This window comes from Hemiscyllium ocellatum, chromosome 32, assembly GCF_020745735.1.
Source record: "Hemiscyllium ocellatum isolate sHemOce1 chromosome 32, sHemOce1.pat.X.cur, whole genome shotgun sequence".
In the NCBI taxonomy this organism is placed as follows: domain Eukaryota; kingdom Metazoa; phylum Chordata; class Chondrichthyes; order Orectolobiformes; family Hemiscylliidae; genus Hemiscyllium; species Hemiscyllium ocellatum.
In genome coordinates this window covers 48,846,229-48,907,176 of record NC_083432.1, presented here as the reverse complement: position 1 = coordinate 48,907,176, position 60,948 = coordinate 48,846,229, and the positions used below count along the sequence as shown (strand labels likewise).

General features: G+C 45.1%; 1 protein-coding gene across 3 annotated transcripts; it reads left to right on the top strand.

Moving 5' to 3' along the window:
* Positions 1-443: 443 nt before the first annotated feature.
* cdk5rap3 (CDK5 regulatory subunit associated protein 3) lies at positions 444-30,512 on the top strand. Of its 3 annotated transcripts, none has more exons than XM_060848884.1 (14): positions 444-480; positions 1,241-1,286; positions 3,035-3,166; positions 4,115-4,215; positions 4,313-4,361; positions 7,583-7,761; positions 14,452-14,588; positions 16,067-16,214; positions 19,463-19,546; positions 19,641-19,734; positions 23,170-23,258; positions 26,271-26,476; positions 27,287-27,458; positions 28,964-30,512. In XM_060848884.1, exons 1-14 carry the CDS (start codon positions 475-477, stop codon positions 29,027-29,029), a joined length of 1,509 nt encoding a protein of 502 aa, XP_060704867.1. In that variant the 5' UTR covers positions 444-474; the 3' UTR covers positions 29,030-30,512. The 3 variants fall into 3 exon arrangements, with proteins under 3 accessions (XP_060704867.1, XP_060704869.1, XP_060704868.1); XM_060848886.1 differs by lacking the exon at positions 444-480 and adding an exon at positions 504-530; XM_060848885.1 differs by lacking the exons at positions 444-480; positions 1,241-1,286 and adding an exon at positions 1,296-1,398.
* The last annotated feature ends 30,436 nt before the right edge of the window (positions 30,513-60,948 follow it).

The following is a 60,948-nucleotide window of genomic DNA, read 5'->3' as shown; positions in this document are numbered from 1 at the left end:
CGCTCTTCTTTCTAGTTGGTTTCATCACATTAATTTGGTGTTTCCCCAGCTGCTGAGCTGGGATTCGAACCCGTGTCTCTGGCCCCTGGCCTCTTTGCTTTACTCACCTGCCCGCCTCACTTTCTGCGGCGCTGACAGCTCCACAAACAAGGAATTAATTTACACTTCCACCCGATTGGTCCATCTAGGAGAACCGGTGCTATTGGCTATAAGGGGCAGCGTCTTTATGACGTTCACCAATTAACGATGACCGTGCCCTCTCCGTTTGGATAATGAAATCCAATTGGCTCGGCGTGAAGTTACGACTTCGGAGTGGGCACGCGGGGGGTATCCTCATATCTGATTGGCCCACTTTATGCCACTAGCTCAAGCCTGAATGGCTAGTACGGCGGATTGCGTGCGATTCGTCTATTGTAACGCACGTTGTGATTGGGTGCCGTTGCAGGGTTTGTGAGGGGGCAGGGCCTGAGCGAGATGGAGGTGAGTGTGAGAGGGAGGAGGGGAGGACAAACATCAACATCCCAGAATGAGTGAGGGAGTGAGACTGGGATCATAAACATCCCATACTGAGGGAGGGTATGGGGAGGGAGGGTTAGGGTGAGTGAGAGGGTGATCATAAACATCCCATACTGAGGGAGGGTATGGGGAGGGAGGGTTAGGGTGAGTGAGAGGGTGATCAAAAACATAAACATCCCTTTACTGAGGGAGAGTGAGTGAGGGTTAGGGTTAGGGTTAGGGTTAAGGTGAGGGGGGTGGAACAGTATAAACATCTCTTACTCAGGGTGGGTGGTCATAAACATCCCTTACTGGAGCAGGGGTTTAGGGTGAGAGAGGTGGGGGGAGGATTAGGGTGAATGACAGGGGTGGGGCACCATAAACATTCCTAAACCCCTCTACCCTGTGTCCCTACCTGCTGTCACAACCCACCACCCACAGCCAATTACCCTGATCAGTCCCCTCCATGCACCCCTTTCTCCTGCCCTTCCCCTATTTTACAACACTCTCTCCCCCATTCTGTCATTTTCCCTGTCTCTTCCCTCTCTTCTCTCTCATCTTTCCACTGTCATTTCGCCCTCCCTTGTCCCTGTTCCTCTTCCCTTGCCCATCTTTCCCCACCTCCTTTAACCCTCTTTTCCCACCCCATTTAGTCTAATCTTTTCACATCAATGTCTCCTTGCTCCCAGGTATAGAAACACATTGTTCCAATTTTCATTGAGTTTTAAAAATATTTTCTTTACAGGACCAAAGGAAATGGCCAATCGATATACAGACAAGCAAACTCTTGGGTAATTGTCTGCACTGGTGATTCATTTTCCAACGAGTTGTACAGGACAGAAGGAGATCATTTGACCCAACATGTCTGTGCCAGCTCTTTGAAGTTAGCTTCAGCTCCTCACTGTAATTTTCCACATTTCTGCAAACATTCAAATATTCAATTCTGTTTGGAAGTTGTTAGTATATTTATTTCCACAGCCTTGCAGACAGCGTATTCCAGATCGCAAGTTATTCAAAAATAGAATTTTCTTCATTCACCTCTGAGTCTTTTCTGACTGATCATAAATCTACTTTAAATATATTTTGCTGCTGTTTTTAACTTTAGGAGCCAAGTGGATGTAAGTCTTATTGCAAGTGATAGTCAGGCTGTCTGAAACTTCAGAGAGTGTTTTAAGTGATTTGTAGCAATTGCCCAGAATCAGCTAAGGAAACGCTCCCCGAGGCACCAGCTGTTCTGAATCTGAAGCTGCGTCCTGTCTCAAGGTCTGCAGGTCCTCTGTGGATTCAAGCAAGATTATGAGAGAGAGAAATAGAGGCCATTTCTTCAGTGTCTCAGATACCACAAAATTCAACACTGACATTCTGTTGCTGTTTTTGCTGTCCACAATGTGGCTCTCATTTTCCCTGTGTGGAAAAGGTGTTTCCTGAAAAGTTGTGACAGTGTCCTTGTAGTGAAGTGCACAATTGGAATGCAACAGTAAACAGGAAGGAAGAGTTAGGGTGTAGGTTTGCTTGCTGAGCTGTAGGTTTGATATCCAGATGTTTCATTCCCTGGCTCGGTAACATCATCAGTGGCGACCTCCAAGTAAAGCGAAGCTGTTGTCTCCTGCTTTCTATTTATATCTTTCTACAAACCTTCACAAACCTTGCAGGAAGGAAGAGCTGGTGCGTTAGAGTCAGTTTGCTGCAATTTACCATCTTCAGTGTTTGATGCTTAGAATTCCTGGGACAGGGGCTTGCAAAGAGTTTAAATATCAATAATCCCTATAAAACAGTTCTTTTAGAAAATCCTAAAAGGTTGTCAATAACATAATCATATTTTTGAAGTATATGTGATAGGTGTTAAGTTTCAGCTTTTAAATGACATTGGAATGAGCTGGTGCTAAATGCACCGACCCAGTGATCTCCCTTCCCTGTTCCCTGATTGCTGTCAGTCTTCACTGTGGGCGCTGAGTGAAGGTTAGGATGACATTGGTGGGGTTGTTGTGGCACAGGGTGAAGGTCATTTCCATCCTCCTCACCGCTGACTCCCTGTAGTCAGTTCACAGGAGCATCCAGTACAGTTTGGAAAGACAGATTTGCACACATGTAGCACCTTTCAGAACATCAGGACATTATATAACTGCATTACAGCCAGTGACATACTGTTTGAAGCCACTCCAGTGATATAGGAAACGCAACAGCCAATTATTCCAGAACAAGCTCCCACACACACGATCTGCTTTTTATCGGTATTGATTGAGGTTTAAATATTGGCCAGGCAATATTTGAAACAATGCCCCTGAAGTGACAGATGGGATCTCAGGTTAAAGTCTCGTGTAAAAGAAGGCATCTTTGACATTGCAATACACCCTCAACATTGGCCTGGGTTTTGTAGGGCATCTCATCAAGAAACCATGTATAGGCCAGACCAGAAGACAGATGAATATATCGACATGTACAACAAATAAAAGAGAATATTAAAATCTGTGTAATTATGTTGTTTCCTGAATGTCTGGAGAGTGTGCGTTACAAGTATTTTGTTTATTGTCTACCTTAGATTGGCTGGTGGATAGACGACATTGCAAGCTGAAATGGCAGAATGCGGTGTTGGTAATTCGGGAGAAAATAAACAACGCAATCCAAGATATGCCGGAGAATGAGGAGATCAAACAGCTCCTGTCAGGATCATGTCAGTGCCATTTCTGCAACTGTCATCCCTGTAGCCTGCATGTGTAAAAAGGATTCACAATGAACTTTATAATAGTCCAGAGGCAATGCTCATTAATCAGAGGCAAATTCTCTCCATTTGGCACTTTGAATAGACTGCAGCACTGAAACAGGCCACACTTTCCACTGAGTCTGTGGCAGTGATTTTGTACCATATGAATCTTCCCATTTGACTTCGTATCATCCTCTCAGAGCATTTTTCTGTTCTTTTCTTCCTCATGCCTGCGTAATATCCCCATAAGTATATCAATAATTTTGAGTTTAATTCTGTTCACTTACAACCCCTTGGCTCATTGGACCTGCTACATTTTGATTTTAAAATTCTCAGCCGCCCTTTCAATTTGTAATTGTTCTGACTAGTTCCTATCTCTCTAACCTCCTCCTGCATTGCAACTTCTTACAATTGTAAATTCAATCTTTTGAACATTCCCAATTTAATCGCTTTACCATTGACAGTCATGCCTGCAACTGCCTGAACCCTAAGCTCTGGCGTTCCTCCCTCCAGCCTGTTTTGGTTAATATTTGTTCACCTGTCTGAACATCCTGTTCTGTGTTTTAAATTTTTGTGTTATGACACTTCTGTGACGTGTCTTAAGACGTGTTGCCATATGAGAGGTGCTACATAAATGCAGGTTGTTAAAGAGTGTCCGTGTGCTGTAGCAGGTTTCACAGCTATCGGGCCCTGAGCCTTCGCCGAGATTGTGAGTATTTGGTAGACCCAGCATCATCTGATAAAAGCTGAAAATGTGTTGCTGGAAAAGTGCAGCAGGGCAGGTAGCATCCAAAGAGCAGGAGAATCGACGTTTCGGGCATGAGCCCTTCTTCAGAAATGATAAAAGTCAGGCCATGTGTGTTTTTGTTGGTGTCCCATTTCTTTCCAATTGACAATTAAACGTTCCCTCTCCTGCAGATATCCATTATTTCCATTGCTTGCGAATTGTAGAGATTCTCAGAAGGACAGAAGCTTCTACAAAGAATATTTTTGGTGGTTACTCCTCTCAGCGAATGAAGGTAAACTTGTTTGAAATTTATTAGTTTTTTTTAGGTTTTCTTGCTTTTAAGAAAAAGTCCAAACTAAGCTCCTCTCTGTATCTTTTTGTTGCTACAGGACTGGCAGGAAATAGTGTGTTTATATGAAAAAGACAATGTCTATCTCGGTAAGGAAGCCGTTTTGCAGAGATTTTACATTATACACATTGAAGGCCGGGTGCTCCTGGAGCTTGATGTCTGCTTGAGGCACAGTGGGTAATGCAATAATCTTGGAGTTAGAAGCCCCTTGGTTGTGCCCCATTCCAGAGAATTCAATCTGTAAGTTCTGTCCTCACTGCAGTGCAGCACTGAGGGTGGGCCGAGCCTGTCTTAGGGGATGTTTTTCTTATGCGATCCTAAACCAAGGATGTTAAGAATTCCACAGCATTATCTAAGGAAGAAGGAATAGTAGAACATCCAATTATACCCTCAAGCAATACACAAATCAAATAATCTGAAGCATATTGCAGTGTACATAAAAATTTTAAAAATTTCAACCAGCATAACTCCCTGTGTTATGGAAGTTCCTATGTACACTTATCACACTGCAGCAGCTACTCTGCTGGGCCATTCTCATTAATCCGTGACCAGTTTTTATTATAAATGTAGAAAGTTAACACCCTGTTACATGTTTTTATCGGCTTCTGACCACCTCCTTAATTGGAGAACGTTGGCCACGCGTCACGTTATTTCTGAGGCTCTGAAGGAGCAGGTTGCATCTCCGAAATAATCTGAGACACTTGTGTCCCTGCCATCTCTGCTATTGCAAACTCTCCTGTGCACGCACGACTCGAGGGAAGTGGGGCAGGAATGTGACAGGACTAGCAATCCAGAACCTCAGGCTAATGACCTCTGACATGAGTTTGAATTCTGCCATGGTAGATAATGAAATTTAACTTCAACAAAAATCTTGAATAAACTAAAGATAACCAAATGATGACTATATTGCCACTGTTGAATGTCATAAAAACCCATCTAGTTCCCTTAATGTTCTTTAGGGAAGGAAAAAGGCGCCCTGACCTGTCTGGTCTGTATATGACTCTGGTCCCCCAGCAATGTTATTGACTTTTAAAACCCTCTGGGTAATCAGGAATGGGCAATAAATGCTGCCTAGCCAGAGCAGCTGACATCCTGTGAACAAATGTAAAAAAAAAACCTGCAGTTGCTAGCAGCTGCCTCCACCCTAAGCTGCCTGTTTTTCTCTCTGCAGCTCGCTTGCTGAATGGAAATGGGATTGGGAATCTTAAAATGACAGGAGATGCAAAGTGGAACCTCCACCACCAGAGCTCTTGGGCATGCCCATGAGATATTGCATTGGGTTTTTATCTGTTTTGTATGCAGTACATCCAAGATTGCTGTTCACATGCATAACTCAGAGCTAACTTTACCCAAAACTCCCCTGTTTTCAGAAGTGTGTTTCAGGGCAGTGTGTGTTTTTTATGAGGATCTGCCTTGAACCACAATTAAGCATTTGATCAGTGCCCTCTTGCAGCAGAAAGCCTACGGTGCAGTGCATACAGCAACGAAGCAGATCAGGAGGAGGAAATGAGGACTGTAGATGCTGGAGATCAGAGTTGAGAGCATGGTGCTGGAAAAGCACAGCAGGTAAGGCAGCATCCGAGGAGCAGGAGAATCGATGTTTCAAGCATAAGCACTTAATCAGGAATGTTCTTCTGCTCCTTGGATGCTGCCTGACCGGCTGTGCTTTTCCAACACCACACTTTTTAACTCTGATCTCCAGCATCTGCAGTCCTCACTTTCTCCTATTCCCAAAGCTCACCGTCATAACGGGTTCCACGTTTTCCTCTCAGGGTTAAAGAACTTATTTTCTTTAATTGAATTTATTGTTGTCACCTCTCGCTGGGTATCATAGCATCCCAAGTGTGGAATAAGGCTATTCAGCCCATCAAATTGACACTGACTCTCCAAAGAGAATCCCACTCAGACCCATCCCCTCACCCTGTCCCTGTAATCCTGCATTTCCCGTGGCTAACTCACCTAGTCTGGACACTATGGGCATTTTAGCATGGCCAGTCTACTTAACCTGCACATCTCTGGACTGTGGGAGGAAATCTGAGCACATGGAGGAAACCCACGCAGACACGGGGAGAATGTACAAACTCCACATAGATAATCACCTGAAGCTGAAATCAAACCAGGTACAGTGGCTCAGCAGTGTTGACCACTGAGCCACCGTACCACCTGGGTAGTGCACAGTTAATCAGCCCAGCTATTCCTGGAGTCATTACAAAAGGTAAAAATTTAAAAACAAACAGAATTCCCCAATGTACTGACTTATAAACTATGGTTGATAGAAATCACAGGGCAGGTGGTTATACTTAATAAAGCCAATTGTTTATTACAGATAAATAATCTCTGGCTATTGATGAACAAGCATGAACCATTGGCATGTAGTTCTTCTACGTAAACTTCTAACTCCTTACAAGCTACCTTACACAGACAGTCAAGGAACAAAAAGCAAGTGTTATGACGAGGGAGAACTGAGAAAATTCAGTGTTAACAGGATAAATTGAGAGGGATCTTGTGCTGATCAGAATGTTGCTTCTCGGTTTTCCTTCTCCACATGTTTTGACTGGTTTGCTGGAGGTCCACCACAACTGGGTCACACCTATACAAGGTCTCTGCCTTGTTCAAAGTCACAGCTTATAACAACTGCTGAAAAATTAAACAGGTTTTCTTCAATATTAAAGTAGTTTTTACTGCAGAGAACAGGGAGAACTCCTAAACTGGTGGCAGCCTGATGACTTCTCACTGGACTTTTCACAGTCCCAAGCTGGTCCAATACTTCAGAGCCCATTACTTTGTTGTTGGGAGGTGGGGCCTTTATCATTGATAACTGGTCACTAATCCAGGAACCAAACAGCAACTTGTTGTTGACTGAATCTCCATTTTTACACGCCATTGGCTGCAGCTCATCCACACCTTCTCCTATGTATTACTTGAATCAGCAGCTGTGTAAACAGTGCTTACAATGAGTGTGAGATGATCTGCTTTCAGGAACATGCAGTAATCTGTCAATCCGCGGTTTAAAATTTTTTTTTCCTCATTTCAGTCCATAATCAAAAATACAGAAAAATAGAAAAGGTACGGAATTTAAATCAGTGATTATCTTTCAATCATGACCCTGAGTATTGGGTACCTCCACAAGTGGAAATATCTCTATGTTGACCTTAAAGACATCTCAGGTCACCCATGCATCTGATTTTTGTTTGATCAGTCTTTCCTCTCAGGTATATATTTTTGTCCTATTGTGTGTTTATAAAGTTTCCCTTTAAGTATGATGCGCATTCTTACAGAGGTGTGCTTTCTGTATTTTTTTAAATAACAGTTGAACTCTCCAGTTTACTTGTGCGAAACGTAAATTACGAAATTCCATCTTTGAAGAAGCAGATTAGTAAGTGCCAACAGTTACAGCAGGAGTACAGCCGCAAGGAGCTGGAGTACATCAACAATGCTGCTGCTTTACGGGAGAGGTTCTTTACTTCCTGCAAGCAGTTTGGAATAAAGGTGGGTCAGCAAGTGTCTGTTCTCTTGACACATCATATAATTCTAGCAAAACAGTAACCAAACATCAGGAGAAGGGAATGTTTAGGTGTGACAAGAAAATGCTGAAGAAACTCAGTAGGTCTGGCAGCATCTGTGGAAAGAGAAACCAAGTTAATGTTTCAATATGATTCTTGTTCAGAACGAGCTCTGTATTCCTTTATTAAGGAAGCTATAGATGCTCAGCCATGTTGAAGTGAGTTATAAGTGTGTTCACTTTGAAGTTGGGTTATAGCATAGAATTCTGGCTTTGCTTGACCTACAGTTAATTTAAAGAAGGAAACTCCCTGACACATGCTCTTAAAGAAGGACTCTGAAAAGTCCTGACATCAGGAAACACCAGTTCTGCCTTTCTCTTTGCCCATCTGGTCTCCATTCCATATATTGCCACAGGGCAGAGTATAGGATTTCTCCATCCTGTCATTGCTAGGCACGGCTTACAGATGGCTGCAATCATGGAACAACATGAGCACTCCACAAAAACTGTTCTCTCCCACCCACCCACCCACCTCCGCGCACCCCCCCCAAGACTAAGACTAGTAATAAAGTTAATTGAAGGATATGGAGATAGTGCAGCAAGTGGAGGTGATAGGTGATCCATCATCTAATTGAATATTGCAACAGGCTTAGGGCACTACATGGCCAAATGCACCTGTTTCTTATGTCCTTCTGTTGTGATTTAAACATTTTTCATTAAGTAATCTCTGTCAGATCATCAGCCTGTTCTGTTCTGTACCTGCTGTTATCACCGGAGAGAGGTCCTGTAGGTTGGAACGTTGAACATTTTGGCCTTGACGATCATTCAGTTCAGTATTGTTCAGTTAGAACAAGAGAAGTCAAGAAAGACAACGGTATCAATGAGGCAGAAAATTCGGAAAGGGATCATGCTGTAAGGTTGAGTGAAATAAGGGTTGATGGGAAGAGTGAAGGCAGTAACAAATTAAAAATACCATATATGAATGCATGAAGCATTAGAAATAAGATAGATGAGCTTGAGGCTCTTTTGGAAATTGGCAGATACGATATTGTGGGGATAACTGAGATGTGGCTTTAAGTGGACAGGGCCTGGGAAATGAATATTCAAGGCTACACGTGCTATCGTAAGGATAGACAGGGCAGAGGGGCTGGAGTAGCCTTGTTGGTAAGGGAGGATATTCAGTCCCTTGCGTGGGGGGACCTAGAGTCAGGGGATGTAGAGTCAGTGTGGATAGAGCTGCAAAATACTAAGGGTAAAAAGACCCTCTTGGGAGTCATCTACAGGCCCCCAAACAGTAGTCTGGATGTCAGATGTAAGATGAATCAGGAGCTGAAATTGGCCTGTCGCAAAGATGTTACTACAGTTGTTATGGGGGAGTTTAACATGCAGGTAGACTGGGAGAATCAGGATGGTATTGGACCTCAAGAAAGAGACTTTGTGGAGTGCCTCAGAGATGGATTCTTAGAGCAGCTGGTGCTGGAGCCGACCAGGGAGAAGGCAATTCTGGATCTAGTATTGTGTAATGAACCAGAATTGGTCAGAGACCTCGAAGTGAAGGAGCCATTGGGAAGTAGTGACCATAATACAATAAGTTTCAATCTGCAATTTGAGAGGGAGAGGGTACAGTCAGAAGCGACAGTACTTCTGTTGAATAAAGGGAACTATGGAGCTATGAGGGAGGAGCTGGCCAAAGTTCAATGGTACAATACCTTAGCAGGGATGACCGTGGTGGAACAATGGCGGATATTTCTGTGTATAATGCAGAAGTTGCAGGATCAGTTCATTCCTAAAAGGAAGAAAGATCCCAGGAGGAGGCATGGGCGGCTGTGGCTGACGAGGGAAGTTAAGAAACATATAAAGTTAAAAGAGAAAAAGTATAACATAGCAAAGATAAGTGGGAAAACGGAGGACTGGGAAGCTTTTAAAGAGCAACAGAGGATAACTAAGAAGGAAATACGCAGAGGAAAAATGAGGTACGAAGGTAAACTGGCCAATAATATAAATGAGGATAGTAAAAGCTTTTTCAAGTATGTGCAAGGCAAAAAAATGGTTAGGACTAAAATTGGGCCCTTGAAGACAGAAACAGGGGAATATATTACGGGGAACAAAGAAATGGCAGAAGAATTAAATGGGTACTTCAGATCTGTGTTCACTGGGGAAGACACAAGCAATCTCCCTGAGGTAACAGTGGCTGAAGGACCTGAACTTAAGGGAATCTGTATTTGCCAGGATTTGATGTTGGAGAGACTCTTAGGTCTGAAGGTTGATAAATCTACATCCCAGGGTACTGAACGAGGTGGCTCGGGAAATCGTGGATGTGTTGGTGATTATTTTCCAGAATTCGATAGATTTGGGATTGGTTCCTGAGGATTGGAGAGTGGCTAATGTTATACCACTTTTTAAGAAAGGTGGGAGAGAGAAAGCAGGAAATTATAGACCAGTCAGTCTGACCTCAGTGGTGGGAAAGATGCTGGAGTCTATTATAAAGGATGAGATTACGGCACATCTGGATAGTAGTAACAGGATAGGTCAGAGTCAGCAGGGATTTATGAAGGGGAAGTCGTGCTTGACTAATCTTCTTGAATTTTTTGAGGATGTAACTCTGAAGATGGACGAGGGAGATCCAGTAGATGTAGTGTACCTGGACTTTCAGAAAGCTTTTGATAAACTTCCACATAGGAGGTTAGTGAGTAAACTTAAGGCGCATGGTATTGGGGGTAAAGTATTAGATTGGATTGAAAATTGGTTGGCTGATAGGAAACAAAGGGTAGTGATAAACAGCTCCATTTCGGGATGGCAGGCAGTGACCAGTGGGGTACCACAGGGATCAGTGCTGGGACCGCAACTTTTTACAATATATGTAAATGATATAGAAGGTGGTATTAGTAATAACATTAGCAAATTTGCTCATGATACAAAGCTGGGTGGCAGGGTGAAATGTGATGAGGATGTTAGGAGATTACAGGGTGACCTGGACAAGTTAGGTGAGTGGGCAGATGCATGGCACATGCAGTTTAATGTGGATAAATGTATGGTTATCCACTTTGGTGGCAGGAACAGGAAGGCAGATTACTACCTCAATGGAATTAATTTAGGTAAAGGGTCAGTACAGAGAGATCTGGGTGTTCTTGTACACCAGTCAATGAAGGCAAGCATGCAGGTACAGCAGGTAGTGAAGAAGGCTAATAGCATGCTGGCCTTCATAACAAGAGGGATTGAGTATAGAAGCAAAGAGTTGCTTCTGCAGCTGTACAGGGCCCTGGTGAGACCACACCTGGAGTACTGTGTGCAGTTCTGGTCTCCAAATTTGAGGAAAGACATTCTGGCTATTGAGGGAGTGCAGCGTAGGTTCACGAGGTCAATTCCTGGAATGGAGGGATTACCTTACAATGAAAGACTGAAGCGACTGGGCTTGTATACCATTGAGTTTAGAAGACTGAGAGGGGATCTGATTGAGACGTATAAGATTATGAAAGGATTGGACACTCTGGCAGCAGGAAACATGTTCCCGCTGATGGGTGAGTCCTGAACCAGAGGACACAGCTTAAAAATAAGGGGTAGGCCATTTAGGACAGAGATGAGGAGAAGCTTCTTCACCCAGAGAGTGATGGCTGTGTGGAATGCTGTGCCCCAGAGGGCAGTGGAGGCCCAGTCTCTGGATTCATTTAAGAAAGAGTTGGATAGAGCTCTCGAAGATAGTGGAATCAAGGGTTATGGAGATAAGGCAGGAAGCGGATACTGATCAGGAATGATCAGCCATGATCATATTGAATGGCGGTGCAGGCTCGAAGGGCTGAATGGCCTACTCCTGCACCTATTGTCTATTGTGGAGCTCTGTGACCCACACAGAGATACACAGCATTCAGGTAACCAACCAAGAGACACTCGTCGCTCACCCAATCTAAATCAGTTGTGTTTTCGGTGTGATTTCAGTCACAGGGTGCAAATCAGCGGTACCTTGACGCAAGGGGGTCACGTGTTTGAACCTTTGAATCACATCTAGATCATACTTTGCACGTTGTGCTTCAGGCTGGTGCTGGCAAAAGGAGCACCTCAAAAATATCAAAAAACAAAATTATTCACACAGCCCATCATGTCTGTGCTAGCTCTCCAAAAGACTTGTTTATACCATCAACCCCCCACTCTATCCCCAAGTCTCCAAGCCCCTCATCCCTGGTACCGCTAATAAATTTACTTTTGTGTTTTCTCCACAGTCTTAACATACATTTAGAAATGTGGTGTCCAGAATTTTGATTAATATTCCAGTTGGGCTGAGCAGTGATTTTTAAAATTCTGGCTTTGTTACTTTTGTATTCTGTAGCTCTGTTTACAAAATGCTTTTCCCAGAGAGTGGTGAGAATGTGGAATGGTTGACTTGAACAGCAACTTTAACGTAAAATTGGTCATATGAGCATATGAATTAGGAACGGAGGAGACCACTCTGCCCCACCATTCAGCACAGTCATGAATCATCTGATTACTCCACATTCCCGTCCACAATGGATAACCTTTCACACATGCTCATTAAGAATTTGTCTATCTCCACATTAAACAGTTTTAACAACAGGGCTTCCACCACCTTTTGAGGAAAAGTTCCCAAGACTCTCAACCATATGTCATAGAGTCACAGAGATGCAGAGCATGGACACAGACCCTTCGGTCCAACCCGTCCATGCCGACCAGATATCCCAACCCAATCTAGTTCCACCTGCCAGCACCCGGCCCATATCCCTCCAAACTTCCTAATCATATACCCATCCAAATGCCTCTTAAATGTTGCAATTTTACCAGCCTCCACCACTTCCTCTGGCAGCTGATTCCATGCACGCACCACCCTCTGTGTGAAAAAGTTGCCCCTTAGGTCTCTTTTATATCTTTCCCCTCTCACCCTAAACCTACACCCTCTAGTTCTGGGCTCCCCCACCCCATGGAAGAAACTTTGTCTATTTATCCTATCCATGCCCCTCATAATTTTGTAAACCTCTATAAGGTCACCTCTCAGCCTCCGACACTCCAGGGAAAACAGCCCCAGCCTGTTCAACCTCCCCCTATAGCTCAAATCCTCCATCCCTGGCAACATTCTTGTAAATCTTTTCTGAGCCCTTTCAAATTTCACAACATCCTTCCGATAGGAAGGAGACCAGAATTGCACACAATATTCCAATAGTGGCCTAACCAATGTCCTGTACAGCTGCAATATGACCTCCCAACTCTTGTACTCAATACTCTAATCAATAAAGGAAAGCATACCAAATGCCGCCTTCACTATCCTATCTACCTGTGACTCTATTTTCAAGGAGCTATGAACCTGCACTCAGCAACATTCCTTAGGACCTTACCATTGAGTGTATAAGTCCTACTAAGATTTGCCTTCCCAAAATGCAGCACCTCGCATTTATCTAAATTAAACCCCATCTGCCACTCCTCAGCCCATTTGCCCATCTGATCAAGATCCCATTGTCATCCTCCTGAGGTAACCTTCTTTGCTGTCCACTACGCCTCCAATTTTGGTGTCATCTGCAAACTTACTAACTATACCTCCTATGTTCATATCCAGATCATTTATATAAAAAAAACCTCAGTTCATCTCGGTCTTAAATGGCTGACCCCCTTATTTTTAAACAATGACCCCCTATTTAGAATCTCTCACCAGAGGAAGCACTCTTCACATCCCACTGGTCAAGACTCCTCAGGACCTTGTATATTTCCATCAAGTTGCCTCTTACTCTTCTGAGGATTCAGGCCTAGTCTCTCCCAAGGTTCCTTATAAAGCAATCTGTTCCATTCCAAGTATTAATCTAGTAAACCTTTAAATTGTTTCCATTATATTTGTGTTCTTCTTTAAATAAGGTGACCAATCTAGTACACTGCCTCTACTTAACTGGCTGATAATCAAGCCCCACTGTTCTGCAAATCTTCACAAAATGTATAAAATCCCAATTAGAACATGAACGTGACCAATTTGACTGCTATTCAGAACAAAAACAATTCACACCAGGTTTTGTCATTATTGTCATATACTTAAGTTTAACAAAACAATTCTAATCTACTATTATACAACTTCATCTACACACTTCATAACTCTCAAATGAGCACATATTAAGACAGACAAAAGGATTTGACTCATGTACTACTGGCTGATCCAACTTCCTGCCTTTAACTTTATCACCCTTGACCTCTTTATCTAACAGAGCTTTGTCTAACTCAGTCTCGATTAAATTCAATGCAGCCTCCATTGCTGGCTATAGAGAATTTCACAGCGATGACTCTCTGATAGAAAAATAATTTTCCTTTGTCTTAAAAGGGAAATATCTTAATTTTAAACTGTTTAACTTAATAATTCATTAACTTGTCAAACCACCTTCAAAATTGTACCTCGAGAAACCCTCAACTTATTTAAAAGGAACCTGAATCTGCAACTCCAAGATGACAGACCAGCTGCTGTTGAGTGGTGCTAGAATGGACAGCTAGTTTATCCAGCTGGCACAGACATGATTGACTGAATGGCCTGTTACCATGCTGTAACTTTTCTAAGGTCTAATTGTGTACCCCAGATCACAGTGTTCGTGCTCCCCTTTTAAAGGTGAGAAATTAACTTGCCTGCCAAATGTAACGCAAGGTGAGTGGATCATTCTGCCCTGGTTATAAATGACTGAAGTTTCTGTCTCGCTGACCAGGGTAATGATGTCCACCAGGAGCTGCTATCTCTCTGCAATGATCTCCCGTCTGGCCTCGACGGTATTGCTGAGGGGACCAGTGATCTTACTGATGCCCTGGAGCTGTACGAAGCCTGTGTGGAGTTTGTGTGTGGCAGGTAAGAATGTGACAGGAAGCACTCTAACTGGAATATTCCTGTTGAGTTTTGTTCAAAATGAATGAACAGGAATTACTCAGTAATCACCAAGTTCAGTTTGTCTTTGACCCCATCCATGTTTTGGGGAAGGGGCTATGATGGGAGACGCACTGTGAAACATTGCCAAGCCTGCAGCTGCATGCTTCTGCCACCAGGTGGGGTTCCTAAGCTGCTGATTCCCTATATCCCCTCAACACTGTGCAGCCTGAGGGCACCAGAACATGGGGCCGTAACCTTAAAATTACAGCCACGCTATTTAGGGGTGATATTGGGGAGGTCTTCACCCAAGAGGTGATGAAAATGGGGAAATTTCTTCCCCCAAAAATGCTTTGGAGCCTGGAATCAGTCCATCCTGACCTGAACAACCCTGGACACTATGGGACAATTTAGCATGGCCATTCCATCCTGACTTGCACATCCCTGGGCACTACTGGGCAATTTAGCATGGCCATTCCATCCTGACTTGCACATCCCTGGGCACTACTGGGCAATTTAGCATGGCCAGTCTATCCTGACCTGAACAACCCTGGATACTACGGGACAATTTAGCACGGCTATTCCATCCTGACCTGCACATCCCTGGGCACTACTGGGCAATTTAGCATGGCCAGTCCATCCTGACCTGCACATCCCTGGACTGTGGGAGGAAACCCACACAGGGAGAATTTGCAAAGCCCCCACAGACAGACACCTGAGGGTGAAATTAAACCAGGGTCCCTGGTGCTGTGAGGCAGCAGTGCTAACCACTGAGTTACAGTGCTGTCCCAAAAGTCCTGGCGTGGATCCTCTCCGAGAATGGTTAGAATATGGAGCTTACTATCACAGAGACTGTTTGAAATGAGGAGGAGAGAAGGGAAAATTAGATAAACAGTGGAGAAGGGGATCAAGGAGTACGATCAATTTAGATGAGGAAAATGAGCAGATGCTCAATAGGAAAGACCCCAGCACAGACTGGTTGGGCTGAATGGCCTGTTTCTGTATCATATATCCATATAATCCTGCAAGCCACCCCGGGCTGCTGAAGCATGCCTAGTGGAATTTCACGGGATCCACAGCACAAAACACCTGAGCTGTGTCTTGATGCTGAGATAATTGAGGAAGAGAGTGCAGCGTGTGAAAGGGGAGGTGATGTACTCACCTTCAGAAGACCCTGTAAATTCATTGAATTGTATACAGTCAGTGTATACGGTGACACCAAAATGACTAATTGCTCTCTTTTTAAATGTATTGTGAAATGCACCAGTGTCAGGCTGTTCAAAATGTACTTTAAACAGGTGTTTCCTTTTGTTGTAAATTAAGGGGCAGGATAGGGCCAGTTGCTCCAACATACCTGCTCCACACCCTCATCTGCTGTTGTCCCTCCTCACTCACCCTCCCTCCACAACCCATACTCGCCTGTGTTTAGCTGCTGACTAATTCCAGTGTGTTGTGCGTGACAGTGTCTCAGAGCCAATTGCTCCCTTACTGAAACACATTCAACTGAAAGGAAACACAACTGCCTATGAGTGGAGAACTGGACAGGCGCCTTCAGTTATTGAGCGGCCAGCTAACATGGTGATTCAACAACCAACAGAGTCCTCAGACACGGTGAGTGGAATTGGAATGAGCCTACTCTTCCCAACTCGGAGATTTTTAGCAAATGCTGTTCTTGGGACCACACCAGGGTCACTGTACACCGCTCAGTACAGCATTATCTGAGGTAGAGATCAGTGAGACAAAAGCAAATAACTTAAGCACATTGGAACACAAATCAGTAAATCCATTTACTATTAGCCCTGATCATTTTTTTTTTGTTTTAACGCAGCATTTGCAAAGTTTTAAGAAACATTCTAAAAGTTTGCATGTGAAAAAGCTCAAGACTTTGGTGATTTATAGACATCCCATGACTTTGAGTCCATCTGATCTCGTAATATTCAGAACAGTGTAAGCCAGTTTTGCTCAAGATTTGGTTCCATTGACACTGGAACTTAGGATGAAACAAGTCAGAGGCAAAAGTAGACCATTCAGCCCCTCTAACCTGTTCCACTGTTCACTAAGATCTGTTTGTGTTTTAAATTGTACATCCCCATCCACCCTCTGCCTTTCACGAGACTGTCTACCTCTGCCTTAAAAATATTCAGTGACCCTGTCCTCCACCCTTTCGGAGGCTGGGTGTTCGAATGTTGCACAATAATCTGAGAGAACAGAAACCTCATTTCCGTCCTAGAAAAGGCAACCCTTAATTGTAAAACAGTGCCCTCCAGTTGACTCACAAGAGGAACCATCCTTTTCATCTCCGTCTTGACAAGACCATTGAGGATCTTCACATAAGTCAACTCTCCCTCTCCTCTAAACCCCAGGAGAAGCAAGCCCAGCCTGTCCACCATAGCCCAGTAACTCCAGACACTAGTCAGAGCCCAGTGACACTAACATAGCCCAGCCTGTCCACCATAGCCCAGTAACTCCAGACACTAATCAGAGCCCAGTGACACTAACATAGCCCAGCCTGTCCACCATAGCCCAGTAACTCCAGACACTAATCAGAGCCCAGTGACACTAACATAGCCCAGCCTGTCCACCATAGCCCAGTAACTCCAGACACTAGTCAGAGCCCAGTGACACTAACATAGCCCAGCCTGTCCAACATAGCCTAGTAACTCCAGACACTAATCCAGGAATCCCCATCTAAGCTGCCTCCAATGTACTTACATCCTTAAATAAGGGGATCAAAACTGCATCTAGTGTTCAAGATGTGGTCTCACCAATACCCTGTATAACTGACACACAATATCCTTACTTTCACCTTACTTTCTGTTTATTATGAAGAATTGTATCTATTTGCCTCCCGAATTATATTCTGTATCTTATTAAATTCTTAACAATTTATGCACCAGAATGCCTAAATCCCTCTGCACCTTCCAATTCTGCAGTCTTTCCCCATTTCAGTACAACTCTGCGTTTTTTTTAATCAATATGGAAAACTTTTCCCACATTATATTCCATCTGCCAGGCTTTTCCCACTCACTCAACCCTATCTATATCTGGCTGCAACTTCCTTATGTCTTCTTCACAAAATACTTTCCAATATAATCTTGGTGTCATCTGCGAGTTTAGCCACCCTGTCTTCATTCCTCTTACCTCAGTCCTTGATGTAAATTATAAGAACCCGAGACCCCAGCACAGACTGCTGTGGGACCCCATTTGATACATCCAGCCAATCAAATAAAGACCGATTTAATAACATAATCTCTGCCAGCCACTCAATGTTCTGTCCAGGTCAATATGTTATACCCTCTGCAGCAGGAGCTTTAATTTTTTTGCAGTAACCTTTTGATGTGGCCCCTTGTGAAATGCTCTCTGGAAATCCAAGTACGTGCTGTCTACAGGATCCTCATTAACCATAAAGCACGTCATTCCTTCAAAAATAACTCCAAGAAATTGTTTTAATGTGGTTTACCTTTGGTGAAAGTATGTCAAATCTCCCTGAGTTTTTCTAAGAGTGCAGCTATGATCTCTTTCATGATCGATTCCAACACCTTCCCCAAGCCAGACATCAACTGGCCTGTGATTTCTTGTTTCTAGAATAGAATAGAATATCCTTTTATTGTCACAAGTCTGGAAGTACAGGCGTGTGTGAAGGTTTACCCTGTCACCCCACATGGCACCATTTTATGGACAAAGTACCCAGGTACTGATACAAAATATAGAAATAAAGGAAAAAGAAAGGGAAAAATGTTATTTTTCTTATAGTTATTCAGAGTATAAGTTAGAAAAATGAGAATTAAGTTAAAAAGATAAGCATTATCGATTTTCCATAAAGAACCTGCGGAACGTCAGGGCTGGGGGCTTCCTCACAAGCTGCTGGCCACCCGCACCAGACCCCAATCCAACACCCGTCCTCCGCTCTGCCTGGGCCTCCATCCCCTGGGCCATCCTGTGTTGCTCAGGCCTCCAGCCGCTCTACCTCAGGCAAACACCAAAAGGGGGAAACAAAGAGAAGAAAATGGGAAATGAGCAGAGGAGCGCTGGTTGGAGCATCCTACTCCGGCACCACCTTGACTGTTCAGATCATTCTTAACCCCTCTACATCCCTCGGTCCTTGAATGATGTTTTTATACTTTCCAGTCCAATGGAAGCTTACTTGAGCCTAGGAAATTTTGTACAATTATATGTATTTTCCTTAAGTTTGATGCTTTCCTTTACTCAGAGTAATTGTTCTCCTCCTTGATCCATCAGAATGTTTATGATTCAGCCGATAGTTCATAAACTTTGAACATTTTGGGTATGTTTGCCTGGATCACTGTTATCCAGAAAGTCCCACATGCTGCAGCCTTGATGCTCATCTGACCTCACATGAACTGCCGCTCCTGATGAATTTTAGTTATTTAATGATATTATTCACTCACTTGAATTGCATTTTATTTAATTAATTATCTTTAGCACTATTATGTGTACTATGTTAAAATTTAGGAGAAGTCTAAACTTTAACTACTTCACAGAGATTCACCAAATGACTTTCTCCTTTCCTTGGAATAGAACTAGGACTAATTTTGAGCAGCTACAATGAATCTGCATCAGTCTCTGCCTGCCTGCCTGCAATGGGATTTTCCTCTTGTCTGCTTCATTGGTTTGGATTGAATTGGAGTCAGGTCCTTTCTTGTCCAATTCAGTACAATGTGAGGCTAATGCCAGGAGTTTACCAGAGTCTGAGATGCACTTCAGTAAACCCTGCCTTACATTATCTTGGATGTCCTGTGAATTACTCTGACTGGTTAAGGAATATGAGTAACTAAGCTGATCTTTGTTGCATTATCTGGTCATTTTCAGTAAGAGAAGTGCTTTCTACTGTGTTTCAGATTGACTGGGGAGATGATGGGGAGTCTGGAATGGATCAGTCCGGTGATATTGATTGGGGAATCACAATAGAAGACAATACTGAGGTGAATCATTATTGCAGTGCTCCTCTCTCAGATTCTCCTGTCCTAATGTTTGTTCTGCTGGCTTTAGTGTGTTTTATTTTGTACCTTCCCCAAGGTGAACAGTGAGGAGCATGGTGCTGATGTGATCGACTGGGGAGATGGTACAACTGCTGCTGTGGAAATCGATGTAGTGGCGTCTGGTGCTGAAGGTAATCTCGTATATACATGATGTGGAGACGCCGGTGTTGGACTGTGGTGGCCAAAGTTAAAAATCACACAACCACAGGCTACAATCCAACAGGTTTTATTTGGAAGCACTAGCTTTCGGAGCGCTGCTCCTTCATCAGGTGGTTGTTGAATATAAGATTGTAGGACATAGAATTTATGGCAGAAGTTTACAGTGTGGTGTAACTGAAATTATATATTGAAAAATGCCTGGATTGTTTGTTAAGTCTATCATCAATTAGAATGACCATGTTGGTTTCAATTCTTTCATATGTAAATCTCAGAACTTTCTTAAAATTACATTCTCAAGTGAACTTTAACAATAGGTGCCATGTCGGCCCAGATAATGCATTGATGGTGTGAGGAGCCCTGTGTGAGATAGTCTGTGCTCTAATGTTCAGACTGATTCTAATCTAAAAAAGGGATTTACAGAGTCTTACATGGATTCATGCAGTTTTTGAGCAAAGTAAAATGTAATTGTGCAAGTACAAATTCACCCCACAAACTGTGTGTGTGTGTGTGTGTGTGTGTGTGTGTGTGTGTGCGCGCGCCATCTGGAAGGTATGAGTGTCTGTGTGAGAGACTGTGTATATGTGTGTGAATGTAAAGGGCTATAAGTCTGAGAGAGGGTGCATGTGGGTGTGGGTGTGTATATGTGAGCGTATGAGAGAGAGATTGTGTATGAGAGAGTCTGCATGAGTATGTGGGTCTGTAGGGGGGTGTATGTGTGTCTGTGTCTGTGTGTAGTGCAGTGAAGTGAAGTTACCTGTAGTGTGACATGAAACCAAGGTCCCAGTTGAGGCCATCCCCATGGCTACTGAACTTGGCTATCAGCCTCTGCTCGGCCACTTTATGTTGTTGCCTGTCCTGAAGTCCACCTTGGAGGATGGTCACCTGAAGGTCCAAGGTTGAATATCCCGGACCGCTGAAGTGCTCTCCAACTGGGAGGGAACACTCCTGTTTGTTGGTCATTGTGCGGTGTCCATTCATCCGGTTGCTGTAGCCTCTGCTCGGTCTCACCATCGTACCATGCCTCAGGGCATCCTTGCCTGCAGTGTATAAGATAGACAACGTTGGCTGAGTCACGAGTACCTGCCACGTACATGGTGGGAGGTGTTCCCACGCGTAATGGTGGTATATATGTCCACACTCTGGCACGTCTTGCAGCATCTGCCATGACAAGGTTGTATGGTGTAGTCCTAAAAGATGGTCAGTTTGCTGCGAACAGTGATTTGTTCGAGGTTTGGTGGTGGTTTAAAGACGAGAAGTGAAGGCGTGGGATAGGTCTTGGTGAGGTGCAATCTTCATTGAAAACATGTTGCAGGCTGTGAAGAACATGGCATAGTTTCTCGGCCCCTGGGAAATACTGAACAACGAAGGGTACCGTCAGTTGCAGCACATGTCTGTCTCCTGAGGACATCGCTACAGTTTCTTCCTGTGGCACGTTGGAACTGGCGTTCGATGAGTTGAGCATCGTACCCCGTTCTTATGAGGGCATCCCTCAGTACTTCCAGGTGTCCGTCACGTTCCTCCTCATCTGAACAGATCCAGTGTATACGTAGGGCTTGTCCATAGGGGATGTCTGTTTTAATATATTTTGTGTGGAAGCTGGAGAAGTGTAGCATTATGAGATTGTCTGTGGGTTTACGGAAGAGTGTGGGGCTGAGGTGCCCATCCTTGATGGAGATGCATGTGTCCAAGAATGAGACAGATCGTCGAGAGTAGTCCACGGTGAGTTTGATGGTGGTGGGATGAAACTCATGATATCTCTGTGTAGTTGATTCAGTTACTCCTCACCATGGGTTCAGAGGAAGAAAATGTCGTCAATGTACCTGGTGTATAGTGTTGGTTAGAGGTCCTGCACAGAGAAGAAGTCTTGTTCGAATCTGTGCATGAAAGTGTTGGCATATTGGAGTGCAAATTTGGTCTCCATGGCTGTTCCATGTGTCTGGATGAAGAACTGGTTGTCAAAGGCGAAGACATTGTGATCGAGGATAAAGCAGATGAGATGTAGGATGGTGTTTGGAGATGGGCAGTTGTTGGTGTTGAGGACTGAGGCTGTTGCCAAAATGCAGTCATTGTGGGGGAGGCTGGTGTGGAGTGCTGAAACGTCCGTTGTGACACAGAATGTTCCCGGTTTGACTGGTCCGTGGGTACTGAGTTTCTGTAAGAAATTTGTAGTGTCGCAACAGAAACTGGGGATCCCCTGTACAATGGGTTTCAAATTGCCTTCAACATAGCTAGAGAGGTTCTCACACAGAGTCCCATTGCCTGCTACGATGGGATGTTCTGGTGTATTGGCTTTGTGTCTCCACACACACCAACATGCGCACACACTCACGTAGGTTTGTGAGGTGAATTTGTGCTTGAGCAATTACATTTTATTTTGCTCAATAACTGCATGAATCCATGTAAGACTCTGTAAATCCCTTTTTTAGATTAGAATCAGTCTGAACACTGTGGCACAGCCAGTCTCACACAGGGCACCTCACACCCTCACTGCATTATCTGGGCCGACATGGCACTTATTGTTAAAGTTCACCTGAGAAAGTAACTTTAATAGAAGGTCTGGGATTTACATATGAAAGAATTGAAACCAACATGGTCATTCTAAAAGATGAGAGACTTAACAAACAATCCAGGTCTTTTTCAATATATAACTTCAGTTACATCACACTGTAAACTTTTGCTATAAATTCTGTGTGCTACAATCTTATATTCGACAACCACCTGATGAAGGAGCAGCGCTCCGAAAGCTAGTGCTTCCAAATAAAACCTGTTGGATAATCTCATTATTGTGCATGGCCATCACATGCTCTGGAATGTCCTGAGAATGTAAGAGGCACTACATAAATGCAAGGTAGCACAACATGGAGATTGTTGTTTTCTATCTGCGATAGAGGTAGCACTATCGCAGTTTAAATAGGGAGACACTAGATGGCAGTGCTGCTCATGGAATTTTGACTCTGGCTCAGACCGCAGTTTACACAGAGATGTTCACACTCTCTCATCCATCTCCGATGTGGAGGTGCTGGTGTTAGACTGGGATGGACAAAATTCATCCACCTCCGTAATTCATGATTTTTGAGGATTGAGAAGCCCTTTTTCTTCATGAGACAACTGACCTGTCATCACTTCTCAGATATAATTCTGAAAAGTAAGCAGATGAATATTGTAGTTGAGAGTGTGGTGAAGGGCTTTTGCCCGAAATGTCAATTCTCCTGCACTTTGGATGCTGCCTGACCTGCTGTGCTTTTCCAGCACCACACTCTTGACCCTAATCTCCAGTATCTGCAGTCCTCACTTTTGCCTATGTGAATATTATATACCAGACCAATTAAGGATAATATTGAAATTTATCTCAATGCAATGCTTTTATAATCACAAATTGATTATTTTTCTAATTTTTCTGATTCTAGGTGATGATGGAGTGGCTAAGGGGAACGATGCTCTAACTATCCTGGAAAACCCGGAAACCAGGAACCAGTTCATTAACGAACTCATGGAGGTAATTTTCAGCTGGAAATATAAATACTGGAAAAATGTTCAAAGTACTGTGTTCACGATTGGGCAGGTAAGTGGGATTAGTTTAGTTTAGGAAACTTGGCCAGCATGGATGGGTTGGAGCAAATGGTTCTGTTTCCGTGCTGTATGACTCTGTGCTGCATGTTAAACACTGCAGAGGGGATGGATCCAATTCTGGCCACAGTGTGGTGCCAGTGAGCACATTTTCTATGAGAAAGGTTTAACGTAGAACATTACAGCACAGTACAGTAGATTTGGCCCTGATGTTGCGCTGCCCTGTGAAACCAGTCTGAAGCCCACCTAACCTACACCATTCCATTCTCGTCCATATGCCTATCTAGTTATGGAGTTGAGGTGGGTTTGGTACGGATCAACAATCTGATGAAGTTCAGAACAGGTATGAGGGGCTGAATGGTCTCTTCCTGTTCCCGTGCTCCAGTGTAAAGAAAATATCTGTGAAGTGCGGACCCTGGGGTGAACACTACTTTGTTCCCTTGAAATTACAATATCTCCTCTGCTCCTAGGTCACCTCCACCTTCTCTCCATTTCCTCCTTGTTTTCAGATCTCCAATAATGTGGGCGGCACGGTGGCACAGTGGTTAGCACTGCTGCCTCACAGCGCCTGTAGACCCGGGTTCAATTCCCGACTCAGGCGACTGACTGTGTGGAGTTTGCACGTTCTCCCCGTGTCTGTGTGGGTTTCCTCCGGGTGCTCCGGTTTCCTCCCACAGTCACAAAGATGTGCGGGTCAGGTGAATTGGCCATGCTAAATTGCCCGTAGTGTTAGGTAAGGGGTAAATGTAGGGGTATGGGTGGGTTGCGCTTCGGCGGGTCGGTGTGGACTTGTTGGGCCGAAAGGCCTGTTTCCACACTGTAAGTCTAATCTAATAATGCTGCTTGTGGTGAGACGGAGTATAGCAGCATAACTGTGCACATCACCCATCAAGCACACCCACACTGTCAGTATTAATTCCAATGTCAATTTCTTATAGAAGCAAAATATTGCAGGTGCTGGAAATCTGAAATTAAAACAGAAATTGTTAGAGAAACTCACCAAGTCGGGCAGTATCTGTGGAGAGAAAGCAGAGTTAACTTTTCAGGTCCGATTAGACTCTCCTTCAGTTCTACTTCACTGAGAGAGCCCCTAGAGTGGAATGAGAAGTAGGAAATCCTTGGCTGATGAGGATGGTGGCAGAATCCAGTGCAGTTCTGGAATGCTCACTGCTTACACAGGCCTGACAGAGGGAAGCTGGTGGTGGCTGCGTTCATGATGTGGGCCTGGTGGTTATCACAGCGAGTGAGGGACATTTGGAGATTGCATAGTCCTTGTACAATTATAGCTGTGAACACTCGCTAGATTTGTTTTTGTCCAAAACATCAGCCTGAAATAACCAGCAATGTTTTTTCCTTTTCACCCGCTTTTGATATTTGAATGAAAGAAAGACTTGACTTTCTGTAGAGCTTTCATAACCACCAAACGTAATGTCATAGAGTCATACAGCTGTACAGCATGGAAACACCCTTTGGTCCAACTCATCCATGCAGACCAGATATCCTAAATTAACCTAGTCCCATTTGCCAGCACTTGGCCCATGTCCCTCTAAACCCTTCCTATTCATGTCCCCATCCAGATGCCGTTTAAATGTTGTAATTGTACCAGCCTCTACCACTTCCTCGGGCAGCTCATTCTACACACCACCCTTTATGTGAAAGGCTTGTCTGTTGGGCCCCTTTTAAAACATTTCCCTCTCATCTTAAGCCTTTAGTTTTGAATGCCCTCATCCCAGGGAAAAGACCTTGTCTATTCACCCTATCTATACCCCTCATGAATACGCTGCGTTAGCCAACCTCCAGTCTTCCGGCACCTCACCTATAACTATCAGTGATACAAATATCTCAGCACGAGGCCCATCAGTCACTTCTCTAGCTTCCCACAGAGTTCTCAGGTATACCTGATCAAGTCCTGGGGATTTATCCACTTTTATGTGCTTTGAGACATCCACACCACCACCTCTATAATATGCACATTTTTCAAGATGTTGCTATTTATTTATTTTACCACATTCTCTATCTTCCATGACCTTTTCTAAAGTAAACGCTAATGCAAAATACTCGTTTAGTATCTCTCCCATCTCCTGCGTCTCCAAACATAGGCAGCTTTTCTGATTGTTAAGGGGCCCTATTCTCTCCCTAGTTACCCTTTCATCCTTAATGTATTTGTAGAATCCTTTTGGTTCTTCTTAATTCTATTTGCCAAAGCTATCTAATGTCCCCTTGCCCTCCTGATTTCCCTCTTAAGTATACTCCTACTGCCTTTATATTTTTCTAGGGATTCACTTGATCTCTGCTGTGTGTGACCTGACATATGCTCCCTTCTTATTCTTGACCAAAACTTCAATTTCTCTATTCATCCAGCATTCCCTACACTAACCACCCTAGCAGGAACATACTATCTCTGGACTTCTGTTATCTCAGTTTTGAAGGCTTCCCATTTTCCAGCTGTCCCTTTAGCTGCGAATATCCAACCCCAGTCAACTTTTGAAAGTTCTCTCCTAAACAGTTTCAAATTAGCCTTCTTCCAATTTAGAACGTCTAATTTCTAGTTATGCAGGGCCATGGAATGGTGCAGGAAAATGTCCTTGAGCTGGAACGTCGTCTGTCAGTTCGTGTTCCCCTTCATTCTTCCTCCTCCCTAGTGAGTTGTAGCAAAGTCTGGAATCTTTTTGGAGCCTGGGATACTCCAGTAGCCTAGCGATGCCAATTCAATCAACGTTTAGAGGCGTTTTGATCGGATACTCTTCATTGATTGTTGCTTCTGGAGTCAGATCTGTGGGAGAGTCAGAGGAACTGAGCTACTCTCCCCAATTTCTGCAAGTCAGCATTTGCAAGGGTCACCATTGGCATTTTGTTCCGAATTTGTTAGTGAGCTATTCTATCAACATCTGTTGTCGGCAGCTGGTTTCCAGGATTGCACTTTTTGAATTGTTGATCTCAGTTACAGGAATTCCTGAGCCAGAGGCTTGTAGAGATGAATGAGGAGGCAGACATCCTCTCTATCAACCAGTTCCAAACAGCTCCAGCTATCATCCAGAGTCAGGATATGGCAAAGGTTGTTGCCATGACAACGCGAGTGAAGGACCTCATCCAGAGACTGACCAATGTAAAGATGCGGCATCTCTTCATGATCCATGCCTCTCCCAGGTTTGATGCTGATATCATTTCATTCACTGAATTGCCCCTTGGGAGTGATACTGTCCTGTGGTTTAGGTGGGGTGGGAGGGGTACATCGAAACAGGAAGAGACCGTTCAGCCCTTTGAGCCTGTTCTGTTACTCAGTTGGATCTGGGTTTCTGGTTTTGTGTGTTGAATGTTGAATTGACTCGCTGGCCTCAGCCATTTTTTAGCTGGTGGGGGAGGAGAGTGAGTTCGAGAATCCAGGATGTATGTTTAATCCAGTGTGTGAGGAGAAAGTGAGGACTGCAGATGCTGGAGATCAGAGCTGAAAAATGTGGTGCTGGAAAAGCGCAGCAGGTCAGGCAGCATCCAAGGAGCAGGAGAATCGACGTTTCGGGCATAAGCCCTTCTTCAGGAATGAGGAAGGTGTGCCAAGCAGGCTAAGATTGTGCACTGAAATGAGTCAATCTGAACTGGACTGGCAATAAGCAATGACAGTGAAACCCCATATCCCGACATTCTCCCCCAATTTATATTGTACTGTCCTAACCATTGCCAAATTATCTGAAGTTTCCTGATAATCCCCTGGTTGCTCGGCAGGTTATTATCACACTAACCAGTGTATCAGTAACGACGATGATAACTCCTGGGTTAAAGAGGCCAGTGATGCTGCTCCTCTGCAGGGGCCCCTATCACCACAACCCACTGCCCTGGCCCCAGGAGCAGTGAAAGACTGGGAGTCTACAAGGCACCACGCTGGGGAGGAAATGGAAAGCCTTAATCTGAGGGTTCAGTACATTGTGTGTAACTAACGGTGCTGCTGCCTCACTGCTGCAGGTACATTGACCGTGTGACTGAGCTCCTGCAACAGAAGCTGAAACAGGCAGGCACCGTGGGAGAAAAGCAACATCAGATGGTCAAGAAGCGACAGCAATCTCTGGAGGAACAGGCTGCCCTTGAACCCAAACTGGACCTTCTAATCCAGCAAACCAAAGAGCTTCGAAAGCTAGTAAGTGACTCCCTCGACCCCACACTCGTTAGCGAGGTTCACATTAAAAATGTAAAATGTTTGTTGCAGTCTCTGTTGCCATCGGTGAGAGAACATTTGAATCTACGTTCAGATCATCAGGGAATGCTTCCCAGTCAGTGACGTACTGTCAGTGTACCCGTTGCAGGAAACACAGCACTCAGTTTGCACATAGCAAGCTCCCAGAAACTGCGTTCCGATAACTATCAGACTGTTCCAGTGTGTGGCTAAAGGACACTGGAGAGAGCTAGCCTGCTCTTCTTCCCAGAGAGCCATAGTATCTGTTACTCTTACCACTTGAAAGGACAAATATCTCAACTTCACCAGCGCAGTGTTTCCTCATTAGGGGTCAGTGCTGAGGGAGTGCTGCACGGCCAGAGGGTCAGTGCTGAGGGAGTGCTGCACTGTCGGAGGGTCAGTGCTGAGGGAGTGCTGCACTGTCGGGGGGTCAGTGCTGAGGGAGTGCTGCACGGCCAGAGGGTCAGTGCTGAGGGAGTGCTGCACTGTCGGGGGGTCAGTGCTGAGGGAGTGCTGCACGGCCAGGGGGTCAGTGCTGAGGGAATGCTGCACTGTCGGAGGGTCAGTGCAGAGGGAGTGCTGCACTGTCGGAGGGTCAGTGCTGAGGGAATGCTGCACTGTCGGGGGGTCAGTGCTGAGGGAGTGCTGCACAGCTAGGGGGTCAGTGCTGAGGGAGTGCCGCACTGTTGGGGAGTCAGTGCTGAGGGAATGCTGCACTGTCGGAGGGTCAGTGCTGAGGGAATGCTGCACTGTCGGAGGGTCAGTGCTGAGGGAATGCCGCACTGTCGGAGGGTCAGTGCTGAGGGAGGGCCAGACTGTCGGAGGGTCAGTGCTGAGGGAGGGCCGCACTGTCGGAGGGTCAGTGCTGAGGGAGGGCCGCACTGTCGGGGGGTCAGTGCTGAGGGAGCGCCGTACTGTCGGGGGGTCAGTGCTGAGGGAGGGCCAGACTGTCGGAGGGTCAGTGCTGAGGGAGGGCCTGACTGTCGGAGGGTCAGTGCTGAGGGAGCGCCGCACTGTCGGGGGGTCAGTGCTGAGGGAGCGCCGCACTGTCGGGGGGTCAGTGCTGAGGGAGCGCCGCACTGTCGGGGGGTCAGTGCTGAGGGAGCGCCGCACTGTCGGGGGGTCAGTGCTGAGGGAGCGCCGCACCTGCTGACTCTGTTCCTTCCCACAGTTGGATCCCTGAGCCTCCACTCGGCTCCAGCCTTGGTGGTTCAGGAGATGCTGTTTTCTCCTCCCAGTCAGTGATGTCGATGCTCTGTGCTTTATCGTATTCTCCTGTTGGAGTATGTTCCCTTGTGGGAATCTGCTGAAATGGACACTCAATTTCCTCCATTACAACAGCGACCACTCTGTTGTCATGTGACAGATCTCAAGTGTCAGTCACTGACTGTATTAGTGCCTGACTCTGACCGTGACCGTGAGTGTGAGTCCCTGAGTGTGAGTGTGAGTTTCTCTGTTATCTCTTTCAGATTGAGGCCGATATCTCCAAACGGTACCAGAACCGCCAGGTGCACCTGATGGGGGTCATCGTGTAATAACCACTCGCTCGGTGCCTGGGCCCACTGGACCCTCCTGCTCACACTCTAGTGGCACTGGACCCTCCTGCTCACACTCTAGTGGCACTTGCTAATGGACGTCCTGCTCACACCAAAGATTGAAAGTTTTACTAAGGATTTAACACAAAATGAATAAGATGAAGACCCTAATCTTTGATCACTGATGTACTTTCGGAAACTGCGAGGGATTTAAAGACTTAAATTTGCTGTGACCTCCCCTTGAAGACATGGAAAGATTTTCAAATCCCTTGATTATAGATGGTATATCAGAGGCTGTATCCAGGGGAACCTCGATTATCCGAAGGTGATGGGTGGGCACTGTTTCTTTTGGATAATCGATTAGTTGGTGAATCGATTTAAATGCCTTTCCTCTGGGGCTCAAAACTTCTAAAGTCTGCTCCCTATTCAGGGGACTGCAGCAGCACACGGTGCGTGAAACTCTGCCCCCGCGCAACCCCCCTCCCCTCCCGCCAATCCCGTGCAACACCAACCCCCCCCCACAAACCCCGTGCAACACCGCCCCCCTCTCCAGGGCAGCTGGACTGGACTCCAACATCAAGACTGCTGCTGCTTTTTGGGGTAAGACTCCAAATAGCGCGTGCACACAGACACACACACAGAGACACAGACACACACCCACACAGACACACACACACACACCCACGCAGACACACACCCACTGACAGACACACACACACACACACACAGACACCTACACAGACACACAACTCTTTACTGCAACTTTTTGACAGGTTGCACCTTTGCCCTGTACAGGACAATGTTGGAGAGATTATCTGGGGAAGGGGAGTTCAGGGTACACCCCTGTGTAGAACTCCAGGGCAAGTGTGGGGAGGGAGAGAGAGAAATGGGAGGTCAGTCATTTGGAGATGGTGCCTGTTAATCACTGTAAACAAAAGACACGATCACTTGGAAACACGTCTTTACGTAATGTTTCCATCAGGACCTGGAGATCTCCTTTGGATAATCCGATTTTCGGATAATTGATATTCGGATAATCGAGTTTCCCCTGTATTGGTTAACATTTTGTAACTGAATAAATTGTATTTTGTCCCTGTGAGGAGGAGCTGTTTAACTCAGCCAACAAGGACCACATCTTTAAACTATCACTGGTTAATATTTACAGTGAGGAGCAGCCTATCCCTCCTGTTGAAAAAAATTGAACACATCCGGGGCCACAGCTCGGTAGCTCAGCCCCCCCCCCCCCCCCCCCCCACCCCGGTTGACTGGTGGAGCTGTGATCTCAGTGCATACATCATGCAACAGCGTATAAACAGGCAAATTCCACACACACCCATCACAGAGACATACCCAGACATGTATGAATGTTCAACCATATTCAGACACACTTGGGTGGAAGAGTTCATTTGTTCGGTATTCTGCCTTTCACTGACAACATCACTCATTATTAACCCTAACAATAAATTACTTCCTAAACAGTGAACCACTCCTTCCTGATTGTTGTTATATCTGAGACACTGGTGGAGTTGTGTGTGCTGCACTCAGCCAGGTGTATGTCTCTGTCACTGAATACACTTCCCATTGATGTCTGTCTCAGGTAATGCAGCTTGAAATCGGGCTGAAGCAAGAATTTCAGTGACCTGTGATAATCAGTACGTGACACATTTACACCACTGCCATTAAACCACAGCCAATCAAACGAGATCTGTTACATCTAGCAAGAGAGTTGAGTTCCACCAGGTGGCAGTGCTGGAGGCTTCAAGGGAGTGATCTGATCATCACCACAACTGTACAATGGATTAATTTACACGTACAGGACACTCCTGAAGCAGAGAGTATGTACCAGGAAGTGGATAAAGCTGATTTGTGAACTGCTATAGACTTTCTGAAATTGCCCGTTATCAGTATAGCTCCAATTTTAATACTTTGCCTCCTTGTTCTGAACACCACACCAGTGGAAATGTTGTCTGTCTACCCTAGACAGTCCTTTTGAAAGTCTCAAAAACCTTAGAATGATCACTCTCAATCTTCTATCCTGAAGGTAGACAACAACAACATCAACTTGTGTGTTTACATAGCGTCTTCAAAGCTGCAAATGCTCCCTCTAGTGTTTATCTTGAATATTATCAATAAAAACATCTAGACTCTCAAGATAAAAACAAGGACTGCAGATGCTGGAAACCAGAGCCTAGATTAGAGTGGTGCTGGAAAAGCACAGCAGGTCAGGCAGCATCCAAGGAGCAGGAAAATTGACGTTTCAGGCAAAAGCTCTATTCCTGATGAAGGGCTTTTGTCTGAAACATCGGTTTTTCCCGCTCCTTGGATGCTGCCTGACCTGCTGTGCTTTTCCAGCACCACTCTAATCTAGACTCTCAGCCAACCTGGACAACGTCTTGGGAAAAGTTTACCAAAAGCCTGATTGGAGAGTGAGGTTGAAGGGAAAGGCTTTGGAGCCGGCACTGGCAAAAACATAGCTGAAAAGATGCTGTTAATGGTTAAAATCAGCAATACAGGAGACACCAGAATCAGAAGAGTTGAGATTTCAAATACTTGCAAGACTGGACGAGGTTACATAGGTGACAAGAGAGCAGGGGATTGGAGGGATTAAAAACATCCAAGGATGAGAATCTTTTGATCCACTGTCTGATCTGGAACTAATTTCTTTCTTCAGATCTAGAGTCAGCTGATACAGGGTTGTGAGGGAGAATCAACTTGAAGTTAGGATGCAAGCAACAGAATTTTGGATGAGCTTTATGTGGGAGGTAAGTGTCAGGAAAGAATGGGAGCAATCAAGTTTAGAGGCAACAAAAACATAAGTGTGGGTTTTAACAATGTGAGAGAGGGTGGGAATTGGCTGAGGTGATGGGTGTGGATATGACCAGTCTTGGTGAAGCTGTGAATGTGAGATCGGCAAGGATCAACTGGTCAAATCTTCTTCCATTGTGCTCTTGAGCTCCGTACCTGGGATTTCAGCCACAGCTTACAGCTATCGCCATTACAATTTAATTGAGAATTCATGGATTTGGAACCCTTTCCTCGGCAAGTAGTTGCTAAAATGAGAGAAAACTCTGCAAATACTCAGCAGGTCAGCATCTGTGGAGGGACAAATGGAGTTAATATTATGGACCGAAAAGAATTCGATCTTGATGACGTGTTCATGGGCAGGGGTAGATTGAATCAGTAATAATTAGTTCTACTGCCCAGTGTAAACCTGCTAAAAATCACCAGGAACCTTCCTCCAAAACCCCACCATCAGCCCATTTCTCAGAGTGACAGTTTATAGTAACACTAGAGGAACTATTGTGTCCAATGTGTGTTGTATTAAATCTGGTTAAATCTTATTGGCCTCTGAAGTGATCTAACAAGACACAGTTTTCAGACAATGAGGGATAATTCTTGATCATGTGTGGGAATGGAGGGTTTTGGGAAAAAGGCAGGAAAGTGGGCATTAGGAATGCTGCCTGAACTGCTGCGCTTTTCCAGCAACACATTTTCAGCTCTGATACTCCAGCATCTGCGGTCCTCACTTTTCCCATTAGGAATGTTAGATCAACTGTGATCCTATTGAGTGGTGGAGCATGCTCAAAGGACTTCTGTTCCTATTTTTCATGGTCTTATGATAGACCAATGGTTGAGGAGGGTTTGAGGGAATAGCTCAAATGATGATCCCTTCAGAAATACATGAAGTCATCATTGTCTACAGGAATAGTGCCAGAATACTGAAGGATAGCAAATGTTGTTCCCTTGTTCAAGAAGGGGCATAGAAACGACTGTGGAAATTATAGACCAGTGAAGCCTTACTTTGGTTGTGGGTAAAGTGTTGGAAAGGGTTGTAAGGGATAGGATTCATAATCATCTAAGAAAGAATAATTTGGTTAGGGATAGTCAACGCGATTTTGTGAAGGGTAGGTCATGCCTCACAAACGTCATTGAGTTCTTTGAGATGGTGACCAAACAGGTGGATGAGGGTAAAGTGGTTGATGTGGTGTATATGGATTTCAGGAAGGCATTTGATAAGGTTGCCCACGATAAACTATTGCAGAATATATGGAGGCATGGGATTGAGGGTGATTTAATGGTTTGGGTCAGAAATTGGCTAGCTGAAAGACGACAGAGGGTGGTTATTGATGGGGAACTATTCATCGTGGAGTTCAGTTACTAGTGGTGTACCACAAGGATCTGTTTTGGCTCCACTTCTGTTTGTCATTTTTAGAAATTACCTGGGTAAGGGCATAGAAGGATGGGTTAGTACATTTGTGGATGACACTCAGGTTGGTAGAGTTGTGGATAGTGTCAAAGGATGTTATAGGTTACAGAGAAATATAGATAAGCTGCAGAGCTGGGCTGAGCGTTGGCAAATGGAGTTTAATGCAGAAAAGTGTGAGATGATTCACTTTGGAAGGAGTAACAGGAACACAGAGAACTGGGCTAATGGTAAGATTCTTGGTAGTGTACATGAGCAGAGATCTCTGTGTTCAGGTACATAGATCCCTGCCACCCCGGTTGATTGGGTTGTTAAAAAGGCTGGGGGACCTGAGGTTGTTTTCGTTGGAGAGAAGAAGGTTGAGAGGTGACTTAAGTGAGACACATAAGATAATCAGAGGGTTAGATAGGGTGGACAGTGAAAGCCTTTTTCCTCAGATGGTGATGGCTAGCACAAGGGGACAAAGCTTTAAATTGAGGGGTGATAGATATAGGACAGATGTCAGAGATAGTTTCTTTACTCAGAAAGTAGTAGTCTGTAACAGCAGTAGAGTCGCCAAATTTAAGTGCATTTAAGTGAGTGGCACAGTGGTTAACACTGCTGCCTCACAGTGCCAAAGACCGGGGTTCAATTCCCGCCTCAGGCGACTGACTGTGTGGAGTTTGCTCGTTCTCCCCGTGTCTGCGTGGGTTTCCTCCGGGTGCTCCGGTTTCCTCCCACAGTCCAAAGATGTGCGGGTCAGGTGAATTGGCCATGCTAAATTGCCCCTAGTGTTAGGTAAGGGGCAAATGTAGGGGTATGGGTGGGTTGCATTTCGGTGGGTCGGTGTGGACTTGTTGGGCTGAAGGGCCTGTTTCCACACTGTAAGTAATCTAACCTTAAGTGGTCATTAGATAGGCATATGGTCAAGAATGGAATAGTGTAGCTTAGATAAGCTTCAGATTGGTTTCACAGGTCGGTGCAACATGGAGGGCAGGAAGGCCTGTACTGCACTGTTTTATGTTCCACGTTCTATCCAACCAGATTTGACACCCACCCAGCAGGTGACTTTTATGCATATCTTGACCGTTAATGGCTTAAGGACCGTTAAGGACTTGTGTTATGTATCTTGTGAAAAGTAGTTTCCTGATGAAGAGCTGATGATCAAAATGTCAACTCTCCTGCTTCTCAATGCTGCCTGACCTGCTGTGCTTTTCCAGCACCACACTTTTTGACTCTGATCTCCAGCATCTGCAATCCTCACTTTCTCCCAAAAATAGTTTGTCATCCTGCTGAACTTTCCCAGGAATCAATGTCAATGAATATTTCCTCATCGTGATTCGATTTCCTTCTCCAACTTACTATTTTATCTCTTTCCATCTTTTTCCTTTTTATAGAGTTATAGAGCTGTATAGCACAAAAGAGACTCTTTTGTCCAACCCGTCCATGCCAACCAGATATCCCAACCCAATCTAGTCCCACCTGCCAGCACCCGGCGCATATCCCTCCAAACCCTTCCTATTCATATACCCATCCAGATGTCTTTTAAATGTTTCAATTGTACCAGCCTCCACCACTTCCTCTGGCAGCTCATTCCATACACGTACCACTCTCTGTGTGGAAAAGAGATCTTTCCCCTCACACCATAAACCTATGTCCTCTAGTTCTAGACTCCCCCATCCTAGGGAAAAGACTTTGTCTATTTATCCTATCCATACCTTTCATTATTTTATAAATCTCTATAAGGTCACCCCTCAGCCTTTGACGCTCCAGGGAAAACAGACCCAGCATTTCAGCCTCTCCCTATAGCTCAAATCCTCCAACCCTGGCAACATCCTTGTAAATCTTTTCTGAACCCTTTCAACTTACATAACACAGAAACAGACCCTTTGGCCCAAATGATCTGTGCTGACCAGGTATCCAATCTGACCCAGTTCTATTTGCCAGCATTTGACCCATTTTCCTCAACCCTTCCTATTCATGTATGCATCTAGATACCTTTTAAATGTTGCAATTGTTCCAGCCTCCACCACTTCCTCTGGCAGCTCCCTTAAGATTTCCCTGTTACACCAACATGTCCCGCCTCCTGGACTGAGATTGGATTAAGTTTGGATGGGCTCTTTCACTTTGTGACTCCTTCCCTCTATCAGTCCCACCATGGGTTCGTCTGTTCCGACTGGTTCAGGCTGCAGTTGAAGGTAATGTACTAAGTACTATTGATTCAGGCTGGATACAGAATGGGGCATCCCTTCCTTCAGCTGTTGCCAGGGTTGGAGGGTTTGAGCTCTAGGGATAGGCTGGGGCTGTTTTCCGAGAGCGTTGGAGGCTGAGGGGTAACCTATAGAAATTTATAAAATCATGAGGGGCATGGATAGGGTAAATAGATAAGGTCTTGTAAAGATTGACACCAACACCTTACAGAGAAATCAGGACATTGATTAGAACCTTGGTCAAAGAGGTACATTTTAAGAGATGGCTGTGGCACAGTTGGAAAATGCACTAAATTAGTCCTGCAGAGTCCCAGGCTAATGTTCTGGGCACATGGGTCCAAATCCCACCATGGCAACTGGTGGAATTTAAATTAAATAAATAAAACATGAAATATAAAGTACATCTTTGTGATGTTCGGCAGGGAGACTAGGACCGTGGGCACTGCCTTAGAGTTACAGAGGGTCAATTTAGAACTGAAATGAGGAGACATTTCTTCAGCCAGAGAGTGGTGGGCCTGTGGAATTCATTGCTACAGAGCACAGTGGAGGCCGGGACATTAAACATCTTCATGGCAGAGATTGATTAATTCTTGATCTTGCAAGAAATTAAGGGCTACGGGGAGAGTGTGGTTAAGTGGATTTGAAATGCCCATCAGACTTGATTGATTGGTGGAGTGGATTCGATGGGCTGAATGGCCTTACTTCCATGAAAAAAAACAAAATACCACCAATTGTTGTAAAAATCCATCTGGTTCATCACTGCCCCTTGAAGGAAGAAAATCCCCTTTTCTTACCCAGTCTGGCCTACATGTGACCCAGACTCACAACTGCCCTGAAATGGTCCCTGCAAGCTCCTTAACTGTATGGGCAGTTAGGGATGGGCAATAACGCTGGATAAAAGAGTGAGGGGTTGAGGGAGGGAACTGTGGAGCTCAGGTTGACTTAGCTGCCACTGGACTCACATTGAAAATCAGAAGACGGACAAGAGCTCAGAACTGGAGGAGCACCCAACCTTCTGGAGAGTTATCGACAACAGAGATAGGGAGTGAGGCCAGGGAAGGGTTTGAACTCTGGAGTGAGAATTTTAAAATCTAGACCTTGCTGGACAATATCAGTCAGTGTACACAAGGGCATTGGGTGAATGAGTCTTGGAGTGAGTTAGGATTCCGGATAATGAAACACAAAAATATCCAAATACCCGCTTCACACATTGCCAACTTTAATGTACTCCCTCAATTACAATTCACCAAATCTGTTAGCTTAATAACCAGTCCTGACAGACTGTCGCAAAGGTCAAAAATAGGGTGCTTTATATTCAGGGTAGCAAGTACTTTAATTTAATTGAAAATTGATTGTCGGGGGGAAGTTATTAAGGGTGATTACTGTCTTGAGAGTGGTGGTGATTGGATTTATGCAAATGAGTGAGTTCTTCAGGTATGTTACTGCACAGCACAGAGACTTGTTTAATTAGACAGTAGGTATAACCAGTTACCGTGGTTACTTTTTAATTTAATGTTGCACTGTAGCAGTATAATACTGCTGGGAAACATTAACTGTTAGGGATGTCAGAGTGAGTTTTACTACTTTGAACTCAGGGGGCTGTGAATATCTTTTATTTGATTAATTATGATTGCTGGCTGAATCATTTTGCTTTAAGACTGTTAAAAGTTATTCCAGGCAGTAATACTCACTTCTGAGGAGTTGAGGGGGAGTGGAGGCAGAGGTCTATGGGGTGGCTGATGCTACGTAGAAATGGACACACTTCAACCCTGTACCCACCCCCAATGCGAAGGCTGAATGCTTTGCTACGTATGGAACCTGACATCACAGGAAGGTTCCAGCATCAATCATTCCAATCTGTGCTGGGTTTACCCAGGAAGTAGTAAAAACTGCTGCAATTGATTCCAGGAGGAGGAGGAAAGACAGACCTGCATTTCTATAGCGCTTTTGTAGTGTAGAAACACAGTAACCAATTTTCACACAGCAAGCTCCAACACCAGGCACTGCAGTAAGTGCTCGGGTAATTTGTGTAGATGGTTTTTGAAAAATAGGCAGCCCCTGCCCTTGTTTTTCTTCACAATGGGCCTCAGTTTATGATGGAATTTGAATCACAGGCCCTGACAGTGTTGCACCCAGTCTAGAGGCACTGCAAGTGTCAGTGTTGATTGGGCCCCACTCTAGAAGGGACCTTAAAACTGAAGGAGTATGTGGGATTGCTGTTCCCAATTACCCATAATCCAGGACTGCACCAGGATCAGCTGTGATGTCACTGTAGTTGAATAGACTGTCCAATGAGGAACAGGAATTTGGGTAAAGTTCCAAAGACTGATTAGCATCCATGGAACTGGAATCACCGCACATACACATTCTCGTAGAGTCAGTACTGAGGGAGTACTACACTGTTGGAGGGTCAGTGCTGAGAGAGTGCTACAATGTCGGAGGGTCAGTGCTGAGGGAGTACCACACTGTTGGAGGGTCAGTGCTGAGGCAGAAGCACACTGTCCGAGGGTCAGTGCTGAGGGTGCACCACATTGTTAGAGGGTCAGTGCTGAGGGTGCACCACATTGTTAGAGGTCAGTGCTGAGGGAGTGCTGCACTGTCAGAGGGTCAGTCCTGAGGGAGTGCTGCACTGTCAGAGGGTCAGTACTGAGGGAGTGCTGCACTGTTGGAGGGTCAGTGCTGAGGGAGTGCCACAATGTCCGAGGGTCAGTGCTGAGAGAATGCCGCACTGTCAGAGGGTCAGTGCTGAGGTAGTGCCACAATGTCGGAGGGTCAGTGCTGAGGGAGTGTTGCACTGTCAGAGGGTCAGTGCTGAGTGAGTGCCACACTGTCAGAGGGTCAGTGCAGAGGGAGTGCCGCACTGTTGGAGGGTCGCTACTGAGGGAGTGCAATACTGACAGAGGGTCAATGCTGAGGGAGTGTTGCACTTTAATCCTTTAAACCTGCTGGAAGCACAATCCCACCATAACTGACTGTTCTCAATGCTGAAGAATGGGTGGAAAGGTAGCATTTACCGAAAAAGAAAACGCCGTTAAGATTCTTTTGCTGTTTGTGGGATCTTGCTGTGCAGAAATTAATCATCACTCTCGCCCATCACAATAGTGACTCCATGTCAGTAAGTAGCAGGTCAGGATGGCCTGGGGTGGATTATAGTGCAGCAGTAATGCAGACCTGTATTTCTCCCTCACCGAGTTGATTTATTAACTCTCAGGCTCTTTGCTCAGCCTTTTCTTGTGGACATTTATTTTTGTATCTTGTCAGTGACTGAGGTAGGTACAGTCCTGCTGGTTCCTGTTCACTGACTGGTCAGTCACTGGTTCAAGGTTGGGTTCTGGCAGGGTTAGGGTAATCGTGTTTAACTCACTCACTGCTAAGTGTGCTACAGACCAGCATAGCCATGACTGAGGACATCCCAGCAGTGACCTGTGTTCCATAGGCAGCGGTTATTGATTGGCCTTCATGTACTGGCAGTGAATACTGTGGTGAGAGGCTGTCCCTGATCACTAAGACCTTGGCAATTTGTGTCTCTGTATTCGGTAACAATTCCATGTCCTCACTGAGAGCTTTTCTCAAGTTTCCGCCTCTGGTCCAAGGCCCACCTACTGGTGAAGTACAGAGAAGGCTTTGTTTTACATATAGGACATCACAGAATGAGACAGGACACAGGCCATTCGACCCATTGTGATTGCACTGGCTCTTTGAAAGCATTAGTAAATTACTCCAACTTTCCATACATTTCTGCACATTTTTCTCTTTCCGAACATATCTAATCCCCCAGGAAACAATTGAATCTGCTTCTAACATTTTCAAAGCAGTACATTTCAGATAATAGCTCCTTCAACACTGTTCCTCTGAAAGTGCAGTGCTCCCTCTGTTCTGACCCTCTGACAGTACAGCACTACCCTTCTGACAGTACTGCTACACCCTCAGCATTACCCCACAAACCTCCATCCAACAGTGTAGTGCTCTGTTATGACAGACCCTCTAATAGGTGCAGCCCACTCTCACTACATACTCTCTGACAGTACGGCAATCCCTCAGCGCTAACCCAGTCTGTGCAGTGGGAGTTGAACTTTACCAGCTTCAGTCTCAGTGAGAATGAAAGTCGGGTGTAACCTGGTTGAAGGGCTGGTTGATGAGGACACAGTTTGGAGGCAGTGAGCTGTTGCTGTCTGGTTGAGCTGCCTGAAAGGGCAGTGAAAGAAGACATTTGGACAAACTCTTTTTAAAAAAAAGGACAACTTTGCAGGAGAGTGGGAAAGGATCATGGGGAGGGGCACTGATTGAACAGCACTGTCACTGGGCTGTCATAGGCATAATTGGGCTGAATGGTCTCTTTCTGAACTAATGTGAAAAGAAGGATTGAACAGTGACTGCAGGAATTCTGGAAAACCTCTTCACTTTCCAAATGGGATTGAAACGCTGAAATTTCAAGACAGGGTGTTAGCTCTGGTATCGTTTCTAATGCTGTGGGTGAGCTGTTTCACCCTCTCTCCATGCTGTTCTTTCCTTCATTTAACAAATAAACAACCTCTATTTTGCCTCTACCTGCTGCAGTTACAGGTATCCTGTGAGCAGCTCTGATAATTTGATTTTAATTTCATAGAAGACTGGTTGATTCATGACTTGTCAGGCAGGAGCTTGACTCATGTAATGGGATTGCCTTCAGAATGAAAAGTGAAATGACATGTCTCATTATTCCATCCGCTTGTTATCAGCGCTGTGGTAAGGACAGGGGACTCTGTGAGCTGGGGAGGTACATTGACACAAGAGTGATGGCCCAAATTAATCACCAGGCCAGGGGAGCAGGGGGGTGGGAGGCTCTCTATTTTCACCAGGGAAATGTTAAAGGAGTTATGAACTGTTTACAGTGTTTGCTATCAGTTAATGTCGCCCCATCCACACCCTGGAAATAGTGCTGTGGAAATTCATTTGTCAAACTTCCCGCAGGCTACACTCGTTCTGGTCTTAAAGGACAAATGGTAATTGCTGAGTGTGGAAAGCGAATGGAAGGCGGTATGCAAATTGCTGTTTAATCTGTTTATGCAGGTGGACATTAGGGAATGCTATCCGTTCTTGCTGATTATCAGACGGGTTAACTCTTGTGTTAAAAAAAAATTCCTCTGTAGAAGATAAATGATTACTGGTGTCAGCTCACACAGGGTGGCAGAGGAGTCGGTAAAAGATACACATATATTCCTCTGGTCTGTGGGATACTAGTTCAGGGCACAGTGTGGAATAGGGTCCCTGAACTCTGAGTCCAGCCCAATGATGGCAGCACACAATTTGAAAAGTTAACTCTCTTTTTGTCTCCACGGATGTTACCAGATCTGCGATATATTTCCAGCAATTTTTATTCCAAGCTGTTCCTTTTGTTCACTGTGGGCATCAGCGGCTCGGCCAGCATTTACTCTCTGTCCCTAACTGCCCTTGAGAAGATGGTGGTGAGCTTGAATCTGGTGTAGGTCACACCCACAGAGCTGTTGGGGAAGAAATCCCGGGATTTTCACCCAGTGACATTGAAGGAACAGCGATATATTTGCTGCACGGATGGTGTGTGACCTGCGTCTGCTATCCTTGTCCTTCATACAGGCAGAGGCCATGGGTTTGGAAGGTGCTGACAAAAGAGCCTTGGTAAATTGCTGCAGTGCGTCTTGTTGTTGGTACAGACCGTGGTGGAGGGAGTGGATGTTTAAGGTGATGGATGTGATGCCAATCAAGAAAGTGGCTTCGTGAGGGCCACTTGATGGCAGTGTCATCAACCAAGGCTGATAGCAGACGAATGAGAAGATAATAGATCAGATTGTTCCTTCTTTTGGTAGACAGGCTATCCAGGGTCAAATTTCCACACTGTCAGTTAGATGCCATGTTAGAACCTGCTGAAACAGCTTGGCTTGAGGTATAGCTTATTCTGAAGCACCTTTTCCCTGAATTGATCATCTGATCTCAAAAGAGGAATCTGAAGACCATTTCACTCTGATCGGACATGACATTGGCAAATGTAACATTTCTGTATGAGAATTCAAATCCAGTTTAACAAGGTGTGAGATCCATGGCTAAGAGTGCAGCTCTTGGGACTGAGAAACAGCTGGAGATGGTCCAGTACACAACAATGCCTGCTTTTATTGGCAATTTCTGCATTATTTTTGTTAATTCTTCATACAGCCTCACCTACTACTGGTGTTATTCTGTACAATAGCTTCAAGTGAACACTATATACACATTCCTGTTTCAACATATTATGACACTGCACACAAGCAAATGAAGAAAAATTTATTGTAAATTCATGAGGAGGACAGTACAGCTCCAAATTTTCCAAGATTGTGCTGAACTAACCAATAATTGAAGATTAATCTTTGTTGTGAAAAGACCAAAGAGGTTTACAATGGTAAATGAGAACTGAGAGGGCAATTATAGCAACCTACTTGTTACCATTCTACATGTACTGTGGTTCAATCATTATGGATACAAGGAGTCACGCACCATTGGAAAACTCTCGTCAAAGGTACCCATGGTGTTAAAGCTTGGAAATCTATTGCCATTCCTTCATTGTCATTGTGTTAAAATCCTGGAACCTCCAACCTAACAACACTGTGGATGTACCTTAACCAGGTGAACTGCAAGTGGTTAAAGAAGTGGCCTGTTACTGTCACCTCATCCTTGATTTCAAATCCCTCCATGGTCTCACCCCGCTCTGTCTCTGTAACCTCCTCCTGATCTACAGAGCTTCAAGAAATCTGTGCTCCTCTGATTCCAGCTTTCCAATGTCCCCGACATTAGTTGCTGCACCATTGATGGTTGTGATTTCTATCTGAATCCTAAACATGGAATTTCCTGAGTAAAATTCTCCATTCCTCCCTAATTACTCTCTTTAAATTTTACTGCTTCGACTAAGCTCTGGTCATCTACCGCAATGCTGTCTTATGAGACTCAGTGTCAAACTTTAAGTTTGATCAGTTTTGATGAAATACCAATGTGACCTGACTCTCTACACTGAGGCTGACAGCATTTCTTCTTTGTTTTTATTTTGCTTTCCAGCATCTGCAGTATTTCGCTTTTTAACATTCTTGCCAAGTACCTCAGAAACTTTTATTACAAGAAAGGTGCTAGAAATGCAAATTCCTTTTGCTGTTGTTCTCAAGGATGAGAATGGGTAATATGCACTAAATGCCAGCCCTCCCTGTGACACCCGCATCCTGGGAGTAAAACCAAGAAGCTCCACTGGCTGCAGCTTCCTGGATGTGGATGACAAGAGTAAGGGCACATGAAGGCACTTTGAATAAGATGTAGTTCTTAGGAATAGATTGCCAAGTATCCTGTAAAAGTATTGGTAGAACAGCTTCAAATTTTTAAGTCTGTTGAAGGATGATGTTGTAGGCTTGGTGTGAGAAAATTAGTCTCATTTTCTTAATTGGATTGTCAAATAGAAGCCACTTCTTCATTAAGGCTAAAATCTCAAAAAAAAACTTAGTCTAACAGTTCTTTCAGTGCCAGATATATTGTTGTTGATACATGCCAGTTAGCTTAACATCTGTAATAGGGAATATGTAATAAAGCTGTTATTGAAGAGATTAGTTTAGAGCACTTGGTTTAGAGAAAATGCAATCATGTTTGATCAGTCTACTGCAGTCCTTTGAAAAGATGGCTCTTGCTGTGGGTAAATGGAAACTGTTGGATATACTGTACTTGTTTCCAGAAGGTATTTGATAATGTATTGCATTATGGAAAACAAAAGCTTATCTGTAAAAGCTAGCATATTGGAATGGTTAAAAACATGAGCGGCACAATGGCTCAGTGGTTAGCACTGCTACCTCGCGGCGTCCGGGACCTAGGTTCAATTTCAGCCTTCGGCGACTGTCTGTGTGGAGTTTGCACATTCTCCCCGTATCTGAGTGGGTTTCCTTCAGGTGCTCCGGTTTCCTCCCACAGTCTAATGATGTGCAGGTCGGGTTAATTGGCCATGTTAAATTGCCCAAAGTGGTAGGTGCATTAGTAGGGGAATGGATGTGGGTGGGTTACTCTTCGGAGGGTCGATGTGGACTTGTTGGGCCAGATGGCCTGCTTCACACTGTAGGGAATCTAATTTAAATCTAAAAGATTAGCTGACTAAGAGGAAGTAGTGTAGGTATAAATGGATCTTTTACAGGTTGGCTTGAGGTAAGAATTGTTATGTCACAAGGATTGGTGTTGGGATCTCAACTGTTGACAATTTCTATAAATGATGGATGAAACGATGGAAGAAATGGTTGATCTATTGCTGATGGTGCAAAAATAAGCAGGAAAGTAAGCTGTGAAGAGGGCAAAATGAGGTGACAAAAGGCTGTACAATATGTTAAGTTACAGGGCAAAGATGCAGTCGGGCGGCACAGTGGTTAGTACTGCTGCCTCACAGTACCAGAGACGGGTTCAATTCCAGCTTCAGGCAACTGTCTGTGTGGAGTTTGCACATTCTCCCCGTGTCTGCGTGGGTTTCTTCTGGCTGCTCCGGTTTTCTCCCACAGTCCAAAAAATGTGCAGGTTAGGTGAATTGGCCATGCTAAATTGCCCGTAGTCTTAGGTGAAGGGGTAAAAGTCGGGGAATGGGTCTGGGTGGATTGCTCTTTGGAGGGTCGGTGTGGACTTGTTGGGCCGAAGGGCCTGTTTCCACACTGTAAGTAATCTAATCAAAAAAAAGGCTTGGCAGTGATTCCTCTTGTGTTTGAATAGTCACAAGCATAGAATGGCCACTTGGGCAAAATGCTGGAAGGTGAATTGTTGCCTGATTCAAGAGAGAGAAATAACAGGTGAAAGAGATGATTAAAGAAAAACCGCACACTGAGGGGGTATGTTTTTGGATAGAGATGTAGATTCAGATTTCAGATATATGCTCCTGCGAATGCTCTGTCCCTTATTGTGATTGATACATGTACACATATATTACACTCATCTGTCACAGACCACCAAGATCCCAGACAATCTAAAGGCAGTAATAAGTTATGATGAAGTTAAAAACATTCAGTCAGACCCCTGAATGTGTGACTTTCATAAGGAAATGTGTTACATCTGAAAAACAATTTTGTGAAAACCTCATTCTCTATTTTCAAAAAGTGTTTTGGTGTAAGGATCCATGAAAAACTGCCTTGTACCAATAACAAGTTATTTATCTCTCTCCCTGACCATCTTCACTGGTAATCTGGTTGCTAATTCTGGTTTCATACTTTCGTGGAAATTCAATCATGTGATGTCTGATCACATGGTATTAACCACATCACACTAAGGGAATGATCATGAGGTAATGTTTGACTGCTTGAAATCTGCATTTGGGTTTCACTGTTATTGGGCTCGAATTAAGTAGTTGGTGTTTATTTTCCAGTGCGATAAATAAATTCATTTAGAAATTAGAAAGATCATTAAAGAATAGAAAGATTTAAGGATAAATTAAATGCTTAAATAAAAGCTACTGTGATGTTTCTGAAAAATAAATCAAAGTGTTAAACACCAAGTAAACAACAATTTAAAAGAACATTATTGATATTAACAATTCACAAATAAACATTTTCTACAATTTTATGGCATTTTACAAAACCACAGTGTTAGAGAATAATGTCTAAGTACATTCAACCCATTGACTCTCACATCCCATTGTTAAAGCTGAGCATCAAAGATATGAGACTTAGTTCTCAGAGAGAAACAGTAAACTCAACCAACAAAACACATTGTGTAACAGTGTACAGCAGAAACCCTAACAATGACCGTAACCCAAACCCTGCAGCCCCAACCCTAAACTGAACCCTGACCCTGTCTCTAACCTTAATCCTAACTCTGACTCTGACCCTAACCCTAATCCCAACCCTGAGTCTGACCTTAACCCTAATCCTAACACCAGCCCTGACTCTAACCTTAACCACGATTCTGCCCCATCTTTAACTCTAACCCCCTGAACCCTAGCCCTAATCCTAACCCCCATAGCCCTAACCTTAACCCTAACCAACAGAAACCTTCCTCCCTCCAGTTTCTATGTTTCTCTCTTGACGGTGGAACATGAGCATCAGGAGCAAAAGTGGATCATGAGGCTTATCATTTTAATAAAGTCATGGATGATCTTTGACTCCACTTTCTTACCCAATCCTCATATTCCTTAATTCAACCAAGGCTGTAAAAATCTCATGATCTCACCCTTGCATGTTCCCAACAGTTCTCTGTAATTCTAATAATTTACAACCTTTTGAGTCAAGAAAAATCTCTTCATTTCTGTCCAATAAAGATGGATCCTTTATCCTGACACTCTCCCTGAGTTCTAGACTTTCCCACCTTGAAAATCAACCTCTTAGCATCAACCATGTCAAATCTTCTTTGAATCTTTTATGCTGCAATGAGATGACCTTTCATTCCTCTGAACTCTGGACAGTATTAAACCCAATCGACTAACTCTGTACGCACAGGAAAATGTCCTCATCCCAGGAATGGACGACTGAACCTCTACTGAACCCTCCTTCCTTACATATGGAGACCAAAACTGTACATAAACTCCAGATGTAATCCCAATGTCATCATTGATTTACAGAGTTACATTGTACTTTGCTCAAAAATGGCATGAGTTTTTGTGAGACTCTGGTATCTCACTTTTTAGATTAGAATCAATCTAAACATGATGGCATAGACAGAGAACATAGGGGGACAACACCTTCAACATATTGTCTAGCTATCACCTATTGTTAAAGTTAACCTGAGAATGCAACTTTTAAAACAACGTTTTGTGATTTACACATGAAAGAAGTGAAACTATCATGGTATTCAAACAGATGAAAGACACAACAAACAATCAAGGTATTTTTCAATGTATAATTTCAGTTACATCACACTGTAAACCTTTGCTATAAATTCTGTGCTTTACAATAGTGTCCTCCACAACCACCTGATGAAGGAGCGACACTCCGAAAAGCTAATGCTTCCAATTAAACCTGTTGGACTATAACCTGGTGTTGAAAATGTGTTGCTGGTTAAAGTGCAGCAGGTCAGGCAGCATCCAAGGAACAGGAACCTGGTGTTGTGTGATTTTTAACTTTGTACACCCCAGTCCAACAGTGGCATCTCCAAATCGTCACAATCAGCATTGACATGGTGTGTTCCCAGATACTGAGGGAGCAGTAGGACAAGCTGCACCAGGGCAGTGCTCAGAGAGCTGGTTTTGATCCAGATGGTTTGGTTTTTAGCTAGCCTGGCCACTGTCCAGTTCCATTTATCTTTAAGTTTGAGGTTTTGGGCCTGAGCACGTGTCCCTCAGTGAAGCCCCAGCAGGATCTTGCACTCATTCCGTTGCCTGTCTGCATAAGCCTCAAAGAGGAATCAAGTTTGTTTTCATAGCCTCCCCACCCCTTTTGTGTTCTCATTATAGGCAGGATATGATTACCCTGGAGTGGGAGGGGGGGGGGGGGGAGGGGGAGGTGCAGAGGAGATTCACCAGGATGTTGCCTGGAATGGAGTGATGGAGAGAGAGGTTGGGTTATCTCAGGCTGTTTTCTTTGGAGCTGAGAAGGCTGAGGAGGGTCCTGACAGAGGTGTGTAAGATTATGAGAAGCATGGGTAGGGTGGATAGGAAGCAGCTGCTCTCCTTTCATGAAGTCAATAACAAGGGGACACATTTTAAGGTGAAAGGCAGGAGTATTAGAGATGATTTGAGGAAAGATTTTTCACCCAGAAGGTGGTAGGTGTTTGGAATGCACTGCCTGGGAGGGGAAATGAGGTGGAAAACTCATAACATTTTAAAAAGTACATAGCTGAGCACTTAAAATGTCATAAGATTCAAGGCTATAGGTGTAAGTATAGGAAGGTGGGACAGTGTAGGTTGAGAGTAGTAGATGGGCCAAAGGGCCCCGTCTGTACTGTATGATTCTATGAATTATGATGAATCTCTATCTACGATGAGATCACACTGAAACATGATAATGTCACCTTCACGTGACCTCTCAGTGTCTAATCCAAATGGGTTTACATCTGGTGGAGCTGCTCATGAATAAAGACCATTTTCCCAGGGTCTTCAAGAGCCAGATTCAGGAGTCGCATTGCCGATTCCAGCAAACTCTCACCCACACAGGCTCATTGAGAACGATAGTCACCCGGATCGGGCCTAGGCTCTGAAACGTACTCTTTCATCTTGCCACTTGTCTCATCTCCTTTAACTGACTCTTTAAAACCTAACTCTTTGACAAAGCCATTAACTAACCTGTCCAAACATCTCTGTCTACCACCTGAAGCAGACAGAAGAATAATGATGATAACCCAATATCATCATATATGGTTCAAACACATTTGTACAAAACCACACAAAGTATTTTGAGGACAGTAGCTCTTTCAGGCCATTCAGCCCAATGGGTTTGTACTCATGTTCATGCTCCATATGAGCCTCTTCCCACCCCTTCCTCATTGCACGTCTTTGACACATCTCTCGATTGTCTCTCCCATTTCTGTTCACTAAATTCCCCTGAGAGGCACCTAAACACTTCATCTCAGGCCCTCCCTGGGGTAAGTGAGTTCCTCATTCTCTGTTTTAGACATTTCTCCTGAATTCCGTCTTCGTGATATCCCTGGTTCAGCTCTGTCCCGCAAGTGGATACGTCTCCTTTGTGTTTATCCTTTTAAACTCTTCCATAATCTTGAGGATTTTGGTCATATCACCTTCACCTCTTGAGGGAACAGCCTCAATTTTGCCCAAGTGGTTCCTTATAATATTGAGACCAGAACTGATTACAGTGCTCGGAGACTGAGCTAAACCAATATTCTCTCCAAAATATGATTTGATGATATCATTGTGGATGAATTTGGGACATTTTACTGCAGTTGTGCTGCTATTACTGTCAGCTTATTCGCACTAACTAAAAAGTAAAATTGGGACAGTCATTAACCTATGATTCTCAACAATTAGGAAATCCAGGAGATGATTTAATGGAGAGGTGTTGGCTGATGGTATTATCACTGGGCTATTAACCCAGAAACTCAGCTAATGCTCTGGGGAATCAGGCTTGAATCTGCCATAGCAGATGGTGGAATTTGAATTTTTTTTAAAAACCCACTGATGATCATGAAACTATTGTTGATTGACTCTTGATTGTGGGCGGCAATTGCGGGCAGAATGGTGGTCCAATGGTTCGCCTCACAGGGCCAGGGACCTTGGTTCGACTCCCACCTCAGGCGACTGTCTGTGTGGAGTTTGCACATTCACCCCGTGTCTGCATGGGTTTCCTCTGGATGCTTCGGTTTCCTCCTACAATCCAAAAATGTGCAGGTCAGGTAAATTGGCCATGCTAAATTGCCCGTAGCATTAGTCAGGGGTAAATATTGGGTAGGGAATAGGTCTGGGCGGGTTTCTCTTTGGAGGGTTGGTGTGGACTTGTTGGGCTGAAGAGCCTGTTTCCATACTGTAGGGAACCTAATCTAATCTGTCCTCTGAATTGGCCTAACAAGCTTTGTATCTGTCACTACAAAGTCTCATAGAAAAGAAGTCAAGGATAGCCTCCAGCACATGGACTGCAGCGGTTCAAGAAGGCAGCTCACCCCAACCTTCTCAAAGGGCAACTAGGGATGGGCAATGAATGCTAGGCCCAGCCAGTGACGACCACATTCCACAAATGAATAAAAAAGAGAAGGGTAAAAAATGAGGTCTGCAGATGCTGGAGATCACAGTTGAAAATGCGTTGCTGGTTAAAGCACAGCAGGTCAGGCAGCATCCTCATTCCTGATGAAGGGCTTATGCCCGAAACGTCGAATTTCCTATTCCTTGGATGCTGCCTGACCTGCTGTACTTTAACCAGCAACGCATTTTCAACTAAAAAAGAGAAGGTCCTTGTTTTCAAAAACCCAAAGTGGCCAGATACTCTTCAATGGGTTCAAAACTACTTTCTGCTGTTGCTTAATAATTCTTCCACTTTTTGAAAGGTTCAGTAATAACATGACACAGCATTAAGTGGTTCTTGGGCGATAGATTGTGTTTCCTGAGGCGAAGCCTGGAATTTGAACTGGACAAAAGCTTTAAGATGCCAAACAAGTTCAAGCATTTTCTGGTCTTGGTTCACTCCCCTCCCCCACCTTCCATTCTTCTTCCTCTGACATCTCGTTCACAAAGTCTGATCCAGTCAGGGAGGTTAAGATCTTCTCAATGCTCCATTAACCAAAGAAAATAGCCGGCAGTGCAGCTGACGTTCCTTTTGTCCACGCTGCCTGTCCAGTCTGAAGACCCAGGTCGCATCATCATTTATCACCCAAGGACAGGTCCGGAAAGTGGCTCTTTCACAATCTTCTAGGACGATGAAAGAGTTTGGAATGGTCAGGCAGTGGACAGGGGGAGAGTTGACTTGAGAGAGGCGGAGTGCTGTGGAAATTGTCAAGGCAAGGAGATGGTGTCAGTATTCCAAAAATGTGTAGGTATCCATGTGGGATTGTGCCAATAGGAAGGTCTTTTAGGGAGTGGTGAGTGTGTTTGTGCAGAGCGAGTGCCTTGGTGAATGTGTGTGTTTATCTGAGTGTATTTAGATTGTTGGATACAACCTGAGTAAGTGTATGTCTATGTATAAAAAAGTGTGATGTGTTTATTTGGATCCACACAAACCTGGGAATGAATGCGTGTATAAACATATGTGTGGGCATGGGAATTGTGTGGAGGAGTGTGCCAGAGTGTGTACACAGTGCATTCATACAACTGTAGGTACTCCTGGGTTTGGGTAGAGTGTGTACCTGAGGACTGTACAGCTGTTCAATGTGGCTTTCACAGGCAAAAACATCCATAGAGATGGATACATCTCTGTGCCATATGGTCTTTACAGGGACCACTCCCTTTCGCTCAGTGTTTCCCTGGAATTTGTAGATATTTTCTAATTAACCTGTTCAGACAAAACTGAACTGTTCTTATCCTATAACATAGTGTGACCCTGTGCTGTAAGTGAGTAGCTGTCATTTCAGATGAAGTTAATTAAATGATGGCCCTACACAATTGTTCAATTTCACTCTCTGTGGCTGGAGCCTCATTGTTCCTCACCAGGGACAGAAATGAAGAGAAGCAACCCTGCAGGAGGGAGAAACAGTGACCTGTGTGTTGTCAGCTCCTGGCTCTGCCTGGAGTTAGGGAGGTGATGGGGATGACATGTGGAAGAGAATCCAAGGCATCCTGACATTGGAGCAGAGTGCTTCAGGAGCTCGGGAAGGTGATACATTAAGGCAAACGGAAATTGGTGAATGAGTGATTCCAAATTTCCAAGGTGAAGCCCAAACCTTTCCGACGGGTAAAGGTTATTAAGCGACATTGCATCAAGGAGGATAGATGGATTTAGCATACTCAGCAGCCAGGAATGGAAATGGATGTCAGGACAGGAAAGAGAGGCTGAATAATCCCCTGCCGTTCCTAAAACAGAAGCCTAGTGATGGAAATTAGTTGTCCAGAAAGCACAGTGACCGGGGATGGGGGGATGGGGGGGGGTCCCAGTGTGGGGGTGGGGATCGAGGGGGTAGGTGGGTTTTTTGAAAAGTGGACATTGAGCGTCACATTCATTCTCTCAGTCTCAGGTTATCTCACACACTCACACTTATGTGTGTGAACATTAGTGTAAATACACAGCCACATTCCCACTCACAGGAAACTGTGAAAAGCCAAATATCAAGCAATAATATCAAGTACAGATATTAAACTGGCTGATGGTTTGTCCTTACTCGTTGATCACCCCCCAGCTGTCTGAAACATTACAATCCCATTGGTAGTGTGTCTCCAACCTGTGGATTTGTTATCCTGGCCACAGCCTGATGCCATTACCCAGAGTGAAAGCATTAATTATGATTCAGAGCATATTTCATGTTGACCTGAAAGGTCAGAACCTCTTCCTTTCTCACATTGCCCCAACCCAGTCCTTTCTCCATCCTCACTCTTTTTCCTCTCTTGTCCCACTCCTCCTTTTCCTTTTCCCATCCTCCTTTCTCCCTTCCACTTCTCCTTCCCTCCTCTTCAACTTCCTCCATTCCTTCCCCATCTCACTTCTCGCCCACACCTCCGCCCCACCCCGATCCCTGTTCCCCTACTTCCTGTTCTGTCCTGTTCCTCTCTCTATCCTTACCTTCCCACACCTCCCCCACCCCCTCGCTCTCCTTCGTACCCTCTCTCCATCTTCCTAACAATTTGTGTTTGGCATCTTTTTGAAACGGCCTCCGAAAGCTCACATCTGGCGAGGAGTTTGTGGGCAATCTTTGCTGCACAGCCAGGAATGTGCTAAGTGTCTGTAGTGACGTGGAAATGGATTTGTGCAGGAATATCACTGAGGAACGTTTTGTGGTCATTGAGCTAGTATGACAACATAAAGCTCCATAATACTCAGAAAAGATTGCTTTCACCCTCTCTCTATAACTAAGGCTTAGAAGAAATGTTTGCAAATGCTACACAGACAGTCACCCGAGGCTGGAATCGAACCCAGGTCCCCAGCTCTGGCATAATGTGGGGAAGAACTCTAGCTGGGCCTAGGTGGTTTCAATGCTGGCCAGTGAGAGAGAAGGAACCTGAGGGTGTTGGGGGCCTAGGTGTGTAAGTGGGGTGGGCCCTGTGTAGGAATTCAACCAAAACCCCTTCTTCTGGGGTGAGGTTTGGATCAGATTTGGTGATGCTGTCCCTTCCACAGTCAGCTAACTTGCCAGCACCCAGACATGGGGATAAGGTGCTTGGGTGAGGAAGCAGAGATCAGTCTCACAGCAGCCAGAACTGGTTCAGGCACAACTGTGCCTCATTCTGCACGCTGCACCATTAGCAGAATATGACCACAACACCCAAAGTTCAATGATGAGGAGAGATGAAAGGAACTTAATCATAGAATTGTAGATTCCCTACAGTGTGAAAATAGGCCTTCGGGGCTTATGCTCGAAACGTCGAATTCTCTATTCCTGAGATGCTGCCTAACCTGCTGTGCTTTGACCAGCAACACATTTGCAGCTGTGATCTCCAGCATCTGCAGACCTCATTTTTTACTCTTCAGCTACAAGTTCACACTAACCCTCCGAAGAGTATCCCACCCAGACCCATTCCCCTACTACTACTGTACATTTTACCCCCAACTAATGCACCTAACCTACACATTCCTGAACACAATGGGGCAATTTAGCATGGCCAATTCATCTAACCGCACATGTTTGGACTGTGGGAGGAAACCAGACCTCCCAGAAACCCACGCAGACACAGGGAGAATGTGTAAATACTGCACAAGACAGTCACCTGAGGCTGGAATCGAACCCAGGTCCCCGGCTCTGAGAGGCAGCAGTGCTAACCACTGAGCCACCGTGCTGCCCCACAGTATTCTCTGGGAGAGGAGTGAGTCAGCAATGATTTGGTAGGTGCGTTTAGGATTTTCAAAGTAATTTTCAGGTGGATAGCAAGAGATGTTTTACACAGATGAGGGTGCTTGGTCCAAGGTCACTACCCCTTGACATTCAATGATGTAACTATCACTGACTCCCCCACTACCAACATTCTGGCAGGTTTCCAATGACCAGAGACTCAACTGGACTTGTCACATCTTGTAGCAGTGGCTACAATACTGCAGCAAGTAACTCACCTCCTGACTCCCCAACCTCTGCCCACCATCTACAAGGCACAAGTCAGGAGTGTGTTGGAATACTCCTCATTTGCCTGGATGAGTGCAGCCCCAACAACACTTAAGAAATTTGACATAGAGCAGCATGGTGGCTCAGTGGTTAGTACTGCTGCCTCACAGCACCAGGGTCCCAGTTCGATTCCAACCTCGGGCAACTCTCTGTGTGGAGTTTGCACATTCTCCCCGTGTCTGCGTGGGTTTCCTCCGGGTGCTCCAGTTTCTTCACACAGTCCAAAGATGTGCAGGTCAGGTGAATTGGCCATGCTAAACTGCCCGTAGTGTTAGGTGCATTAGTTAGAGGGAAATGGGTCTGAGTGGGTTACTCTTCGGAGGGTCGATGTGGACTGGTTGGGCCGAAGGGCCTGTTTCCACACTGTAAGGAATCTAATCTAATCTGGGACAAAGCAGTCTGCTTGATTGGCAGTACTTTTGGAATACTGTGTGCAATTCTGGTCTCCCTGCTATAGGAAGGATGTTGTGAAATTTGAAAAGGTTCAAAAAAGGTTTACAGGGATGTTGCCAGGGTTGGAGGGTTTGAGCTACAGGGAGAGGCTGAATAGGCTGGGGCTGTTTTCCCTGGAGCATCAGAGGCTGAGGGGTGACGTTATAGAGGCTTATAAAGTCATGAGGAGCATGGATAGGGTGAATAGGCAAGGTATTTTCCCGAGGGTAGGCGATTTCAGAACTAGAGGGCATAGTTTTAAGGTGAAAGTGCAAGGATTTAAAAGGGAACTAAGGGGCAACATGTTCACACGGAGGGTGGTGCGTGTATGGAATGAGCTGCCAGAGGAAGTGGTGGAGGCTGGTACAATTACAACATTTAAAAGGCATATGGATGGGTAAATGAATAGGAAGGGTTTGGAGGGATATGCGCCAGGTGCTGGCAGGTGGGACTAAATTTATTTAGGATATCTGGTTGGTTTGGATGAGTTGGACCAAAGGGTCTGTTTCTGTACTGTAAATCTCTCTGATTTTATGACAGTATCCACCACTGATGCTCAATAGCAGCAACGTGTACTAACTACAAGATGCACTACAGAAACTCACCAAAGATCCTCAGACAGCACCTTCCAAACCCATGACCACTTCCACCTAGAAGGACAACGGCAGCAGATACATGGGGACACCACCCCCTGCAAGTTCCCACCAAGCCACTCACCATCCTGACTTAGAAATATATAAATTCCTTCAGTGTTGCTGGGTCAAAGTCCTGGAATTCCCTCCCTAAGGGCATTGTGGGTCAACCCACAGCACATGGACTGTAGTGGTTCAAGAAGGCAGTTCACCCCCACTTTCTCAAGGGGCAACTAGCGATGGGTAATAAATACTCGACCGACCAGAGACACCCACATCCCATGAGTGAATAAAAATAAAGGAGCATTACATTTCAGGAGAGAAATTAAGAAACATCTTTTTCAAAAAAAAGGATAGGAGCAGCATTGAACTCTCTCCTATAAAACAGTGGCTGCTGGATCTGAGGGGAGGCAGTGGTCTGGTGGTAATGCCAATGGGGTTTGGTAATCTAGGACCAGACGCTGATAAGCTGCAGAACATGAGCTCAAATCCCACTATAGCAGATGGTGAAATTTGAATTCAATAAAAAAGTCTAGTGGTGAGCATGTAACCCTGTCAATATTGTTAAAAGCTCATCTGATTCACTAATGTCCTTCAGGGAAGGAAATCTGCCATCCTCACCTGGTCTGACTCCAGATGTAGTTGACTCTTAACTGGCCTTCAGGAATGGGCAAGAAATGCTGGCCAAGCCAGTGGTGTCCATGTCCTATGAAATTAATCATGTTATATCTGAGATTGATAGATGCTTAGTAGAAAATCTCAGGAAGGAATTGGAATCCATTTGGACCAGGTGTGATCTCACTCAATGGCAGAACAGGCCTGAGAGAGTGTGGCGCCTCTTTCTGTTCTTCAATTCCAACTGACACCCTTGGAACATCTCCAGCATCCTCTTCAGCAGGATCAAATGAAAATCTCCCCACTCTGCCTTCCACTTGTTCACTGGACAAACCTCCCTAGCACCTCTATAACAGGAATTGATTTTATCAGCTCGATTCCATCTGTGCATTTTCCTTTTAATTCCCACCCCTCATTCCACTCCTCTACAACCTACCTCCCTCACTCCCTCCCTTCCCTCATTCCCGCCTCTACCTCCCTCTCCGCTCCCGCACTCCCTCCTCCACCTTACTCCCACCCTTCACCTCCTTCCCTCTCTCCTCCCTCCCTCTCCCCTCCTTCACTCCCTCCCCTCCCTCACTTCCTCCTCTACCTAACTCCCATGCTCTATCTCCCTCCTTCTCCCCTACCTCACACCCTCCCCTCTACCTCACTCCCTCTGCTCCACATCAACTCCTCCACTCCCTTCCACCTTTCTCCCTCCCCCGCCCCTCCACCTGACCCCTCCTGTCTCCCTCAGCATCTTCTTCCCTGGAGAGAATCCACAGAGATCATTGAACCAGAAAGGCTTTCATTTCTATAGCACCTGTCATCACCTCAGAATGTCCCAAGCTGCGGTAAACACAGCCGCTGATTGGTGCACACCATGCTGCCATGACCAGGTAAAGGTTAAAGGTCTCTGCAGCTCAGATGTGACCTTGAGGAGTGCAATCACTGATTGGGAGACGGTGAATCCAGGCTGGGGAATGGAAGATTGACAGGCTGAGAGATTAGGCAAATGTCAGCATGGAGAGAGGGAGCGAAAGGGGGGCCTGGGGTAAGAAAGAGGGAGATAGCATCGAGCAGAACTATCGAGTCTGGTTTACTGTCAATGAGATAAGGGACAGACCATTTTATCCTTTCATCCCACTGGAGAAGTCAGTGGAAGCACCATCCTCTCCCTGTTCACAGCAGGTTAATATATGGGCTGACAGAGATAGGAGCTGATGTTATTAACGTGCACAGGCTCCAGGCACAGTTTTTGCAAGACTTAGATAATGACCATTACCTTCTCAATCTTGTGGATATAATGCGTTTTTGACATCTGATCACAGCGCCTGTTTCAGGAGGAGAGACTGATATCAGGGGCTAGGTGACATCATGATGAAGTGTCACTTTACAGACATAATGGTATCTTGGAGCAGGAACAGCACGAAAAGCCAGAGAGACACCTCCCTGGGGGGAGCTGTGCCTGACAGAGCGGAGAGAGTGTGCTGGGAACAGATTGGCTCTTTACATGCAAGCTGCTGGGGGGGGCATGGAGGGGGTGGGGATGGGGGTGGGATGGGTGGGGAAGGTGGGGGAGATCCACATTTCAATTTCCAGTATGGCATCACCAGAATTACATCTCCTGCTCTAAAGCCGGGCAAATCAAATTTCTCAACAAATCCAGTAATCCGCTGTCCTGAGAGATCCTGTTGTAGACTGGAACTTCCAGCAGCTGGCCTCTCGGGTCACAGTGGTTCAGTTAGAAACACCTCACCTGAGGGAGTGCTGCACTGTCAGAGGGTCAGTGCTGAGGGAGTGCCGCATCGTCGGTGGGTCAGTGCTGAGGGAGTGCTGCACTGTCAGAGGGTCAGTGCTGAGGGAGTGCTGCACTGTCAGAGGGTCAGTGCTGAGGGAGTGCCGCATCGTCGGTGGGTCAGTGCTGAGGGAATGCCGCACTGTGGGAGGGACAGTGCTGAGAGAGTACTGCACTGTGGGAGGGACAGTGCTGAGGGAGTGCCGCAGTGACGGAGGGTCAGTGCTGAGGGAGTGCTGCATCATCAGAGGATCAGTGCTGAGGGAGTGCCCCATCATCAAAGGGTCAGTGCTGAGGAAGTGCTGCATCATCAGAGGGTCAGTGCTGAGGGAGTACTGCACTGTGGGAGGGACAGTGCTGAGGGAGTGCTGCACTGTGAGAGGGTCAGTGCTGAGGGAGTGCTGCACTGTGAGAGGGACAGTGCAGAGGGAGTGCCGCATCATCAGAGGGTCAGTGCTGAGGAAGTGGCGCATCGTCGGAGGGTCAGTGTTGAGGGAGTACTGCACTATCAGAGGGTCAGTGCTGGGGGAGTGCTAAGGGAGTGCTGCACTGTCAGAGGGTCAGTCCTGAGGGAGTGCCGCATCATCGGAGGGTCAGTGCTGAGGAAGTGCCGCATCGTCGGAGGGTCAGTGCAGAGGGAGCACTGCACTGTTGGAGGGTCAGTGCTGAGGGAGTGCCGCATCGTTGGAGGGTCAGTGCTGAGGGAGTGCCGCACTGTGGGAGGGACAGTGCTGAGGGAGCGCCGCACTGTTGGAGGGTCAGTGCTGAGGGAGTGCCGCACTGTCAGAGGGTCAGTGCTGAGGGAGTACTGCACTGTGGGAGGGACAGTGCTGAGGGAGTGCTGCACTGTGGGAGGGACAGTGCTGAGGGAGTGCCGCATCATCGGAGGGTCAGTGCTGAGGGAGTGCTGCACTGTGGGAGGGACAGTGCTGAGGGAGGGCCGCACTGTGGGAGGGACATTGCTGAGGGAATGCTGCACTATTGGAGGGTCAGTGTTGGATGCAGCTCTGCAGGGTCAGAGATCCCCATCCACCCTGCCTGGTATGTGTAAAAATGCCCTCTGTGGTGTTTTAACAGAAGTGGAGTACTCCCTGGTGTCCTGCTCATCCCTTCTTTACCATCACAAAAAGTCAAGGTCATTATCATTGCCACCACATTATCATCATCATCATCATCATCATCAGATATGGAGCCTTGCTGTGCACAAATTGGTTGTTGTGTGGAATACATTGTAATAGTAATTACATTTCCAGATTAATCCATGAGCTATGAAGCAATTTTGGAGGCTATGAAAGGTGCTATATAAATGTACCTTTCTTTTCTTCTCACTCTCCCACTTCCAAGCTCCACATTAGAGTGTTCCTTCCAGGAGACAGACAGCTTGCCCATGGCCAACTTTGTGGTTGGGGAAGAGGTTTAAAGGAGTGTGAGAAACCTTTATGTTGCAGCGAATAAAAATGACCAAAATGGTGGTCACTATGTTATGAGACAACGGGCTAATATTTCCATTTAGACAATACAAGGGAGATACCAATCTTAGAAAATGGATAATTTAAAAGTCACACATCAGAGGGAATAAAGGCCCTTTATTGAACATAAAATGGGAAAAATTAATCGGGGGTTCTACACAAACCAAGCTTAAAGATCACACGTTGCAAAGAGGCAAGGTCATTCACAGGGATGCCTCATTTTGTGAAACATGTCTTGACCTAAAACAGAAAGAGATTTGCTAATCTGAGCAATTTCAGACATTTAAAAATATATTCATTTTCTAACTTATCTTCTGTAGCTTTGAGCATATGTATTGTGTGCCCCAACATCTGTTGCTGATGTGGATTGTCCTTTAAGATCCTGTAATTCCTACCACATCATTCATCCTATCAATGGCAGCAGTGTCCTTTGTCTCCAAATCTCTATCTCTCTCTCTCTCTCCTGCCTTGAAAATTTTCCTTAAGATCGTGTCTGTTTTGTCACCCCTGCATCTATGAAGTTTCTCTTCAACAAAGTTGCTATATAAATGCACACAAATGTTGTTTATAAACTGTGGTCAGTAAGAGTGCAATTGTAAGTTGCAGTCCATTGCTGCCTCTGATTTAATCTTCCTTTCTGGTCGTTGTGTCTATAGTAATGTGTGACATCTACAATATGGTGTCTTGTTTTGAATATCTTCTGGTTTTCCAAAAGGTCATCAATCTGAAACTTATCTCTTGTTCTTATTTCTCCACAGAGGCTGCCTAACCTGCTGAGACTTTTACATCTCCTGTTATATTTTAGTTGTCGATATTTTGGGATGCGGAATGATTTGACTAGTCACCCTTAGGGGACACTTTTGTTAAAATTCAACCAGTCAATGTATTTGAAATTAAAATGTGTGTCTAACAGTGACCATGAAAACCATTTATGACCATTGATTGTCATAAAATCCCACCTGGTTCATTAACGACATTTAGGGAAGGAAATCTACTATCCTTACCTGGTCACATTGTGGATGTGACTCCAGACCCACACAATGTGGTTGACTCTTAACTGTTCTTGGAAATGACCCAGTAAGTTACTCCGCTGTATCAAGCTACTACCAAGTCTGATAAAGAGAATGCAACAGGATGGATAACTGACATTAACAGGGGCATTGGAAATCACAGCTTCATACACAGTGCTGTCAACTCTGAAAGTCCTTCTTACTAACACGTGCTACAACTGGGGGAGCCATCTCACAGACTAGTCAAGCAATAGTCTGACATAGTCATACTCATACCTTACAGACAATGTCCCAGACATGACTATCTCTATCCCTGGATGTGTTCTGCCCCATTGGCAGGAGAGACCAGGCAGGGGTGGTGGCACTGGGGGAGACAGTTGGGAGGGAGTGCCCTACAATCCTGAACATTGGTTGTGGGACCCAATGAAGTCTCATAGCATCCGATCAAACATGGGCAAGGAAACCTCCTGCTGGCTATCCCTTACCAGCCCCCTCTCGGCTGATGATTCAGTGCTCCTCCATGTTGAATCCCACTTGGAGGAAGCACTGAGGATGATACGGGGCACAGGATGCTCTCTGGGTAGAGGATTTCAAAGCTGGGAGTTTTTGTTGCAAACGTTTCGTCCCCTTTCTAGGTGACATCCTCAGTGCTTGGGAGCCTCCTGTGAAGCGCCTCTGTGATGTTTCCTCCGGCATCCATGAGCAAAACCAACGTAGTGTACAAAATCCCATGCAAGGACTGCACAAGACACTACATAGGACAAACAGGAAGACAGCTAACAACCTGCATCCATGAACACCAACTAGTCACAAAATGACATGACCAGCTATCCTTAGTAGCCACACACACAGATGACAAACAATGAATTCGACTGGGACAACACTACTATTATAGGGTAAGCCAAACAGAGAACAGACAGGGAATTCCTAGAGGCATGGCACTCATCCACTGATTCTATCAACAAACACATCGACCTGGACCCAATATACCGGCCACTGCAGCGGACAGCAACTGACAACCGAAAGCGGCAGAGACAAACCACTATAAATGCCGAAGGAAACATGACAGAAGCGCTTCACAGGAGGCTCCCAAGCACTGAGGATGTCACCTAGGCAGGGGACAAAATGTTTGCAACAAAAACTCCTAGCTCGGCGAACAGAACCACAACAACGAGCACCCGTGCTACAAATCTTCTCCCAAACTTTAGAGGATTTCAAAGTCCACCACCAAGTGGCTTAATAGCACCTCAACTAAACAAGCCATCCAGCTCTAAAGGAGCACATTGCTGGACTGGCTCTGTGACAGATGGTGAATGAGTTAACAAGTGAAGAGAAATTGTCCTCTGTCAACGAAAGTATCAGTAGGAAATGGTCAGGGCTGGGACCCTCTGATTTCTGTCCCTGTCCTCAAGAGTGACCACTGCACAGACCTTTTGATGACAAGATCCCCTCTTCATATTAATGATTCCCTCTGTCGTGTAGTGGCATTGTCACCTGAGGCTCAATGGAATAAATTTCAAACAGATTTAGTAAACAGATGGGCATCCAGAAATCTCTGCACAATCTGCAACAGAATAGAATTCACCACAATCTGTACCCTCACGGCCCGGCATATCCCCCACTCAACCATTACACCAAGCCAAGGGATCGACTGTGGTTCAATGGAGAGTGCAGGAGGGCATCCCAGGAGTAGGGCCTAGAAGTGAGGTGTCAACCTGGTGAAGCTACCAATCAGGATTACTTGCATGCCAAACAACGTAACAGTAAGTGTTGGACGGAGCTAAGGTGACCAATGGATCAGATCTAAGCTCTGCAATCCTGCCACATCCAGTTGTAAATGGTGGGGGACAATTAAAAAACTCTCTGGAGGAGGAGACTCCGCAAATATCCCCATTGTCAATGATGCCCAACTCATCAGAGCAAAAGATAAGGCTGAAGCATTTGCAGCAGTCTTCAACCAGAAGTGTTGAGTGGATTATCCATT

Excerpts from the sequence above, each read along its gene's own strand:
- cdk5rap3 (XM_060848884.1), top strand. Across the intron at positions 3,167-4,114 it reads ACAGCTCCTGTCAGGATCAT|ATATCCATTATTTCCATTGC; the intron begins GTCAGTGCCATT and ends CCTCTCCTGCAG. Across the intron at positions 4,216-4,312 it reads ACTCCTCTCAGCGAATGAAG|GACTGGCAGGAAATAGTGTG; the intron begins GTAAACTTGTTT and ends TTGTTGCTACAG.